At 37.1% G+C, this 72,089-nt stretch overlaps 2 protein-coding genes and 1 long non-coding RNA gene across 5 annotated transcripts; all 3 read left to right on the forward strand.

Annotated features, from left to right (window-relative positions):
- The first annotated feature begins 33,499 nt into the window (after positions 1 to 33,499).
- LOC140815025 (histidine kinase 2) lies at positions 33,500 to 44,442 on the forward strand. 2 transcript variants are annotated; one of them, XM_073174122.1, is made up of 15 exons: positions 33,500 to 33,962; positions 34,184 to 34,655; positions 37,211 to 37,438; positions 37,968 to 38,441; positions 38,573 to 38,848; positions 39,800 to 39,969; positions 40,095 to 40,307; positions 40,395 to 40,581; positions 40,737 to 40,788; positions 40,884 to 41,113; positions 41,268 to 41,366; positions 41,749 to 42,401; positions 42,846 to 43,346; positions 43,430 to 43,840; positions 44,044 to 44,442. In XM_073174122.1, the coding sequence occupies exons 2-14, from the start codon at positions 34,458 to 34,460 to the stop codon at positions 43,680 to 43,682; spliced, it is 3,534 nt and encodes a 1,177-aa protein (XP_073030223.1). In that variant the 5' UTR covers positions 33,500 to 33,962; positions 34,184 to 34,457; the 3' UTR covers positions 43,683 to 43,840; positions 44,044 to 44,442. The 2 variants fall into 2 exon arrangements, with proteins under 2 accessions (XP_073030223.1, XP_073030224.1); XM_073174123.1 differs by lacking the exon at positions 33,500 to 33,962 and having other exon boundaries at positions 34,512 to 34,650.
- Positions 44,443 to 56,850: 12,408 nt separating this feature from the next.
- Positions 56,851 to 58,933, forward strand: LOC140815575 (uncharacterized). The gene is made up of 3 exons (XM_073174654.1): positions 56,851 to 56,989; positions 57,157 to 57,747; positions 58,860 to 58,933. The coding sequence occupies exons 1-3, from the start codon at positions 56,851 to 56,853 to the stop codon at positions 58,931 to 58,933; spliced, it is 804 nt and encodes a 267-aa protein (XP_073030755.1).
- Positions 58,934 to 69,719: 10,786 nt separating this feature from the next.
- On the forward strand, positions 69,720 to 71,876 carry LOC140815384 (uncharacterized). Of its 2 annotated transcripts, XR_012114368.1 has the most exons (3): positions 69,720 to 70,250; positions 70,849 to 70,897; positions 71,621 to 71,876. It is a non-coding gene; the product is annotated as an uncharacterized lncRNA (long non-coding RNA). The 2 variants fall into 2 exon arrangements; XR_012114369.1 differs by lacking the exon at positions 70,849 to 70,897.
- Positions 71,877 to 72,089: the final 213 nt, after the last annotated feature.

A 72,089-nucleotide genomic window follows, 5' to 3' on the forward strand; every position in this document is an offset into this window, starting at 1 on the left:
GCTTCGATACTTTGAAGCAAGCTCTTATCTCAGCACCAGTTTTGGACAATCCGTCAGGGCCCAGAGATTTTGTTTTTCATACCGATGCTTCGAAGCTCGGTTTGGGCGCAGTATTGATGCAGCATGGGAAGGTGATCGCATATGCTTCTCGACAGTTGAAAATCCATGAGAAAAATTACCCTACCCATGATCTAGAGTTGGCAGCCTAGTATTTGCCTTGAAGATTTGAAGGCTTTATTTGTACCGGGAGAAGTGCCAGATCTTTACCAACCACAAACGCTTCAAGTACTTCTTTACGCAGAAAGAGCTCAATATGCGTTAGAGGCGTTGGTTAGAGCTAGTGAAGGACTATGACTGTGACATTAGCTACCACCCAGGTAAGGCTAATATAGTTGCGGATGCATTGAGCAGGAAAGTCGCAGTGATGGCTCACCTAGCGATTTCGAGACCTCTTCAGTCTGAGATGCAGAGGTTTGATCTAGAGACTTATCCTCGAGGTAGAGTTCCCCGTCTATCTACCTTGACTATTCAGTCCTCTCTTTTAGATCGTATTCGCGGTGGTCAGTCAGCAGATGAGCAGTTGGTAAAGTGGAAGCAGAGAGATGAGGCCAAGGGTAGTATCTTGTATACAGTCAGTGACGGCATTGTGAGATACCGAGATAGGATGTGGGTTCCTAGCAGTTATTCTATCTGAGCAGATATTCTATCCGAGGCCCATATGTCGTCGTACTATATTCATCCTGGGAGTACAAATATGTACAAAGACCTGCAGTTGCTGTACTGGTGGCCAGGAATGAAGAAGGATATCCGGCGTTTCGTATCCAAGTGTCTGACTTGCCAGCTAGTGAAAGCGGAGCATCAGAGACCAGCAGGCTTGCTCAAGCCTCTTCCTATTCCCGAGTGGAAGTGGGAGAATGTTACCATGGACTTCGTGACCAGGTTGCCGAAGTCAGTCAGAGGATAAAATGCTATCTGGGTGATTGTTGATCGTCTACCAAGTCAGCGCACTTCTTGGCCATCAAGACGACTTTCACCATGATTCAGTATGCAGAGTTGTATATGCGGGAGATAGTCTGACTTCATGGTATTCAAGTTTCTATAGTGTCTGACAAAGATCCTAGGTTCACTTCCGCATTTTGGAAGAGTCTGCATTCAGCAGTGGGTACGAAGTTGTTGTTTAGCACAGCTTTCCACCCTCAGACAGATGGGCAATCAGAGAGAGTTATCCAGATTTTGCAGGATCTTCTCCGTGCTTGTGTTATTGATTTCTCAGGGAGTTGGGAGTCGAACTTACCATTAGTAGAGTTCACATATAAAAACAGTTTTCAGGCGTCTATTGGTATAGCTCCGTCTGAAGCACTGTATGGCCGTAAGTGTAGATCTCCTGTTCATTGGGATGAAGTAGGGGAGAGATCAGAGTTGGTTCCGGAAATTATTCAACAGGCTGCCGATATAGTAGTCAAGATCCGTGATAGGATGAGGACTGCTCAGAGTCGACAGAAGAGTTATGCGGATCAGAGAAGGAAACAGCTAGAGTTTGCCGTTGGCGACCATGTTTTTGTGAAGGTAGCACCTATGAAGGATGTCATGTGGTTCGGAAATAAAGGGAAGCTCAGTCCAATATTCATTGGACCATTTGAGATCCTCGACAGAGTTGGGACGCTAGCTTATCGTGTTGCTCTTCCGCCGAATCTGGCCGAAGTACACAATGTGTTCCACGTCTCTATGCTGAGGAAGTATATGGAAAATCCTTCGCATTTCCTGAACTTTGAGCCGTTGCAGCTTACTCCGAACCTGGCGTATGAGGAGAGACCAGTGTAGATCTTAGACAGACAGAAGGAGAAGCTTCGGAACAAGCTGGTTAAGCGAAGCGAGTGAAAGTCAAATGGCTTAACCATTCAGAGGAGGAAGCTACGTGGGAGTCTGAGCCTGAGATGAGGAGTCGGTATCCCGAGTTATTCGATAAGTTTTAATTTCGAGAACGAAATTTCTTTTAAGGGAGGGAGAGTTGTAGAACCCATAAATCGGACTACGTATAAGCCATGCATAATTTCTAGTATTTAAATTAAAATGATTTTTTTTATTATTGTATGAGAAATTAAATTCTTTTCTTTAAATTTAATTCTTTTTTTATGCAGTAGTTTAACTATTATCTTTTTAGCTACATAAGTGAGGCCGGACTAGAGTTGGAGTATGGAGATAAAATTTAATATTAAGAAAACATTATTAGAATTTATTTAAGATAAATAATAAGTCAATTTAATGTAAAAGAATGTTTGAGGAATTATTTAACTAATTTGAGATAAGTAGTAAATAAAGTTCAATAATTAATTTCTCAATTCACTAAAATATTTAATGGGTAGATAAAACAATAAAGATTTAAAATACAATATTTAAGAAATATTTTCCCTCCTGTTATCTTAATTTTCGGCCATTGCATTTGTAGTGATTTGATTAATTTGTCAACCCTCAAACCTTGATATCTTTCCCTATCCATTCATAGTAGATAACTCCCTAAAATTTATTCACCACTAATTAATATTTAAGCAATATTTCTACCATATTTATCTAGCAACATTTTCCTTCTTTTTAAAACATAAAATCGGTCACCTCTTGAAAAGATTTGTTAATTGTTTAACAACCCACCATTTTATTTCTTTCCTTAATCTTTTCTTGAGAGATAATTTCATCCCAATTAATCAATGATTAATAATTAAGCATTATTGTTACCCCATTTTGAACCTAAAATTTCGGCCCCCTCTTTTTCTAGATTTAAAATATTTGACAACTCATTCCTTGATTCATTTTCATAATCTTTCTTGGTAGATAATTTCCCCCACTTTTAAATCACCAACAATTAAATAATTAAGCAATTTCCTCCCTTGTTCCTAGACTTAATTATCAACCAAGTGCACTCATAAATACCCTTCAAATCTTTTGATATCAAACCATCTAACAAATCCTAGGATAGCAAGATTTGATCTTGCCATTATCTCCCATTTAATTGATAGACTTTCCTTCATTTCTCCTAACCATTTCTCCCTCTCCATATCACCGAAATTCAGTCCCTTCCAGTAGAGAGAATCGTGAGTATTCATAAGAAAATAAGAGAGAAAATCGAGTAGAAGCAAGAAAGTGAAGAGCACTCCGCCTCCGCCGCGCCGCGTCGTTGTTTTCGTTTGTTTTTCGTTCAAAACAAACCAAGGCATGTTTATATTTTTATTTTCTCCTCAATCAAGTCATATTATTATTTTAAAACATCATATGTACATGAATCATGACGGAAAAAACCGAAATTTATTCAAGTCATTTTCGAAAAATTGTATGCAGAATTTTCGGGTTCCTTGTGCTCCTCACGGTTTCGGCTGTTTTGATGGTTTCAGGTGGGTGGCTCGACCCTAGGCTCCCAAGGCTGCACCTAGACACGTACTAGGGTGTGTCAAGACCATGTTGGTTCATTAGCTCAAGCTCCATCCATGCTAGAAATCGGAAATGACAGCAACTCTCCCCTAGTGTCACAATGAGTCTCGAATTTTTCAGTTTGCTGTCAAGGGTGATGTTTCTGATCTTGGCTGCCCTAGGGGCTATATCCATGGTTAGAACATCTCCTTGTTATGTCTACGACATGACCAAGTTGGTCTTTCAAGGCTTGGTCCATGGTTGTATCGGTTTTCAAACAAAACAAGACAAGCCCCTTCAACCCTCTTACTTTCATGCATGTGTATTTTCAGTTTTGTGGTTTGGTGTGTATCATGTTTGGCTTCTGGCCATTAGCCATGGTTCATACCATACCTTTTGATGTCTAGATCATGCCATGGTCATTCACGGCCACCGGAATGGTCCATGACAGCAAGCGAAGCCATTCTCCCCACAGGCGCAGATTTGGCTCTCGGGTGGAACGTGTGAGTCGTTTCTGTTGTTGTTTAGATTTTGTCTGGCCTAGGGCCCTTATCCATGGTTCAAACCATACCTTAGGATGTTTGGAAGATGCTATGGTCGGTGGTTCAAGCCCCAATGGCCATTATCCTCGCAAACGACGCAAGGAAACTCTAACACAGCTGTTGTATTTTTGACAGCAAGTTGTGCTGAGGTTCAGAGGTGTGTTTCGAGTTCTGATTTGGCTTTTAGCCTATGGCCTTGGACTGGACAGTACCGCATTGAGTTACGAAGATCATGTTTTTGTCCATTCGTGATTAGGTCAAGTTTAGAGGTCATACGAGAAATTACGGTACAATGTGCCAAAATGACTCTCGAAAGAGCGTTTCATGTTTTTGGCCTCCATTCCACAAATTTCGAAGTACTGAAATTTTAGAAGCATCATTTCAACATTTTAGGTGTATTTTAATCATGACTAAATGATGGTTCGGTGTTGGTTCGGGTTGGCACGGAGTCATGATTAAGCACTAAGTCATTGGGCGTAATTGTCACGTTTTTGGATTCAATTACAATGTTTTGGTCAAGTTAAATCATTTGCATATTTTTCTTGTTAGAATTAGGTCGCATCAAGCCTTGGAACGATCCAACCCATTTGGTAAAATAATACATGATATTTAATTATGTCATTTAATATTATTACGTGCAAAAAGATAAAAGTTCATTTTTTTGAGATATATGCAATATTGCTTGTGGCCACCTCACTTCATGGGAAAGCAGCTTACCATGGGATTATCACTTCATCCGGTGGTCACTGACCGGTTCAGTTCGAATTCATGTATTGGTAGATCTCTACCACCCAGTATACTATGGTTTAGTCTGATCAGGCGATTCAGTTCAGTTCAGGGGCCACTTGCGTAGAACATATTCTCAACATAAAATTATGACATGTTATTTCAGGACAGGGCTCTATCGAGCAACATTTAACTTATGATTTTCAGTTCAGTTATGCACGTATTATAATTACTCATGACATGATATTTTTACTTTACGCCAGACTCATGATATTTTTACCATGCATGCAATTGTATTATTATTACTTGTTATTTATGATATATGCATGCTGAGTGTTTAGACTCACTAGACTTGATTGTTGTAGGTACTGATGAGGTCGGGATCGAGGGCGGGGACCAGTAAGCCATCTTGGTTCGGCAGTAGTGGAACCCGAGGACCTCATTTTCAGCATTTACTTATTTCAAACTCAGTTTTTTTATCTGTTGTTGAATTATTTTAAATTTTATGCAAACAATAATTACTTCCGCTGTGCTATTTTGAACATTAAACTCCATTTATCAGTTTATTTTACGAATGAGGCATATTATTTATTTTAAAAGAAAATTTTTAATTTTTCCGCAAATTTTCAAGTACAAATTTTGGGCCTTTATATTGTATCACGAGATGGTGTCGACTCCAGTAAAGTTGAGGCAGTCCTAGATTGGCCGCCAGTGCCTAAGAGTGTGACAGAGGTCTGTAGCTTCTTGGGATTGTCTTGATATTACTTAAGGTTTATTCAGGGCTTCTCTTCTATTGTGGTACCTATGACCGCCTTGACGAAGAAGAATGCCAAGTTCATTTGGGGACCGGAGTGCCAGTGGAGTTTCGACAGATTGAAGAAGGCCTTGACCTCAGTGCCAGTACTTGTTATGCCATCAGGGCATGGTGAGTTTGTGATATATACAGATGCTTCGAAACTCGATTTGGGTGCGGGGTTGATGTAGCATGACATGGTTATAGCTTATGCTATGCGTCCCGACAGTTGAAGGTCCATGAGAAGAATTATCCGACTCATGACCTCGAGCTGGCAGCAGTGGTTTTTGCCCTAAAGATTTGGAGGCATTATCTGTATGGGGAGAAGTGCAGGATTTTCACTGACCACAAGAGCCTGAATTATTTCTTCACACAGAAAGAGCTGAACATGAGACAGTGGAGGTGGCTAGAGCTAGTGAAAGATTATAACTATTACATTAGCTATCATCCGGGTAAGGCTAATGTAGTTGCAGATGCCTTGAGCAGGAAGACTCCAGTGATCAGTGATCGCTCAGTTATCAACACATAGATCGTTGTAGGCTGAGATTCAGCAGTTTGAGCTTGCAATTTATGTCAGGGGCGGTGCCCCTAATTTTCTACCCTGACAATTCAGCCGACTTTGAGAGACCAAATTCGGGCAGAGCAGACTTCTGACGATCAGTTGCAGAAGTTGAGGCTGAGGGATAGATCTAAGGGCCAGAGACTGTATACAGTTGTAGACGACATAGTCAGATATAGAGACCGATTGTGGGTTCCTAGCAGTGATTCCTTGAGAAGAATTATCTGACTCATGACCTCGAGCTGGCAGCAGTGGTTTTTGCCCTAAAGATTTGGAGGCATTATCTGTATGGGGAGAAGAGCAGGATTTTCACTGACCACAAGAGCCTGAAGTATTTCTTCACACAGAAAGAGTTGAACATGAGACAGTGGAGGTGGCTAGAGCTAGTGAAAGATTATAACTATGACATTAGCTACCATCCGGGTAAGGCTAATGTAGTTGCAGATGCCTTGAGCAGGAAGACTGCAGTGATCGCTCAGTTATCAACACATAGACCAATGCAGGCTGAGATTCAGCGGTTTGAGCTTGCAATTTATGCCAGGGGCGGTGCCCCTAATTTTCTACCCTGACAATGCAGCCGACTTTGAGAGACCAAATTCGGGCAGAGCAGACTTCTGACGATCAGTTGCAGACGTTGAGACAGCGGAATAGATCTAAGGGCCAGAGACTGTATATAGTTGTAGACGACATAGTCAGATATAGAGACCGATTGTGGGTTCCTAGCAGTGACTCCTTGAGAAGAATTATCCGACTCATGACCTCGAGCTGGCAGCAGTGGTTTTTGCCCTAAAGATTTGGAGGCATTATCTATATGGGGAGAAGTGCAGGATTTTCACAGACCACAAGAGCCTGAAGTATTTCTTCACACAGAAAGAGCTGAACATGAGACAGTGAAGGTGGCTAGAGCTAGTCAAAGATTATAACTATGACATTAGCTACCATCCGGGTAAGGCTAATGTAGTTGCAGATGCCTTGAGCAGGAAGACTGCAGTGATCGCTCAGTTATCAACACATAGACCGTTGCAAGCTGAGATTCAGCGGTTTGAGCTTTCAATTTATGCCAGGGGCGGTGCCCCTAATTTTCTACCCTGAAAAATGCAGCCGAATTTGAGAGACAAAATTCGGGCAGAGCAGACTTCTGTCGATCAGTTGCAGAAGTTGAGACAGAGGGGTAGATCTAAGGGCCAGAGACTGTTTACAGTTGTAGACGACATAGTCAGATATAGAGACAGATTGTGGGTTCCTAGCAGTGATTCCTTGAGAAGAATTATCCGACTCATGACCTCGAGCTGGCAGCAGTGGTTTTTGCCCTGAAGATTTGGAGGCATTATCTGTATGGGGAGAAGTGCGGGATTTTCACAGACCACAAGAGCCTGAAGTATTTATTCACACAGAAAGAGCTGAACATGAGACAGTGAAGGTGGCTAGAGCTAGTCAAAGATTATAACTATGACATTAGCTACCATCCGGGTAAGGCTAATGTAGTTGCAGATGCCTTGAGCAGGAAGACTGCAGTGATCGCTCAGTTATCAACACATAGACCGTTGCAGGCTGAGATTCAGCGGTTTGAGCTTTCAATTTATGCCAGGGGCGGTGCCCCTAATTTTCTACCCTGAAAAATGCAGCCGAATTTGAGAGACAAAATTCGGGCAGAGCAGACTTCTGTCGATCAGTTGCAGAAGTTGAGACAGAGGGGTAGATCTAAGGGCCAGAGACTGTTTACAGTTGTAGACGACATAGTCAGATATAGAGACCGATTGTGAGTTCCTAGCAGTGATTCCTTGAGAGTAGATATCTTGAGTGATGCCCATAGCACCCCGTACTCCATCCATCTAGGGAGTAAGAAGAAGCATAAAGATCTTTAGTCTCTATATTGGTGGGGGCATGAAGCGGGATATTCTGCGATTCGTCTCCGATTGTTTGACATGTCAGCAGGTCAAGGCATAGCATCAGAGACCTGCAGGGAAGCTGAGACCACTACCTATTCCCAAGTGGAAATGGGCGAAGATCACCATGGACTTTGTGACGGGACTCCCGAGGACTCTTGGAGGATATAATGCCATCTGGGTGATAGCTGATCGGCTCACTAAGTCAGCTCGCTTTGTACCGATTAGGAAAACTTTCACCATGACTCAGTATGCAGAGCTGTATATCAAGGAGATAGTCAGACTACATGGGATTCCAATATCCATCTTGTCAGATAGGGATCCGAGGTTCACGTCTGCATTCTGGAAGAGTTTGCATCAGGCATTCGGAACTAAGCTGCTATTCAGTACTGCCTTCCATCCTCAGACCGACGGACAGTTAGAGAGGGCGATTCAGATTCTGGAGGACCTATTAAAGCTTGCATGATCGACTTCCAGGGCAGATGGTAGCCACAGTTACCTCTTGTGGAGTTCACGTACAATAATAGCTACCAGGCATCTATGGGTATGGCTCCCTATGAGGCATTGTACGGGAGGAAGTGTAGGTCTCCAACGTATTGGTATGAGTGGGAGAGAGAGCAGAGTTGTGGCCGGATATTGTTAGTCAGACTGCAAAGTTAGTGGTCAAGATCCGAGATAGGATGAATACCGCTCAAAGCCGACAGAAGAGTTACGCAGATCGACGGTAGAGAGATCTTGAGTTTTCCGTAGGGGATCGTGTGTTTGTGAAGGTCGCACCGATGAAGGGTGTGATGAGATATGGGAAGAAGGGCAAGCGCATTCCTAGATTCATCTGATCATTTGAGAGACAATTGGGACATTAGCGTACAAAGTTGCATTACCGCCAAATCTGGCAGGAGTTCATAATGTGTTTCATGTCTCTATGTTGCGGAAATAAATGTCGAATCATTCGCAGGTTCTAAACTATGAGCCACTTCAACAGACACCAAACCTATCATTCGAGGAGAGACCCACTCAGATATTGGATAGACAAGAAAGTAGGCTCCGGAACAAGGTGACCCACATGGTCAAAGTCACGTGGCTGAATCATTCCGAGGTGGAGGCTACTTGGGAGACTGAGGCCGAGATGAGGACTCGCTACCCGGAGTTATTCGGAATATTTTAAATTTCGAGGACGAAATATTGTTTTAAGGGAGGAGAGTTGTAAGGTCTAGGAAATTCGAGCTACGTAACCTGAATGCATTCAATCTAGAGTTTTATATAAAATATGTGTTTAAGAATTTTTATGCATTTAATGCATAGTTATTGCATGAGTAAGGTTTATTTAATGATTATTTTTAAGTTTCATGCATTAAGGTTTTAAGTTGCATTTTGCGCTCGAACGAGTAACGGAGACCAGGGATAATTAAGAAAAATATTTCAAAAGAATAATTAATTTTAATTATTTAATATGAGGTTTTTTAAGGGTATTTTCTAAAAATGGGACTTGGTGGGTATTTTAACTCGTCAGGTTGTATTTTTAACTGGTAAGCAATTTTTATCGAATCGGGGGACTTTTTGAGAGTTCGGACAATATTTTCACAAACGTACAAAAAACGAAATTTTTTCAAGAGTATTATTGGGCTTGACGTGTTTGTTTTAATGCTAAATGGGCTCAAAACCCTTTTAATTTTTATTTAGGGCCCATTAGTGGAATATTATTCTACTTAAACCTAACATAATCAAACACTAACCCTAAAACACCCCTTGGCCGCCCCCTCCCTTCATTTAGCAGCCTTGATTCCCTCGGTTTTCAGTAGCAAAACCCGTAGCAAGTTTGGCCCCCATAGATTTTCAAAAAAAGCTCCCCCATCGCCTCTCCGTTTCACGTCCCACACGCGTATCTTCGAGTTTTTGATCATATAAATGCAAAGGCGCGCCATGTATATTCTTTTCCATCATTCACGTCATATTTATATTATCTTATGTGTGTTGTGTATGTATATTTCTCGGTCCCTACAAGATATCACATTTATTGTAAGGCCCGAGATTTTATATAATTTAAGCTGAGATTAGTGATTTGGAATTGATATGATTATAGACGGATCACTCCGAGACCAGATTGGGTGAAACATACGAATTGCGTAAAATTTGGGCAGAACGTTTGGCGCCCGGGCGGTAGTTTTTGACCGCCCGAGCGCCAATGTTGAACAAGCTGAACACTTGGACAGAAGGTTCGGCGCCCGAGCGGTAGTTTTTGACCGCCCGAGCGCCAATGCATGATAAGTCTCATAATCGGGCAGAAAATTCGACGCTCGGGCGGAAATTCTCGACCGCCCGAGCGCCGACCGAAGTGTATGAAAAATAATGACATGTAGCCTTACATGAAAGTTGGATGTATATATATATATATATATATATGTATATATATATATATATACATATATATATATATATATATATATATATATATATTGTAATCCTTCAGAAATCAGAAGAAAGAAACGAGGAGAAAGCTTCTGAATCCTTACGCCTTTTCATTCGTATATTTGTGGTTTCTGTGAAATCCGTCCGTCTGATTTTCAATCCGATTGCGGTACCGTGTTTCTATCGAAGAGAGCTTCAACTAGACGTAAGTTACTTACGTTTTTTATATGATTTGAAATTATGACATTGCCAGAATCAGATATGATTGATATATAGCGTTCTTGCAATAGTAGATATCGTATAATCGGAACCAGAATGAAGAACATACTGTTTATGCAATTGTTATGATTTTTCAAAATAGATATGATCGAGATTGTGCAGATTTGATATTATGACTTGTTATTATTGAAGATTATGATTCGTATTGATATCGATTATGAGTTGTGGTATTATATCTGTGATGTTGAGATTGACGGGGTTATCAAGACTGTATTGTTATGCCGTCAAAACATCAGTAGATTGATTTTGATCAGATTCAGTATTGATTGATATTGTATCATGATATCATTGATATGGATCAGATTATGTTTGAATGAGATTGATATCTTTGGTCTATTGATTTATGTATTGAGTCATAGGCGGATGCGCCTAGTCGTAGACGATTGATCTCGTGACAGGTTTGCCTGATAGTGATGGAATCATCATTGGGCCCATTGCACATTGTCACAGAGGTTTGGCAGGATATGCCATGGCTGATATGCCTAGTTATTGGCTGATTCGCCAGGGCGGATGTGCCTAGTCTGTGGTTGATTCGCCAAGACGCCAAGCGTTTGGTCGTATCGATATGTCGGGGAGTATAGCAGCTCCTATCTCTGAGACTAGATACGGAAAGGGCCAAAGTCCGTGAATAAGAACGTACCACCACCCCGATCGGGAGTGTAGGTGGATGTATGTTCTTGTTCAGATCGGGATCCCTAGATTAGGATGAGTCGAGTCAAAGTCTGAGAATCACGAAGTGTGATTCAAAGTTTGTATTGATTCATGTTTCTGATTGTGATACATGTTACGAATATCTATTTCATGCTTTTGTATTTGTTTATATGAAATGCATGTATACATGATTTATACTGGGAATGTAATTCTCACCGGAGTTAGCCGGCTGTTGTCTTGTTTGTATGTGTGCTTGACAACAGGTGGGACAGGATCAGGATCAGGAAGAGGATGAGAGATTATAGTTAGCGTGGAGATCCGGGCCCAGAAGCAGAATAGGATTCAGCACTGTATGTATAATCGTTGAACCTAGTTGACATAGAGATATGTAGTACATGACTTGTACTTTGATATTGACATGTATATCAGATAGATTACATTACGTTTCCGCATTTATAATTTAAAAGGAAAAAAAATTAGTCCCACTTTTCTTAATTGTTATATTTGACATTAATAATGATTAAGACATGAATTAGCGTTCGGGTCCCCACAGCAGGTGGTATGAGAGCGATAGATCCTTTAGATTTAGATAGAAGCTATAGAGTGGGGTAGATTGAGTTTTCTTCCCTTGTTTGGATTGCTAGCATGATTTACTGCTTTGTAATACATGTTACTTGATTTATTTGATTTGATTTGGTAATATGTATTATTTAAAATGAATCTGAACCGATTCTTGATCAGCAGTAAGATGATCAGAGGAGGACTTAAACATGTTATGGTATGTGGTTACTAACCCCTTTGATGATCAGATCTATCTCCTCGATGAATCCCAGAACAGGGATAGTATCTTGATTGATCAGATGAATGTGTCAGAAACTCCGATGGAAATACATTTGAAGAGGTTTCAGTCATTGACACCGCCGATTCTTAGAGTTACTGAGACGACTGTTGATTGTGAGAACTGAATAGATGATATAGATATATTGTTTGATTCACTTGAGTACTCGGATGAACGTAGAGTTAAACTGATTGGGCACCAGTTACAGGAAGTCGCAAAGAGCTGGTGGATTCCAACCAAAGAATCCTTAGAACAGTGTGGTACAGTGATTACGTGGGAACTCTTCAAAGTGGAATTTTATCGAAGGTTTTTCCTAGTTTCGTACCGAGAAGATAAGACGGAAGAATTTGAAAATTTGAAACAGGGTCAGCTAAACATTGAAGAATATGTTGTTCAATTTTCTACCTTGCTACGTTTTGCTCCTCATGTTGCTGAGAATGATGAAGCTGTGACTGATCAGTTTGTTAAGGGATTGAATCCTGATATATTGACATTGGTAAACACAGGCCGACCCTATAATTTTGTTGATGCTCTGAGTAGAGCCAAGAGAGCCGAAGCCAGTCTGATGAGACAGAAACGAGCTTTGTTTGTGCCTACAGCATCGAGACCATAGCAACCACCTCTCGCATTTGAGACTGGTAGTAGTAGTAGTAGTGGAAAGAAAGACTATTTGAAAGCCAGAGGAAGACAGTTCAAGAAGTCTGGCAGCAGTTCTTTTAGCTCTGGTAGTTCGAGCCAGAGCTATACTGGAGTTTATTGCAGCACTTGCGGAGGGAGACATTCCACTGAGCAATGCCAAGGAGTATTTGGTAGTTTCCGTATCTGCAAATGACCAGGACATTTTGCGAGAGTATGTCCACAGCGAGGTTACCGAAGATTTCAGGGAGCAGAGGCATCTGGTTGCAGTGACCGAGGAACAGACCCGGGATGCACTTGATGCTATAGTAGCAGGTAACTGTTCCTTTATGATTATTTCGTGTATGTATTGAGAGATTCTCGTACATCCTATGTATGATTTCTGAATGAACTGCATTGATGTATGCTTTATCTGTTGAGTCAGTGTCTGCTATAGTATTTTATCTCTTTATCGTTTGGGGAGAGTTTTGATATCAGTGAATTTGCTGGAACATCGTATACTACAATGAGATAAGAATGAGACTGAATTAGCTTGTATTGCACTTGCGTCGTCTGAGTATGACTACATTATTGATATGGATATACTGATCAAGTACAGAGCTACCATAGACTATTTTCAGAAGATGGTAAGATTCGGACCTGAAATGGCCGAAGAATGAACATTGTACGGTAAGGATTCTAGATTGAGAATTCCTTGATATCTGTACTATCTATGACTCGATCATTATAGAAAGGAGCAGAGAGACTCCTTATGTATTCAGTCGACTTACAGAAGTTGAGTTCATCATTGGCTGATTTGACAGTGACATGAGAGTTATTGATATTTTCCCCAGATGAGATTCCAGGTTTGATTCCAGTCAGGAGATTGATTTCAGCCTTGATTTGACACCAGGTACTGTTTTATTTCTAAAACACCGTACCGAATGATATTGATTGAATTGAAATATTAGAAAAATCAGATAGAAGACTTACTAGCCGAGAGTTATATCTGATTAAGTGTTTCTCTTTGGGATGTATCCGCTATATTTGTGAGTTGATAAACTCTGTGTTCAGAATATGTTGATGATTCTCTGATTAGTTGATCTATGATATTCTGATATATTCGAAGAATATGACTGATTTTGTTAAATATCTGAGTATTGTATTGAATATTTTGAGAACCGGAAAATTGTATACAGAAACTGTTGAAATGTGCATCTTGACTGAGACAGATTGTATTCAGGGTTTGTTATATCTGAAGATGATATATCTGTTGATCTAGCACAGTGAAGCCGTGATTAGTTGGCTGAGATTGATATCAATGTCAGAAATTTGTAGTTGCATGAGTTTAGTAGGCTATTATATCGGACTGTTGTTTTAAATCTGATTGAGAATTGTTATTTTCTAATGCAGTATTTTACACAGATTGTATACAGTTGAGATTCGATACAATCTAAGCCAAACTAGAGCTGATTTTGAGAGTTAAAACAGTTCAGAAAGTTGATCAGAATAGGCAGAACTTGATTATCGATTGTCAGAGCAAGGTATCGATCAGAATATCCGGTATGTGATACTGCATCGTATGTGAATAACCGATAGGTTGTGCCAGATATTTCAGATTTGAAATGACAGATATTGTCAGAAGTGTACAATAATTGATTTAGCATTCATCCTAATAGAAACAGATGAGATTAGATGTGGCAGAGTTTGTACTGAAATGTCTGAATTGCCGACAGATGAAGACAGAAAGAATGGAACCGGGAAATTGGTTAAAAAAACAAAAACAAAAAGTAAAAGACATTGTAGTGGACTTGTAATTACCTTAGCTTCCTCGTGGATACGATATTCGAACTCATCGAATTATACTACTTGTGGACAACCTGCTCTTGGGAGTGCAACAATCAAAGTCGCAACAGATTGAACCTGATATGATCAAAGATACGACTGAAGAAGTGAAGCTGAATTCAGAAAAGAATGACGACTGCTATGAATAGACAAACCAAATATGCCAACGTCAGACGACGACTGTTGATATTTGTAACAATAATTTGAATATTAAATTGATTGGGATTAAACAGAGTTGATAACAGATGATGAGATGGATTTATTATGAACTTTTGGTTGATATATACGGATATTGTATATTCAATATTCTGAGATTGATGCTATCAGAGTTACTTCGAGTTGTATTGTAATATTATACTTCTTAAATGATTATTCCAGATTGGAATCAGAATCAGTAGAAGAAAGATAATTCAGAATGAATACTATTCTGCTGTTGAAAGTTCAATGGAGTTGTTAGAATATCGAAGAAGCTACTTGGAAGACAGAATCCGATATGAGACAGAGATTCCAGAATGGTTTCATTGAGGTGAGTTTTCTTTTAGCTTCTGTATATACCTCCTTTGGTATCTGATTTGATATCTGACTTGATTGCCTGTGACTTCGGAATTGATTGCCTGTAATTTCGGGGACGAAATCGTATATTAGGGGGGGAGAAATGTAAGGCTCGAGATTTTATATAATTTAAGCTGAGATTAGTGATTTGGAATTGATATGATTATAGACGGATCACTCCGAGACCAGATTGGGTGAAACATACGAATTGCGTAAAATTTGGGCAGAACGTTTGGCGCCCGAGCGGTAGTTTTTGACCACCCGAGCGCCAATGTTGAACAAGCTGAACACTTGGATAGAAGGTTCGGCGCTCGGGCGGTAGTTTTTGACCGCCCGAGCGCCAATGCATGATAAGTCTCGTAATCGGGCAGAATATTCCGCGCCCAGGCGGGAATTCTCGACCGCCCGAGCGCCGACCGAAGTGTATGAAAAATAATGACACGTAGCCTTACATGCAAGTTGGATGTATATATATATATATATATATATATATATATATATATATATATATATATATATATATATATATATATATATATATATATATATATATATATTGTAATCCTTCAGAAATTAGAAGAAAGAAACGAGGAGAAAGCTTCTGAATCCTTACGCCTTTTCATTCGTAGATTTGTGGTTTCTGCGAAATCCGTCTGTCTGATTGAGGGTACCGTGTTTCTAGTGACGAGAGATTCAACTGGACGTAAGTTTCTTACATTTTTTATATGATTTTAAATTATGACATTGCCAGAATCAGATATGATTGATATATAGTGTTCTTGCAATTGTAGATATCATATAATCGGAACCAGATTGAAGAACAGACTGTTTATGCAATTTTTATGATTTTTCAGAACAGATATGATCGAGAATGTGCAGATTTGATATTATGAATTGTTATTATTGAAGATTATGATTCGTATTTATATCGATTATGAGTTGTGGTATTATATTTGTGATGTTGAGATTGACGGGGTTATCAAGACTGTATTGTTATGCCGTCTAAACATCAGTAGATTGATTTTGATCAGATTCAGTATTGATTTAGATTGTATCATGATATCGTTGATATGGATAAGATTATGTTTGATTTTAGTATTGATCAGAACAGATCTTGAATTGAGTTATACATTGATATAGTGTATTCGATATTGTTATTGCCAGATTGATCTGACAGGTAGTGAGTTCGAGACTTTGACAGAGTCAGATCGACAGAACGAAACGAAAGGTATAAATTGATGTTGATGCGGGATTGCACAACTCGAGCTTTATTTGACTTGAGTTTCCCAAAATCACATACTTTACCTTATTGCATTGATATTTGCAATTGAATGAGATTGATATATTTGGTCTATTGATTTATGTATTGAGTCATAGGCGAATGCGCTTAGTCGTAGACGATTGATCTCGTGACAGGGGTGCCTGATAGTGATGGAATCGTCATTGGGCCCATTGCACATCTTCACAGAGGTTTGGCAGGATATGCCAGGGCTGATATGCCTAGTTATTGGCTGATTCTCCAGGGCGGATGTGCCTAGTCTGTGGCTGATTCGCCAAGACGCCGGACGTTTGGTCGTATCGATATGTTGGGGAGTGTATCAGCTCCTATCTCTGAGACTTGATACGGAAAGGGCCAAAGTCCGTGAATAAGAACGTACCACCACCCCGATCGAGAGTGTAGGTGGGTGTATGTTCTTGTTCAGATCGGGATCCCTAGATTAGGATGAGTCGAGTCCAAGTCTAAGAATCACGGAGTGTGATTCAGAGTTTGTATTGATTCATGTAATTCAGAGTTTGTATAGATTCATGTTTCTTATTGTGATACATGTTATGAATATCTATTTCATGCTTTTGTATTTGTTTATATGAAATGCATATATACATGATTTATACTGGGAATGTAATTCTCACAGAAGTTATCCGGCTGTTTTCTTGTTTGTATGTGTGCTTGACAACAGGTGAGACATCCGGGCCCAGAAGCAGAATAGGATTCAGCACTGGATGTATAGTCGTTGAACCTAGTTGAGAAAGAGATATGTAGTACATGACTTGTACTTTGATATTGACATTTATATCAGATAGATTACATTACGTTTTCGTATTTATAATTTAAAAAGAAAAAAAACTTAGTCCCACTTTTCTTAATTGTTATATTTGACATTAATAATGATTAAGACATGAATTTGCGTCCGGGTCCCCACATTTATGGTTTCGGTTGTCATGGATTTAGCATGCATCCATTTTACATCTCACGTTTTTGTTACCATGGTGCAACGGGCTGCCGATTAAGGGTCCTAAGGGGTTGGACATGTCGAGGAATATGGTGTCACTAGGCTGGAGTCTAGTCTGGGTTGTGCATGATGGAAGCCGAGAAGTTGTAGTGAGGCTGCTAGGGTTTCCTTGTTATCTCCAAGTATTTGTGCATGCAGGGTGTGACGGCTGGCTTAGGGTGAGTCCAGTGGGGGTCCTACGTGGTTGGTCTTGGTCCTAGGGTAGGCTGGTTTGAATCTAATCCGGCTTCGTGTGGACTAAGGTCGAAAGTTCGTGGGTTAAGACACTAGGGTTGTGTAGCGGCTAGGGCAGGAAATTCCAGCAATGCTTTGGGGCTGTTCTAGGGCCATAAATGATCTGTTCTATGTGATATAGAGGCTGGACATGAAGGTTTAAGTCGTGGTTTAAGTTGGGAAAAATTTGGTAAGTTTTGGGATGATTCGGGTTAAAACCAGGACATCGGTCTAAGTTTTAAATCGAATCGAATAAGTTTTGAAGTGAGCTTAATTTTACGTCTAAGAAATGCTCATAATTATGTGTTAGGGTGTTTTAAAGAGTTTGTTAAGATTTGGGTCAAAACTTTGAGGTCCAGGGATAAAACGGTCATTCGGGGTTTCGAGGGGCAAAATGATCATTTTGCACTCAGGTCGAGTGTTTAGTCCTAGCAGCGGCCCTAAACATGTTTTGACATGTTTAAATGATTGTGTTATCATGAATATTAATTTTTCTGTAAATCTGAAAAATACAATGCATGCTTGATTTTAAGAAAATTTACGTATATGCATGTTTGTATTAAGTGATGAATATGATGTCATGTTTTTGAAGGATGGGAGTTGGTTGTGACTAATATGATGACACGATGATATGTAAGGCCAGGGCTCATTGTACAGGTAATGCTATCGTTGATGTCCTCGCCGTCGGGTACCATGGTTACACGTAGATGGATCAATTGACTGACATGATAATACAAAAGTCACAACTAATGAACGGAATTCAAATTAAGAAAACGAACATGTATATGCTGATATGAAGGGATATGTTATGAAAATATTTATGCTTCGACGTGTTGTGATTATGGATATGAATTTTACGATCATGAAATGTAATTTCATTACAGTATTTTTCACTATTGATTGTTATGCATATGTACTTGTTATAACGTTACAGGTGTGTTGAGTCTTTAGACTCACTATGTATGAATGATGAAGGTGAGCATATCGTTGAGGAGACTGGAGGTGCTGAAGACTGAGTAGGCAAGGGTGGATGTGCGCACGCTAACCCGTGCACCTTATTTCTTCCGCACATCGTGTTTATGAGATAGGAGCGTTTTGGATTTTTTCATACTATGTCTTTTTATATGTTGATGGTCCAACAGGAGTTTTGGAAATATTTTTAACTGCAGTGACTTTTCAGTATTAACTTCCCTCTTATTTTAAAATTGTGTGAGTTTCAGCAATTACTGCATGCATGCTTGTAATTGTTCACTTCGAGAATTAGCTTTCAAAAAAAAATCTCCTGGTGGTATTTTAAACAGTAGACGTTTCAATTTACGCTTACAAATTTATGCTAGCTTATTTTAAATAAAATTATAATTTTAATGAATGAGCATGTATATGTATTATTTACTACGTATGAATAGTGCTGAGTCATTAGACTCACTAGGTTTGGATGACTGTAGGTGAGAATGATATTGAGGGAGGCGTTGAAACTTGAGTGGATTGATTCTGGCAGTATACTCCCAAGGGACATTTATTTTCCATATTTACTTAGTATTTAAAAGTTTTACGTAAAGATTTTGAGAATTTTTATTTATAGATTTTTATGCTTTATTTAGAAGTCTAGTTTAAGATTATTTTAAAAGTGGACATATAATTTTGGCGGTTCACGATTTGTTGATTTTTATGCATTTAAGACTTTTAAATGTCGAGTTATTTTAAGTTGAATGTTTCTAATTTTATATATAAAAAATTTATTAGGATTTTAAAGTTAAAAAATGAGGGACGTTTCAGTTGGTATCAGAGCAAAGGATCCCGAAAAGGTTTGTGTTACTACCACTCTGAGAAGCTCAAGAAGTCACGCCTCAAGTCTGTGAGTTTTACTCCTTTAAAATTTATATGCTGAGTTTTAAATGCTTATATGATATATGAATTAAGAAGCTATACGTGATTTTAAATTTAAAACGTGGTTTGGACGACATGTACAGAGATGCTTCCTAGACGAGTTCTTCGCAAAGTATTAAGGATAGGCAGGAGGAGGAGATTCTACCGCCTCCAACTAATCAGGATGCTAGTGCTCGTGTATTAGCCTGTATGGTTCGATTACTGGAGCAACATGTTGGGAATGCTGTGAGGGTCCACAAGCTTGTGGCTGAGGGATGGATTAGGTCTTTGGAGGTAATTTTTAGATATATGGACATGGCGGACGATGACCGGGTTTGTTGTACCATTTATTTGCTGAAGGGCAACACTCCTTATGGTGGGAAAGAGCGGAGCGAGGAGTGGATCTGGAAACATTGACTCTGGAGGACTTGAAGAGGGTATTATTTGACAAGTATTTCACCACCGATGTCCGTTCGAGTTTGAAAAGATAGTTTATGAGTCTCTGCAGAGGAGATTCGTCTGTTGCTGAGTTTGTCAAGAAGTTCGATAGGGGTTGTCACTTTGTGCCCCTAATCACAATGACGCTAGTCAGAAGCTGAGATACTTCCTGGATGGTCTTAGGCCTATTGTGCATCAGGATGTGCTGTTGGGAGACCCGAAAAGTTACAAGGATTCTGTTACGAGGGCCTTCAAGGCAGAGCAGTTGCTTAAAGATATTGAGTGTGAGGTGCAAAGAAAGACGCCCCCTCCACAACAGCAGTCACAACAGAGCAAGAAGCCGTTAACGGAATCATCGAAGCGGCCAGAGCAGCAACTGGGGGAAACTGTCCCGAAGACTGATGAGAAGCCATATTGCAAGGAGTGCAATCGTCATCACTTTGGCAAGTGCATGTGGGGCACCTACAAGTGCTTTAGGTGCGGAGGAAGCGGGTATAAGGCTGCTGATTGCCAAAAGCAGAAGCAATCTACCACTGGAAGGGCTTATGTGATGCATGCAGAGCAAGAGGAGCCAGACACTACGTTTATTACAGGTATTTCGGCTATTAAGCATTTTATATTATTACTTGGATTAATAAGCATGAATGTTAGAATTCAATAAAGTTACATGGAACTTGATGATTTAAATTGCTTGTTTCAAATTCTAAGGTTAAAAGAATTGGATTGTTAAAATTTTAGCTATGTGGATCGAATTGTAGAAAATTGAGAATTTAGGGACTAAGTTATGTCAATTTGGAATTTTAAGGTGCTAATTAGTAATTTTTGAAAATTATTGAGGAAAAATTGGCATTATTCGAAAATCTTCGGGGCTTAATTGCATAAATTTGAAATTCTAAAGGGTTAAATGGAAAAACGTGGCTGAATTTGAAGATTCTAGAACATTTGGACTAAATTGCAATTATTGAAAAATTTAAGGATCTATTTGGAAATTTTTGAAATTCAAGGGGTTAACTTTCTGATATGGGAACAAAATTTCTGAATTTTTATGGCCTTTTTGAGTTTAATGAAAATATTATATCAGACAGAATATTGTTAGCGGGTATATCTACCTGCACTTTGCTAGATTCTGGAGCTGCGCATTCTTTCATATCTGAATCCTTCGAGGAATGATTGGAAATCTTACCGGAGGACGTGGAGTCAGGATTCAGAGTTACAGTGCCTTTGGGCGAACATATGGTCTCTACAAGCATGGTTAAGAATGTGGAGCTAAAGTTGCAGAGAAATGTCGTTCGAGCAAACCTTATTGTATTGACATTGCCCGAGTTCGACATTATTTTGGGCATGGATTGGCTCCATTGAACGGAGCTACTATCGATTTCCAGCGGAGGTCAATATCCATTAGACCGCCCAATGGGAAAACATTCAGCTTTGAGGTTGCGTAGAACAATCAAATGTTGCACATTATTTCATGCATGCGTGCGAAGAAGCTTATTCGGAGAGGCTGCCAAGGATTTCTTGCTAGTATTATAATCATACCCGACACTGATAGTCGATCGATTGAAGATGTGGAAGTTGTAAAGGACTTTATGTGTTCCCTGATGATGTTTCTGGCATCCCGCCCGAGAGACAGGTGGAATTTGCTATTGAGTTGATCATAGTACTGAACCGATCCCTAAGGCATCATATCGCCTAGCACCTGCTGAAATGAAAGAATTGAAAGATCAAATTGAAGATCTGCTAGACAAGAGATTTTTCTGCCATAGTTTCTCTCCATTAAACTGACCGCATGCAAATCTAGGATTTTGTTAAAATGAGTGTTTAATTATGTTAATGCATTAAATTCATGATTTTGAAATTAATGTGTTTTATTGCATGGTTCATTAAGATTGCAAGATATAAGGTTTTTAGCAGTATTTTACGCTTGAACGAGGAATGGATAACATGGACAGTTAAGGAAAAATGTTTTTTTATTAAATAATTATCTTTAGTTATTTAATATAAGGTGTAAATAATTGTGATTTTCAAAAATGAGACTTGTTAAGGTATTTTTACTCAACAAGTCATATTATAAACCAGTATGTAATTTTTAGCAAAGTGGAGGACTTTCTGATTTTTCAGACAATATTTTCAAAATCTTATCTAAATGAAATATTTTACGAGGGTTTTTGGGCTTAATGGGCCTATGTTCATTCATATTGGGCCTAAAATCCTTCACAACCTCAATATTTTTAATTAAGGGTCCATTATACAATTAATATTGTATCTAACCCTACCCAAAACCCCAATCCCCTCCCTCACATGTTCGTCCGCCCCACCATCTCTACTCCATCAGCAGCCTTTCGAAAATCAGCAGCCTCCCTACTCAAATTTTGCAAGAATTTTTCAAATGAACTCTTTCCCGTCCCTGCAGTACCCATTCTATGCGATTGTGTCAAGGTTTTCGAGTGAAAATACGCAATGACAGGTCCTACACCTCATTTTTCTCATCATTCACATCATTATATGTTTAATTGTGAGTTTATGCTTGAAAAATATCAGCTTTATCATGTTGCATTGAATTTACACGATTTTTACATAAATATATGCAAATACTTTGCCATGAGGCTCACGTTTTCCCTTGCTTGTGTGTAAGGGGCTGCTAGATCTCGATTTGTAGGGGTTGTGTCACATCCAGATCGAAGGTGGCTAGGTGTGTAGATAGGTTTTGGAGATGATTTATGTAAGGTCCAATCCGATCATGATTTTTTAGAAAAAAATTTTGTTAGATCATTTTCGAAAATTTTATCTTTATGCATGCATGCAATAGTATCCGAAAATTTCACATTTTAAAATAAAAGTAATCAACTAACAGATGAAAATAATGCAGTTTAAAAATAGAAAATTCGTCAACCCTCAACACACGTGTTAAAATAAAACAAATATGAAACATGTGAAGTCCGTGATAACCATCAACATAATAAAAAGAATGAGTATGAAAATATCCATCCACTCCTAACTCAAATCATAATGTGCGGAAAATACGATCCTCGGGTTCGTGTGCGCACAACCAACTCTGCCTACTCAGTCTTCGACACCTCAAATCTCTTGATCAATATGCTCACCTACATCATTCGCACCTATTGAGTCTAAAGACTCAACACACCTGTAACATTATAACGAGTACATATACATAACATGCAACAGTGAAAAGTACTGTAATCAACATATATTTCATGATCTTAAAAACGTAAACGTAAAGATAATAAGATATAACGTGTCAAACATGTTTCAACATATCATCATATACGTGTTCATTTTCTTTAATTGAACGCAGTTCATTAGTTGTGACTTTCGTATCAGCTCTATTCGATGGATCCATCTACGTATAACTGTGGTACCCGGGGGCGGGGATATCAGCGACAGCTTTACACATCCACTGAGCTTTGGCCTTACATATCATCGTATACATATTCGTATTAGTCACAACAAATTCTCATTCTTCAAAACATGTCATCATATTCATAACTTACCAAAAAAATGCATATACATAATTTTCCTTAAAATCAAGCATGCAACATATTTTTAATAATTACATAAAAAGTCATATACGATAACATAAAAATTTAAAACATGTCAAATTGTGTTTAGGGCGTTGATAAGTTCAAATATTACAAAGATTTTAGGGATTTAATTTTATAATATTTGACCTTATCTAATATTTTTATCCCTAATTATATGGTTATTTGAATTAATAATTGTAGATTTGAATAAAATGAAAAGTGTTTAAATCGAGATATAAGATACATTTATTATATTTCAAAGGAAACAAAATATCAAAAGAAATGAAAAAAATATTCTTATATTTTATTCCTTGATGATATTGAAATTTTAGAAAAATCTTTGTAAATCTTGATAAATATCTTATCTACACTTTCTTTAAGTTGGAGATGGGCTTGAAAGGAAAGGAAGGAGGAGGCCCGTTTAGAAGAATAAAAATAGGCAGGAGTGGAATAGGGAGAAGGAGGCGCACAAAAGAGAAAAACCAGCGCAGAAGAAGTGAGAGGAGGAGAAAGGAAGAGAGGAGGAAAAGGACAGTCACGTAAAGGAAGGAATAGAGCACAACAAAGGAGAATAGAGAAGCGTGAGAAGAAAAATACAGAGGAGAAGTGTACATAGAAGAAAAGGAGGGAGAAGAGAGAAAACGGAAGAAGAGAAGACGGAAGTGCAGACAGAAGGCTACAGTGAAGCAGCAACAGTGAGAAATACTTCACCAGGGAGGAAGCCAGAAGGCAAAAGCTGTAGGAATTCCTCACACACGCCTAAAACACAGAGAATTTCTCTTATTTCTTTCTTTCTTTTGTTTTCTTCTATGAAATTGAATCTGAGTTTGCATCTTTGTTTTGAATTCATGAAATAATTTTCTTTAGGCTAAGATCACGATAGAGCCAAACAATATTTTATTTTTTTTTATTTTCAATATATTATTTTTCTTGACTTTGATTATTGATTGACGTTGGTTTAATATTTCCTGTTAATAGCCTGATCAACCATTTACATGTTTGTTGATTAATCACGAATCGAAAGATTATTGGTTAAATATAGCAACAAAGAAGTCATCAACACATGGTTAAACTGACTAGAAATAGTATTCGGTTTCAGTGCCACTTTTAGATCCAATTAAATTCAATTAGAAATAATTGGACTGTTAGATTTAAATAGTTTTATTAACTCGAGGAATCGTTTAATAAATAAATTTGGGGATTTCATCGTGATTTTCAAGAATTAAATAATTAATTTAATTCTAACACGCGTGAACATAGTAGAGTTTGGTATTGTTGTGTGTCTTAGTTATTTATTTGAACTTGAATCTCTCCTTGATATTTGAATCACTTGTTTTTAATTATAATTATTTTATTTAATAGTTTAGACTAATAATCCATGTATCATCTTTATATTTATGTTGTCTAGCTTAAGTTGAGTGATATAAATTCTAGTAATTAAATATTAGTCTATGTGAGATCGATACTTGGACTCGTCATTCATTTACTATAAATTGACCTAGTCCACTTGTTAGATTTATTCCCAACCAAAATCGTCGGTAAAGTTTTTGGTACCGTTGCAGGGGAATAATTTATTTAATATTATAATAAAATACTTATTTGAGACTAGACATTTTTTTTCGAAAAAAAAAATCATTCTTTTTGTTCTATTTTATTTGATTCATTTTTATTTTATTGCTAGGTACTTCAAGATGGATCATCGGCGAGTATTCACGAATTTTGCCCGACAATACTCGGAACCATTCTATGCTGCTTGGGGGAGATTCAATGATTTGGCAAAAAAATATCGGTATCATGATTTGTCAAACTACACTCTTATTTGAATTTTCTACATTGGTTTGGATGAGTCAACAAGAAGTTGGGTAAATTCTGGAGCTTTGGCAAGTTGTAGTCACTTATTTAATAGAGATTACAACAATGCGATGCACTTGTTAGATGATATGGCATATTTCGACTACCACTGGCATTATGGTCCTTCACTGTAGAGTTGAAGTCACCAATATCCTCCACAATTTTGCCCTAGTTTTGTAAACCAAGCTTTTGAGCAACAAGAAGAGCATAGTAAACATTTAGATGAAATAATGGCCCAGTGGGAGAAGATGGTCAATGATTCAGCAGAGATAAATAAGAAATATTTGGAAATTCACAACAATGCTTTGTGTTTCATAGATGAGCAAATTGATCTTCTAGTGCAACCAGTTTCTGAAATTCCACGAAGATTTAATGCATTTAGATCTAATTAAATTCAATTAGAAATAATTGGATTGTTAGATTTAAATAGGTATATTAACTCGAGGAATTGTTTAATAAATAAATTTGGGAATTTCACCGTGATTGTCAAGAATTAAATAATTAATTGAATTCTAACACGTGTCAACATAGTAGAGTTTGGTACTATTGTGCGTCTTAGTTATTTATTTGAATTTGTATCTCTCCTTGATATTTGAATCACTCTTTTTTAATTATAATTATTTTATTTAATAGTTTAGACTAATAATCCATATATCATCTTTATATTTATGTTGTCTAGCTTAAGTTAAGTGATATAAATTCTAGTAATTAAATATTAGTCTATGTGGGATCAATAATTGGACTCATCATTCATTTACTATAACTTGACCTAGTCCGCTTGCTAGATTTATTCCCAACCGAAATCTCCGGTCAGGTGCTGCCAGGACTAAAAACTTGATTAGGTTGGTGCAAAATGACCATTTTGCCCCTAAAAATCCTAATTGACCATTTTACCCATGCACTTCTAAATTACGACCCGAAGTCAACCGAACTCCTTAAAACACATAAAAACATAATTATAAACATTTCCTAAGGGTAACCTCGAGCCCGTTCCGTAACTTATACGATTCGTTTTAAAACTTGGATCGGGATCAGCCCTAAACACAACTAAATTTTCCCAAGCTTAAACCACCACACATACACACCCTACCTGCCCCTAACTAGCCCAAATCCAGCCGTTTAGCTCCCCCTAAGCACATATGAAACTTGCTGGAATTTTTTCATGTGCTCTCCTTCACACCCTACTCGGCTATTAGTGCTAACCCCTCGGCCCAAGCCCCAAACCACCAAGACCGGGCCCTAGCTAGTCACCCTAGGACCATGACCGACCAGATAAGACCGCAACTGAACTAAACCCTACGCACGCCGACACACCACGCACACACAAGGCTCGGACGTACCGAGGAAACCCTAGCCGCCTCACCAAAACAACTCGACCTCCATCCAACCCAACCAAGACTCGCTCCAGCCTCGTGCCCCCTTCATTCTCGTCCTAAGCAGTCCCCTAACAATCCATTTTTGCAGCCCCTTGCACAAGAACATGAAGAACATGAGTTGCATAAAATATAGATGCATGTTCATGTTAAACCTTTGTAAAAAAACGTAACATCATGCTTGAACAAATAATTTCTCATGCAAATACATATACATCAGCATATATATGGCGTGAATGATGAGAAAAAAGGATACATGGCGTGCCTTTGCGTTTAAACTCTTGAAAACTTGGATATCTACATGTGGACGAACACCGTAGAGATGGGGGAGGAGTTTTTTTAAAAAAATTGAGAGAAAACCGAGGTGGCTGAAGATGGAACTCTCGAAAATGCTACTGCAGCTGAGGGGAGGGGCGGCCGTGAGTGAGGAGTGTTAGGGTTTAGTTGATAGGTTTTTAATTTAAAAAGTTAGTGTATAATGAGCCCTAATTAAATTAAATAAGTTATAAAGGATTTTAGGCCCATTATGCAATGAAATACACCCATATAGCCCAAAAACACTCTCAAAAATTATTTCGTTTAAGTACGTTTTTGAAAATATTGTCTGCACCCTCAAAAGTCCTCTGAATCGATAAAATTTTCGTACCGGTTAAAAATATGATCCGGTGAGTAAAAATACCCAATCAAGGCCCATCATACTTAATTACACCATATATTAAATAATTACCGGGTATCGGGTATTTTTAATAAAATAAAAATACTTAATTACACCATATATAAAAATACCCAATCAAGGCTCATTTTTAATACACAAGGCTCCTGACAATCACCGGTCTCCGTTCTTCTTTCGAGCAAGAAATGTAACTTAAAATTCTAGTGTATGAAACTTTAAATAACCAAGAAATAAACACCTTACCATGCAATAATCATGCAATAAATGGATAAAAATCATTAAACACATTTTTTAAATAAAAACCCTAGATTTCATGCAGTCAAGTGACGTAGTTCCATTTCCTAGACATTACAGTTCAAGTGTGTTGAGTCTTTAGACTCACTAGGTGTGATTGGTGCAGGTGAGCAGTTTGTCGATGAGGAGACTGGAGGCACTGAATACTGAGTAGGCTGAGCTGTGGGTGCACCTGAATACCCGAGAACCTTGTAATTATTCCGCACATTACGATTTTTGAGACATGAGTTTAGATAGTATTTTTAAATTTTTATGAATTTTAATAAGCTGTTGATTTGACATAGTTTTGGAACATGTTTGAGTTTTTCTTTTGAAACAGTGGACTGTAGATCGATTATACTTTTAATATTTGTCAACTGAAGTTATTTTTATTCAGTGGTTGGATGACCTTTAAAATGCATGGTTGAATTATTTTATGTATATGAGTATGTGTGTATTTTCGGTCATAGCTTTTAAAAAAAATCTCAGTAGTATTTAAGAAGTAGACGTTTCATTTTCAGTTAGTCTATTTCTATGCATTAACAAACTGCTGACTTACTGATACCCAACTGATAAGAATTTCATTTCAATGTTGCTAGTCCAATCGAATATTTTCATAATTTGTTGAGATTATTTATTCACCCCTCTAAATCAATCTCTGATTAACAGTTTTTAATAAAAAAAATTTGTTATACATGTTTATGTACTTAAAAATCATATATTTGAAACATTTACTACTCGTTTTCTTAAAACGTGCTAGAATTTTTTTTCCCAAACCTCACTAAGCATTCGGCCGAACCATAAAATATTGTTGACATCATTTTAAAATAAATCAACCAATTATAATTTGAAAACCAAAGGAAATAGTTTAGCATAAAATTATCCAACATTTTAATAAACTTAAAAATAACATTTGAAAAGTATAGCCCATATTATAACCTCTCAAAAATCACTCATAAATAAATCGTCTTAAAAATATCCTTAACCTCACTTAAAATCATAAATCATAACTAATGCGGAAAACTAGCGTTAGTCCTCGGGTTATATGCACCTTTAATACGTATACAATCACTTATAACAATGAAAAATACTTGTACTTAAAATATATAGTTTTCATTAAGATGCATAAACTTTAAACATGAACATTTTCGTAAACATTTCATGATGCATAAAACTTAATTAAAACCATTATCATAATGATGCATCATCTTTAAAAATAAACATTTTCATAAACTTATCATAAACTTTTTCATATCATAATAAACATATCCTTATTCATCATATTTATATTCATATCATCATCAACATATACATATTCTTTTTTCCTTTCTTTGAATTCAGATCGTTAATTGTGACTTTCATGTTCATCTATGTCTACGTGTTGGGCGATAGATCCATCTACATGTAACCATAGTACTGGGTGGCAGGAAAATCGGCAACACTCTCACCGGTCAACTAGTCATTGGCCTTACGTATTAACATATCATCGTATACATATACATATTCATATTTGTATCCAAGGAAACACGATCATTGGGTTCTCACTGGGACCATAACCCTCACGATATCTCCAACATATCATCGTATTAGTCACAATTACTTCACTTCCTTCAACGTTTCATATTCTCATGACTTTATAAATTTAAACATATATATAACGTTTTTCTTTTAAACCAAGCATGCAACATGTCTTTTAAATGTCCATAATTAAACCATAAAATCCATAAACGTTTTAAAAATAACATTTTAACATATACATATCAATGAACATTTAAAATAACATTTTAACATATAATTCATAAACATTCCAGATAATCATATTAGCATATAAAACAGCATTCAGGATACTGCCATGACGTTTACTAATTTCTAGGTGCAAATTAACCGTTTTACCCCTAGACGTAAATTTTCACGTTGTTGACATCTTTTTAATTTCATTGATTCTAATATGTCCCAAATAATTCTTTAAGCTTACATGAATTTTCTCATATTCTTATTTATCTTAAATCGAGAACTTTTCAATTATTCTTTAAACAAGACGTATTACTGCGTTTTAATCCCGAATTAAACCAAACCTTAATATAAAATTCCCAAATTTAAAACTTAAACTTTTAATAATTATTTGAGCTTAAATACAAATTTTCATAATTTAATTAAGCTTAAATCTAGGAGTTTCCCGATTCATTTTTAAACTTAGACGTACTTCTCGGTTTTGACTCGTATGGACTCGAAACTTAACCAAACCTGAACCAAATCTTAATAACACCTAAATAACCCATATTCAACCCAAATCAAGCCAATTAGAACCCATGAACAGCTTAGGATACCTACTGAAATTTTGTTCATATTCCTTTGAAAACCCTAGCCTTGTAATTTTTTATCCTAGCCCTCAAGCGACTCGCCGAGCCTCTATGAGCCTTTCCTAGGACCATGAATGAACCCTAACACTGCTGCTGGACAGTACCTAAAAGACCTAGAACACTCAGCCCCTCAACCCATCAACTAAGCATGCACCCTGTTTCCCCCAAACCCGTCCAAGCGCATGCACATCTACCTTTCCCTTCGAACCACCCTCTTGCCCCCATCTTAGGAACATCATGCAGCCCACTTAAGTCTACTGGACCCTCCGTAACCACAGCTAGCAGCCGTGACCCTCCAAGACTCCTAGTCGAAGAGTCCTTTCCCTTAAGGAGTCTATTTTCAGTTTTTATTCCTTCTCTATTTTTTCCAGCCCTTAAACATACACCTAGAAACCCTTAAACATGTGGAAAACATCCCTTCCCTTTAAGTACCCCTACCACGACAGCCCCTTTGTGCATCATTATGAAGAGTTTTAAAAAATGAAAACCCCAGGGGCATAGGCCGTGTGGTAAGGGCTTGGAGTGAAGGACTGTTAATCCATGTTGGCAAGGGTTCGAGTCTCGGCTCCCCCTTTATGGTGAATTGCTCCAGCCACCTCTCCTCTGGGTACCTGCTGCCGGTGCATAACCCTGATTTATCTCCCTTCACGCGGGGGCTTGGGGCGGCTCTGTGTGGGGCCCTCGGGGGTGGGGTTCATTCACCCTTTGTGCATCATTATGAAGAGTTTTAAAAAATGAACACACTAGTTTTGTGCATGTATAGCCATGAAAACGAAAATATAAAATTTGTATCATGTTTTTCATGCAATCATGTATCAAACACATAATATGGTGTGAAAGATGAGAAAAAAGAAATTAAGGTGTGCCTTTGCGTTTAAAACGCATGATTTTACATTGACAAATTGAAGAACGACGACGAGGAGACGACGGCTTAAATTTCCTAGCAATTATCTATGCTTTTCCCTTCAACTTTTGATGTGTGTGCCGTGACTTGTGAAAAGGGGAGATTTTTGATTGTCTTGGGGATGTGGGCGTGGGGTTGTGCTAGGGTATGGGTAGGTTTAAGTTTTAAATATAGTTAATTAATCACTTATACAAGCTTAGGCTCATTAAGGAGGTTAATTAGGCCCATTAGTGATTAATTAAAATATAAAAAATTATTTTGTTTAATAAATTTTGTGAATTTATTAGCCGGGCTGCCAAAACGCTCGCATTTTTGTTGAAAAACCAACACCGATAAAAATTACGTCCCGGCGTATAAAATCACCTCAAAACTCTTTATTTTCAAAAATAAGAAAAAGCATCGCCATTAATTTAAATATTTAAAAACAATTAGCCAATAAAAAAAATTTCTATTTTTCAGTAATCGGTCTCCGTTCCTTGATCGCAACTCGAATATCTTTTAAAAATACATTTTAATGCAACCATGTAGAAAAATATATTTTAAACATGTAAATATGCACAACAATATTTAATTCATACAATTAAAACATTTAATTAAATAAAAAGGAATTTAATAACTCGTGCATGTAGTTCGCGTGGACTTTTAAATTTTCGGAGCCTTACAATATTAATATCAGATCTATAATATTTATTACTTAAATATCGTATGTTAATAACATATTTTCAAGATTTTGTACCGAATTTTCAATTAGCCTATTTCTGTGCATTAACAAACTGCTGACTTACTGATACCCAACTGATAAGAATTCTATTTCAATGTTGCTAGCCCAACCGAATATTTTCATAATTTGTTGAGAGTATTAATTAACCCCTCTAAATCAATCTCTGATTAAAAATTTTTAATACTAAAATTTGTTATATATGTTTGTGTACTTAAAAATCATATATTAGTATCAGATCTAGAATATTTAATAGTTAAATATCGTATGTTAATAACATATTTTCAAGATTTTGTACCGAATTTTCAATTAGCCTATTTCTGTGCATTAACAAACTGCTGACTTACTGATACCCAACTGAGAAGAATTCCATTTCAATGATGCTAGCTCAACCGAATATTTTCATAATGGGTTGAGATTATTAATTAACCCCTCTAAATCAATATATGATTAACAATTTTTAATACTAAAATTTGTTATACATGTTTGTGTACTTAAAAATCATATATTAATATCAGATCTAGAATATTTAATAGTTAAATATCGTATGTTAATAACATATTTCAAGGTTTTGTACCTAATTTTCACCCAAAAAGACATGTCATTAATATCAAATTTTGATATACATGTTTGAGTACCGAAAAATCTTATATTAATGTCAGATCTAAAATATTTAGTTTTGAAATTATTTTATATTTGTTCATATCTTTATTGTTTTCTAATGAATTTCATCCGGAGAAACACATGTTGGCCCATAAAATGCAAAAATATTTTTGAGTTAGTCAGAACTGCAGAAAAAAATCGATATGAAATAGAAATTGCACACACATTTAACTATTTTGATGAGAATTTATTCATCATTTGCTCTTATCATAATCCATATAATTAAATTTTAAACGAACAATTTAAATTAATTTTGGAATTGGTAAAGCTCGCAAGTCTCAAGACACATCCATACGTATCATGCATCCATTATCATCCCAATAAAGTATAGCTTTAGAATCTGAAGCTCTGGCGCATTTTAGCAAGCATCCCGGTTCCCCATTAATTCCGTAAACTTATACTCTTGTATTCTTTATTATTATTGTTATTCAAAAGTATTTCTAAAATAAATAACCACTCTAATTTATTACAAGAAATGTGTTTTATATTTACCCGTGCAGTCGGCTACTACGTTACATATTTTCACAATTTAATTAATTCGATTTTATTCCAAAAAGAGTAATATCATATTAGTGAATTTTGAATGATTATATTTAAATGAATTCATATTATTATGATAAAATATTGAAAGACTAAACTACAATTTCAAATAATCAAAATAAAAAAATAAAAAGATAGAGAAACTCAACTGTCATTTTGAAATAATAAATTTAAAAAAAAAACAAAATAAAAAAACCAAAGAGTAGGTCTCTTGTGAGACAGTCTCATGAATCTTTATCTGTGAGACGAGTAACCTCATCGATATTCATAATAAAAAGTAATACTCTTAGCATAAAAGTAATATTTTTTCTTGGATGACCCAAATAAGATATCCGTCTCACAAAATACGAACCGTGAGACCGTCTCACACATATTTTTGTCAAAACCAAAATAGTCCATGATACCAAAACCGTCAATATTATGCTTAAACTTAATAACAGTAATAGAATATTACCAACTCAAATTTTAATATGTTCAAAATATTAATTTAGATTGTAGTTGAATTTAATTCAACAAACGTATCTTTTAGATGTTTACTTCTGCAGCACAGTGGCAGACAAAAACAAATACCCTTCTTTAAGTGCTCAATGGTCGCGTCTCTTTCAACAATCCCCAAAAGTAGAGGAAATGGAAAGAATGGACAACAAAAATAAATGAAAATAATTTAAAGAAATTTTGTTTCTTACTATTTCTCTACATTTTTTACACAAACGAATGATAGTTTGATACCCATTTGGGCTTTGATATCGATCTTTTGTTTTGTTTGTTCGCAACTTTTTCAAGGCAGACGAAGGAGAAATGATATATTGTACCAAGTGAAGTAGAACTGATTGGAGAGAGAGAGTGACAGAGCTACAAGGGAAAAACGAGAATATTTTTTTAAACGAGAAATATTTTTTTAATGCCACATTATGTAATTGATTCCAGTTGTATTTGCAGTGAAACCCACTGGATTTCTTACTTCCACTGTTCTTGAATATTTGTTTTCTTTCATAAAATTCCCATCTTTGATGCTTCCTTTTTCATTTTATATTTTGACCATACCCATTACTGACTACACTACACCCAGTCGGGGGGTTCTTTTGTGAAACTTGATATGTGGTGAGAAAGGGCCTAAATTTACTTCTTCTTTTGCTGATTCCATGAGAGCTTGCCAAATCAGCTTCTGGGTAGTTGGTTTTTTTTTTTTGTTTTTTTGTTTTTGCATAATTGTACTTTCTGCAAGTGTTTCATCATTTCACACAAGGGATTTGATTGGTGTTTTGTGCCTTGTGAGAGTTTACCACTTCACATGTTGATACGATAAAATTATGAGCTGTATTCTACCGCAGAATCTTCTGTTTCTACTGCCAGCTTGCTGATTTTGATTCCCTTTCTTATTTGCTGGAAGGGTTTTACCTTCCTGAGCAGCCTCGAAATTCAGATTGCAGCAGCAATTTCTGTTGAAGCGTGCGCAAGAATCTTCATTCCAACATTCATCTTAGCACTCTGGCAATGCTCAATCTTGAATTTTGTGCCCAAGAACCTGGAATTCAGTTCACTTTTGCTACTCCAAAGCTGGGTGGTTTTTGAATTTCTTTGTTTTGGGACGAGCTTTTCTTTATTTGTGTGAAGTTACTTGGAAGGTCTTAAGGCCGATTCTCAAGAAATGTAACTGGTTTTTGATGAAGATGTCTTCAAATCATTGCAATTCGTATAGTCCAAAAGACTGGAAGAGAGTTCTCTTACTCTTGTGGCTTGGGTTCATTTGGTTCATGATTACTTTGAGTGATGGAAAATTGGGCAGAAATGTGGAGACTCATATTAGAAGTGAAGATGATACCAATATTTTATCCGAAAACTGCCATGTGAGCCAAGGCAAGGTTTGTGCTTTGGCTTCTTTGTTCATTAAATTTGATTTGGTCCATTTTATGATACCTCAATAATTAATATTTTCTCTAATTTCCAATTATTTCCCTCTATATTTCCTTTCAATGTAGTAAACTGCATACTGCTTCAGTGCTAACTTATTTTTATCAGCTCTTTCCCGTTGATAAATTCTTAAAGGATAATGGGTAGGCCTTGAAATATAAGGATTTTAGAGGAAATAAAGTTATGCGACACATAATCTATTGGTTGCCTGTTTTCAATAGATATGGGATTAATATTAATCATGGTTTTGGAGACATTGCAAAACCATGATGTTTATAAATGGGGCTTGGATTCTACTCACAGGTTTTAAATGATTATTTGATTTCCCGCTTCCAGCTTATTTCTGCCTCACATAATCTCTATCGTATGAACTGATAACTTGCTAAATTTACAGCTTTGATAATACTTGCATGTTGCTTTCCATAAGCAATAACATTGATGTTCAATGTTGGCATTATTTTTTCGTTTCAACATCGAAGTATTATTATATCCCCGCATTTGAGGTTAGTGCAGGGTTATGATTGGGAGCGTTTCAGAGGGTTGGAGGATTGTCCGGTGGTGTTAGATAAAAAACTTAAAGTATTATCTCTTGGTTTATTGAGGAAGCTGTATTTAAGAGCACCATGGTTATACACGCAGTTCATGGACAAGCACCTGTATTGTTTTTTTAATGCTGTCCCAAAAATCGACATATTAAATTTTTGTATGGCGTATGCACAGTATAATCAAGATAATAGCATGTTTGGATATTCCTTTATTAGCACTTGAATATGTTTCTCTACTTAAAGGCAACTAAAACCTTAGAATATATCACTAGCGTAGGAACAAATTATACTGGTACGATTGTGTAGGTCATTAGCAGAGAAGTCCATGTGGAGCCTAGCGTTACCTTTTCTTTTGAATTGTCAGAAATAAACTAGTTTAAGTATTTTCTGGTTTGTTGGGATGCAGTAATTGTCCCTCCTGGTTAGAGCAATCGAAACGCGACACTTGAGCTGCTGAACGGTTTAAAAACTTGAGTTGAACCGTTATTGCCAACTATAACTTTTGGTAAAGCAGTGAACGGTTTAAAATATTTGGGTTGAACTGTTACCGCCAATTGTAGCTTTTGGTAAAGCGGCAAATATTTGGTTCTAAGCCAAGGTCACGGGTTTAATTCTCATTGATTGCAAGACGTGCAATTATTGAGAAGGAGGCTATTGAGGTGCAATAATCTGTCCATGTTGAGATCAATCGAAACACGGTGCTTGTGCTGCTGTACGATGTAAAAGCTTTGAGTTGCACCATTAACACCAGCTATAATTTTTGATAAAGCGGCAAGTGTTCGGTCTTACGATAGGTATAAGAGTCAAGATCACAAGTTCGATTCCTTCAATATGTATCAGAGTCAAGATCACATGTTCAATTCTAGTTGATTGCAAGAAGTGCAATTATTGAGAGAGAGATTGTTGAAATGCCATTGTCCTTGCTGTGTGGAACAATCGAAATGCGGCGTTTGAGCTGCTGAACGGTTTAAAATATTTAAGTTGCACGGTTACTACAAGCTATAGTTTTTTATAAAGCGACAAACACTTGGTTCCACAATTTGTATCAGAGCCAAGACCTCAAGTTCGATGCAATAATTTTCTCTGCTAGGTAGAGCATCAAAACATGTCACTTGTGCTGCTGTACGATTTAAAAAATTTGAGTTGCACTATTATCAACAACTATAGCTTTGATAAAGCGGCAAGCGTTCGGTCCTACATTGTTTAAGCTAATCTAATCATCTAGCAAACTATTTACGAGTCATATTACTTAACGGTTGATTAAATCTAGGATATATCCAGTCTAATTAGTAGAACAATCAAAACGTGACACTTGTGCTGCTGTACGGTTTAAGAGATTTAATTTGCTCAATTATCAATATCTATAACTTTTGGTGAAACGACGAGCGTTTGGTCATGCATTATTAAAATTAATCATTAAAAATAATCTAGTCCTCTAGCGAATTATTTGCCAGTCATATTACGTAATAGTTGATAAAACATAAGATATTCCACTCTTCCTCATAAAGAAACCTTAAACTAGAAGGAAAGGAAATATAAGATTTATAATATTGTTTATGCAAGAAAAATTAATTCAAAAATTTTCAAGAAAGGAACGAAATAGGTAATAATTGTTTCCACTCAATCGTTTTCAAGAGAAGAATGAAGACCAAAGTCATTTCAGGGGACTGATAAAATATTATTGCCTGGGGGTTTACTTTTAATTTGCCTCACATGATCATGTCTCTTTCTTTATAGATCACACAGAGATTAGTTCCTTAGTCTTTTACATTCATCCACTGAATAAACATTGTGGGATTCATTAACTTTTTTAACTGGAGTCTTTTCTATCACAAAAGTCCGTCATTGCTTCTTTACCTGCTAAGGTTATGTTAATTTTTTAATGCCAAACTTTAGTTGTACCAACGGTTTGGTGTGCTAATTCTTTTTCTTTGGTTCTTATTCTTGTCTCTACCTCCCAGGTTGCATCTTTTACTTGCTGCGCTGGATCAGGATGTGGAATATCAACAAGTAATGCCAAAGAAGTCACGTCTAATATGCTAGGTTTAGATCATATGTTCAGCAAGCAGTGCAAATCAATGACTGATAATGAAAAGTCAAATGCACAATGCCTGTCTACAGAGGATAATAATGAAAACTTTCTGGGCTCATCGGCATCTGAAGACTTGTCCCATCCGTGTTGTCTAAAGGTAAGATCTTTTGACATGATTCTATACCATAAAGCCTGTGCTAAACCATGTCTTTTGAGCCACTCAAATTTCATCTGATCGAAGTTTATGACTGGATATACTTTCTCGAGGTCCTTTGTTACTTGAAGTACTAGTTTGTGTTCTTAAGTTAAATTATGGATCTACAACATCATTTACTAAATGCGTAAAACGGCTCCTCTTTGGATTTGTGTGCTGGATTAGACAGATTCGAGGAATGAATATATTCTTAAATAATCTATCCCTCTCAGAAATTTATTCATCTAGATTCTAGCATGATTATTTTGGTAAGCAACCGTTCTGACGAGGGCTTAGTCACATTGGTTTGAGTTGGAATATTGTTGGGTTAACATATTTGCAGTTTGTTACCTAGTAAATCTTAATCATGGATAATTATCGGTCTAAATATATTTTGTTAATTTTATTGTTACTTCTATTATCTTTTGAATATTCTGTTAAAGAGTAGAAAAATTACGTCAAAATTTTCTCATCTCATTTTCTCTTGAGGCAGAATGAACTGAAAATAGGAAGGCTTCGTACAGATGTCACATATTGTTGTCAGAACACATTTCTCTGGTTTGCTAAAATATTCGTATGGATCCTTGTTGGAATGTCAGTAAGCTACAATATTCCATGGTTGCATGATAAACTTTGGAGTCAAAAGCATGAGATGATCCAGCAACAACCACTGACACAGCAACCGCAGTTGCCAAAGCAGGCTCAATTTTCCTCCCGCACAACTGGGAAGTGGAGGAAAAAGCTTTTAGTTGTCTTTGTATTTGGTGGCATTATTACTTCCATTTGGTTATTTTGGTTCTTGAATGAAGATATAATGTTCAGAAGAAAAGAAACTCTCGCAAGTATGTGTGATGAGCGTGCTAGGATGCTCCAAGACCAATTTAATGTCAGCATGAACCATGTTCATGCATTATCTATTCTTATATCTACATTTCATCATGGAAAGCAACCTTCAGCTATAGACCAGGTACTAATCTCTGTGCTTCCTATATCATTTTAGCATTTGTTTACATACATTTCTTTTTCCCCATACTGATTTAACCGGTGTGGTTATGTTTCTGCCCATGTACTTTTCCTGGCGAATTTTGGATCATATAGAAAACCTTCGAAGATTATACGGAGATTACAGCTTTTGAAAGGCCTCTTACAAGTGGGGTTGCATATGCTCTGCGAGTTCAGCACTTTGAAAGAGAGCACATTGAACAGCAGTATGGATGGACAATTAAGAAAATGGAAGTTGAAGATCAAACTTTGGCTCAATACTACAACCCCGAAGCCTTTAGTACTTCATCTGTTCAAGATGAATATGCACCGGTTATATTCTCACAGAAAACTGTATCTCATATTGTCTCGATTGATATGATGTCTGGCAAGGTATGCATTAGAGGCTTTTTCAACTCTGTAATTGATTATGAATGTCCTAGTAACTTCTTGTCATCCTTTCGTCTAACAATGGTTATTGCTTCTGTTAATGATCATAACTAAAGCGAGAGGTGCAAAAAAGAAAGGACAAAAATTCCCATTTAGCCTGAGGTTTCAAGGATGTGAATCTTTTCTATGAAGCTTGAACAGTTATACATGGCAATGTTAGAGCTTTAAGTTCCTTGAAAATTTGTCAAATTCATTTTAACATAGAGTTTGCACCTGTCGAGTTAAAATACCTAAAGTTTGGACTTCTTAAAACAAATATTTTAAAGAAGAGATCAAAATCTTGTTCTTTCCCTACAATTATTCAGACCCCAACTTTGATGTAGTAGGTGCAAGGTTTTTACTAATGGACTACATTGTTGATTGTCTCATAAATGTTTAATCTAGTTTGGAAACTATGTATTATGGAACAAACAAAGTACTCTGTGAGTTGACATATTGTGTACCGCAGCAGATCTAAATTTCTTCGAGGGGTAATAATATTTGAGCTATGGACAGTTCACCTATAATGTAACTACATGTCCTGTAAGGGCTTGAGTAATTATACTGTATGATTTTTTTTCCCAACTGTTTTTGACACCATATCTGAAATTGTCTGGCCCAACTATCTATTATTCATATGGCACATCTAGGCCTGAGGTTGGTCAAAGTGTGTTTCTCCCATCTGAGTTGATACATGTTAATATTGTTTATCAATCTTGGACACCTCATAGATGTTAGCCATACCCCTGTCCATAAAATGTATTTAAAACAACATTTCTCAAATATATATAAATATATATATATATATATATATATATATAATGGTGATCAAAATTAACATCCAAAAAGACGCATATATTCTTCTTAGGTTATTTTGTTCATATCTTGATGCAAATTACCTTTACCTCCATTTAGGAAGACCGTGAGAACATCTTACGGGCTAGAGCTTCTGGAAAGGGAGTCTTGACGTCGCCTTTCAAACTATTAAAATCTAATCATCTAGGTGTTGTCCTTACTTTTGCTGTCTACCACTCTCGTCTTCCTCCTGACGCTACACCCGAGCTACGCATCAATGCAACAGTAGGGTAAATAAATAACTTTAATCTCGTTGTTCTGAAATTTATAACATATCTACTTGGTATTTCTTCTTGTCACTCATGGTTTTCTTAATTCTCGGTGGTTTGGTTTGGTGTTTGTTACTCAATAAAAGGTACCTAGGTGCTTCTTATGATGTTCCCTCGTTAGTTGAGAAGCTTCTGCACCAGCTTGCAAGCGAGCAGACTATTATTGTAAATGTTTATGATACGACTAGTAAAGATAAACCAATCAAGATGTATGGCGCTTATGTGGCTGACACGGGGTTGTTGCATATAAGCAACCTAGATTTTGGAGATCCAACCCGGAAGCATGAGATGCATTGCAGGTTATATATTTTTCATTGTTTTTTATAAGTAAATATGATATGCAACATATTCTTGTACTTATTCTTGTGTTCCTTTATAATATCTAGGTTTAAACAGAAAACACCTCTGCCGTGGCAAGCCATAACAGCATCTATTGGGGTACTTGTCATCACTTTTCTTCTCGGTCATATCTTTAATGCTGCCATAAATCGAATTGCTAAAGTGGAACATGATTATCGGGAGATGATGGAGCTCAAACATCGTGCTGAAGCTGCTGATGTGGCAAAGTCGCAGGTGAATTTCAAAGAGTTTGGTTTATGCATTTGCACTTCTTCGATACCCAAGTCTTGGAACCGCTGTTTTTTTCCTTTCAAGAATTCATGTTTATCGGTTTTTTTCTCTTTTGGGGGTTTTTCCACATTGGCAGTTAACATCTTTCTATTTTGTAGTTTCTTGCAACGGTTTCTCATGAAATCAGGACTCCAATGAATGGAGTTTTGGGTAATTTTTAATTGAGTTTAACATTCCTTTAATTGGAAAATAATTCCATTCTAGTTTATTTCTGTGAATGCTAACTAAATTAGCATCTAGTTCAGGTATGTTACAGATGCTTATGGATACAAATTTGGATACATGCCAACTCGATTATGCTCAGACCGCTCATGCTAGCGGAAACGAGTTGATATCATTAATCAACAAGGTTCTGGACCAGGCTAAGATTGAATCAGGCAGGCTTGAGTTGGAGGCTGTGCCTTTTGATATTCGCGCTGTTCTTGACAGCGTCCTATCTATTTTTTCTGGAAAGTCTTGTGAAAAAGGAATAGAGGTACAATGCCAATTTCTTTTTTTCCTCTGTCTACACTCACGTATCCAGGAGCTCGGTTCGAAACTGATTGATCTGAGATATTTAATTGCATTGTTCATTCTGCTACCCTGTGTAATATTTTATTTGTGTTTCTTTTTTTCCTTGGGAGAGAAAGTTGGCTGTTTATGTATCCGAGCAGGTTCCAGAAGTGGTTATTGGAGACCAGGAACGGTTTGGGCAGATTATTAAGAACCTTGTTGGGAATTCAGTTAAGGTCAGATCAGAGTATTTACTGTATCTCTATATTATTTCATTTTCAAATATGTTGGGCATAAAATTCACCTTCCCAAAAAAGTATAAAATTCACATTCCAATGAAGTCTTTGGTTTTTTTTTACAATTTTTATATTTTCCTCGATATTTGAATTCTCATTCTGATTAAGCAGTAAAAAGACTACTAACAATTGCCTTGGATTATTTTATGTTGTTTATTCTATTTTTAATGTAAGAAATACTTTCTTTAATCAGAAGATACACTAAGTTTCATAAAACTCTCATCCACTTGACGATTATAATTGTTCTTATTGATTAGATACCTGTTGAGAAATGACATCATGTAATTTTTTTTAGAATGATTACCTTCTGTTTATATTGCAGTTCACACATGACAAAGGCCATATCTTTGTCTCCTTGCATTTAGTCAATGAAGTGAAACTTCCCCTTGATGTGAAGGATGAAGTTCTGAAGCAAAGCTTTAAAGGTGTTCAAGATAATTTAAATGTTTCTCATAATACATTGAGTGGATTTCGAGTTGTTGATAGATGGAAAAGTTGGGAAACTTTTAAACATCTTGGCAGTATAACAGAGGAACCTGGAAAAATTAGATTGTTGGTGAGTGTTGAAGATACAGGTGCTGGAATACCCCGTGAAGCACAAGGTCGGATTTTTACTCCTTTCATGCAGGCTGACAGCTCTACATCTCGAAAATATGGTGGAACAGGAATAGGGTTGAGTATCAGCAAGCGTTTAGTAAACCTTATGGGTGGGGAAATTGGGTTTGTGAGTGAGCTTGACATAGGGAGTACCTTTTCCTTTACTGTAACCTTCAGAAAAGAGGAAGCTATTTCTTCGGATACTATGTGGCAACCACGTAATCCATATGTTTCAGATTTTCGCGGGCTAAGAGCATTGGTAGTTGATGAGAAAAGAATTCGAGCTGAGGTTACACGATATCATCTTCAGAGACTTGAAATATCTGTGGACTTGTCTATGAGCATGGAGTCTTCATGCTCTCATCTTTCATGTGCTAGGTATTTTTATGTTTCTTTTCATGAAGGTTGTCATGCTTAATTCCTCCCATAGTATAAACCAGGGATACCTCTCCATTCATGGAGCTCGGACATCTTTCTAACTTTAGGTTGTTACATTTTAAAGTTGTTAAAATACAATGAAGAGAAAATGTGAAACGATGCATGAGTAACATGGTTCAGTCCTGAAAACCTACTTTCACGTCATCAAAATTGAAATACTGTGACATGATAATGTGAAACAACGCATGAATAACGCTGTTCAGACATGAAATTCTACATCCACGACACAATGCCTGGATGGTCAAAATTCTTATTTTTTACTCTCTCGTTGCATCTTTACATAGGTAAAAGGATATTGGAATAATTTATGGTAGAAATATTTTCCTAAAATTAAAATAAAAGGATGCTACATCATACTCTAAATAGTAGTGATTCTGATTCCAGATTGAAGTCCGAGCACTATGCTATGGTTCTTTTTGACCAAGAATTTTGGGATAAGGAGATTTACCTTCCATTCCTTAACGCGATAAAGATGATTAGACATGGTGCTTCCATGAGTAAATCAGGCGTCCCTCTGAAGATATGCTTGCTATCAAACTGTACAAGCTCTGCTGAATGCAATAATCTGAAGTTGAGTGGTTTAGTGGATTACTTGATAACAAAGCCTCTAAGGTTGAGCGTATTAACATCTATCTTCAGACACACGACTGGAAAGAGGACCGATACCAGGACTAAACCACCTACTCTGAGAAGCCTACTTAAAGGCAGACAAATTTTGGTGGTGGACGATAATCTTGTTAACCGAAGAGTTGCAGAAGGTGCGTTGAAGAAGTATGGAGCTGTTGTTACCTGTGTTGAAGGCGGAAAATCTGCTGTAGAGTTACTTAATCCTCCTCACAAGTTTGATGCTTGCTTTATGGATCTCTTAATGCCCGAAATGGATGGGTAAATCTTGCTGCATTTCCTATTTTGATGTGTTAATTTAAGGAACGGTTTTCTAATTCTCGGTCTTGTTATTTTTCTTGTAGGTTTGATGCCACCAGAAGAATTCGTAGTCTTGAGAGCAAATTTAACAAAACATTTACTTCTAAAGAATTGTCTGTTGATACAGCTGGAGATCTCCCTATTTGGCACACTCCAATATTAGCTATGACAGCTGATGTGAGTGTAGCAACAAACGAAGAGTGTACAAAGTGCGGGATGGATGATTATGTTTCTAAACCATTCGGAGAAGAAGAACTTTATTCGGCTGTGGCACGATTTTTTGAGACGGAGGGGTGACTGAAGCTTTTGCTGAAATGGGATGGTGCAGTTATAATAATCTCCATTGATGAGGAATTAGTTGGTTCAGATATTTCACTACGGACGAGTGATCTTCTATCACTGATGCGACTAAGCCATACATTTGGTCGGATATCAAACTAGCTTGGCCTATCAAGGTAACTTTCTATCTTCTTTGACGTGAAGTATTCTTATGTCTATCTATATTTGCTTGAATTTTATGTAATCATCATTTGAAGCGAATTCATGAGAAATGGTCCAACTGCAGTTTTATATTTTAACAATCATATGTCTAATTTCAATGTAGAAGTTACCGACAAGTTTCAACTTGATGAGTAATTTCCACTTTTCTTTCTTCCAGGACTGAAAGCTGCAAAAACAGAAGCCCGCTGGCTGCCATTGGAACCAAAGGAGAGACGAGCCACCATTCATTCATGTCGAGCCCGCGAGGTAGTATGTGTTGACGCTCTAGCTCTAAATTTGTGTACAGAATCATTGCGCGTGTAGGAAATTTCTGGGCTCGGTAATCTATTGGTTAGATACTTGTATGAATGTAGAATTTGAGATAGTAACTGGTTGGTTCTCTTAGTTGGAATGTGTGATCACTCTTCATCTTGTAGGACTCGAATATGATTTTCTGGCATCTTGTATTACTGCCAATTTCAATATCGATTGTACAAAAAGCTATAATATTAAGGGGAAGAAAATGTGTCATTTATAGTGGCAAAGCAGCAAGGCCAGTTTTTTCCCCCTCTTTTTAGTGATTGATTTTTTCCATGGAGGTCCTGACTTGGGAGTGCAATATATGGCCTATTCCGAAAATAAGCTTCACATATTTGAAATGGCTATATCATATATGTATGGACTATTCGATTTCAGGGTAAATTGACTTGAAATCCTCGGTCATATTTCACTTTATAAATCAATTCAAGTATCAGATTGGTGTTTTTTCTATCAAAATATTTTACTTGTAGCTCACAGATATGTGATAAAATTTCATTAGCATTTACTAATTAATGACATTAATAAAAAAAGGAGATTAGTATTATTCTCTTAAAACTGAATCTGTTGTCGGGCAAACAAAAGAGAAGAACACGAAAAAGCCTTAGGTCGACAACCTGTGAACGGCAAGCTCTGTTTCCCGCCTGCATTTCTCTTCTCCGACGGTAATTTAAACTCTATTTTGTGCATATATGAGGTCGTTTGAGCTTAGTTGTTGCATGTTAGAGATCTGCTTTGGCAGATTTGTTACAATGTAAAAACGAGAATTTTTTTCATTTTGCTAGATCTGTTTGAGATATTTTTCGAATTTTTTCAGATTTTAGATTAAATATTTATGTGTGCACAAGGGTTGGTTTGTCTTTCGATTAGTACAATTTTTATACTATCCAAGGTCTCTAATTTTCTTCCCTCCGACCTCACGTCTTGGTTAAGTATATGAGGTGAGAAAACAACTAATTTTTAAGTGAAATGTCATGTTTTAGTTCGATCATATAATTTTGCTTTAAAAATTATATGGATTTGTAGGGATTGTAGAAGAACACCATACATGGATTCAGGAGCCAGTTCGTAGAGTGAAGTGACCCTTGGTAGATGCCATTATTATGGGGAGTTGTACATGATTTTGGTAACGATTCAGCGAGTATAATTGAGCTATTTTTGGGCCTGTCAAAAAAGTGTGTGAAGATTAATATAGTAACAATGTTTTGGCAATATGTAGCTTCTCATGAGAAGATATATGTGACTTTGAACGATTACAGTGATATCTCGAACATGATTCAATTGTACATGCATTTCAAATTGACAATAACTGAGAAGTGTTGGACCGAGCGCTTGCCGTTTTATCAAAAGCTATAGCTAGTGGTTATGGTGCAACTCAAATCTTTTAAACCGCATAGCAGCTCAAGCATCACGGTTTGATCGCTCTACCAAGTAGAGACAATTATTGCACCCAACAATCTCCCTCCCAATAATGACACTCCTTGCAATCAATTGGAATCGAACCCGTGACTTTGGCTCTGATACCAATTGTCGGATCGAGCGCTTGTCGCTTGACCAAAACCTATAGCTAGTAGTAATGGTGCAACTCAAATCTTTTAAACCGCACAACAGCTCAAGCACCACGGTTCGATCTTTGTACCAAAGATTGATAATTATTACACCCAACAAGAAGTAATGGATTTGTTGAAAGTTAATTCACTTGGATTTTCCTTTAAACTAAATTAGAATAGTTTTTGAATTTCTTTAATATTGCAATGACTTTTTTAATATTGATTTCGTGGAAATATTTTGCTGCGTCAATTGCCTAGGAAGATGAAATCTATCGTGCAAATTAGAGGCTTGGTGTAATTGTGTTTTAAGGATGCAAATGAATTTAGGATATATTTGAAAAATTATGTTGTTGCTGCAAGAATACGTTTCTTTTTTAAAAAAATGATGGCCGTAAGGTTATAACTATTTGTAGTGAGAACAATCGTGAGTGGAGAGTTTATGCTTCGAGACATAAAGCAAACAAGCTCTTTGCCATTAGGACTTTTAATCTAAAGCACACTTATGGCAAAGACAATCTTCATAGTAGAAGGCATGCTAGAGGTGATGGCACATGAGTGACTAATCTTGTGAAGGATAAATTGGGAAGAAAACCATTGTATCAGCCTTTCACAATGATAAAAATTATCCCTAGAGATTATGGAATGGAAATCTAGTATTACATAACATGGATGGGTAAGGAGATAGCAATGCATGATATACAGGCACGGATAGTGGCTCGCATGATAAGTTTGATGGTATTGTAGAGCGGTAACAACAAACTAATCTAGATAACGTAGTTGTAAAGTCTAGAAATTCGAACGAAGTAACTAGACTGCATGCAAATCTAGGGTGTTATTAAAATGTTTATGTAATTATTTTTAAATGTATTTAATGCATGGTTATGACATGATTTTATGATTTTATGGCATGATTTACTTGATTGCGTAACATAGAGTTTTTAGCAGTATTTCATGATCGAACGAGAAATGGAGACGGGGAAATTTAGGGAAAATGTTTTATTAAATAATTATTTGTTTATTGTTTAATATATGATGTATTTATTAGGTAATTTTCGAAAAAATGGATATTTTTAAGATATTTGTACACATTGAACCGTATTTTAAATCGGTAGTCAATTTTTTAGCAAAATGGAGTATTTGTTGTGGGCTCGGTTAATATTTTTGAAAATAAATTTAAATGAAACATTTTACGAGCGTGTTATTTGTTTTGATGGGCCTATTTTGACATAATTTGGGCCCAAACTTCTACACATTTTTATTTTTTAAAACCTAATCCCAAAAACACTAATTTTTACTACTAAAAAAGAATGCCCACCCTCAACCTTAGCAGCACCCACCTCCTCCAGCAACTTCTCCACGTCCAACAGCAAAATTGTGGTCGGGTTTTGCAAGAATTTTCATAGAGAAAGTCGCCCCGTTTGTTGAGTTTTTCGAGCGTATACCTTTTTTTCTCATCTTTCACACCATGATATGTATTATTGAATGTTTATGCACGATCCATGGCAGATTTCATGTCTCTTTCACGTTTTTCCTGGTATAGTATGAGAAAACTTGGTTTTTATGATATATTACTCACATTTTTTTATGGTTGAAGGGGGTTTGCCGGTTCTTGAAGGTTGGAGAACGTTTTTCAAGAGGTTGGGAGTAGGTTTAAGTGAAGATTTTGGACTTGGAATTTGTCTTGTTCTGAGGCCGATCGATACCCGTGGTTTTGGCTCGGTTTTAGAGAGAGCATGGGGCTGAGGGCTAAGGCTAGGGCATTTCAGGAAAGGTCAGATGTGGTCTAAGATAGGTTGGCTCGAGCTTGGTCTGGCCGGGTGAGTGCATCTGGTTTGGTTTTGAAAGTCGATTTTGGGATTTTTGCCCGCAGAGTTGGCGCTGTGACGCTGGTACATGGCGCCTAGGCACTTACCCAGCACCGTAGCACTACACTACCAGTGCCTAGGCGCTCGTATAGTACATGTATTTTCGAGATTTTTGTGGATATTGCTCACTTTAGGGGTTCCAGTAATTTATACCTACATGTATTTGGTTAAGAATGGTTTAATTGAGTCATACGTGGTTTGGTTAGGAGTCTTTGAACTATGGTTAAAATTTGATCAAGTCTCGGGTTAATTCGGGTTAAATGGGACTCCGGTCTAAGCCCTGAAACAAAATATAGAGGTTAATGCAGGGGTTCGAGATACGTCTAAGGAATGATTAGAAGTATGTTTAAGGACTTTGATAAGTTTGGGTGGACTAAGTTTGAAGTTCTGGCAGTGCCCTGACAACTGATATTGCATATTTAAAATGTATATGTTGATATTGAACATGGATTTTATGTTGATATTGGAAAAATACGTTGCATGCTTGGTTTTAAGAAAATGTATGTATATGTATGAATTTTACAAGTGATGAATACTATGACATGTTTTCAAGGAGGTGAGTTGGTTGTGACTAATACGGGTACGAACATGTAAGGCTAAGGATAAGTGGATGTGTAAAACTGTCGCTGATGTCCCCAGTCGCAGGTACTGCGGTTATACGTAGATGGATCCATCGACTTAGAGCTGAAACGAAAGTCACAATTAATAATCTGAATTCAATAAATGAAAATGAAAACGTATATGATGATATGTTGGGACATGCTTTGAATATTTTTATGTTATGTATAAGTTCATGTTCTTAATTATCATGAAAATTATTTTGATTACAGTACTTTTCACTGTTGCATGATATGTTTAAGTACTTGTTATTATGGTTCAGGTGTGTTGAGTATTTAGACTCACTAGGTGTGATTGATGCAGGTGTTCATGAGGATGTGGAGAATGGAGGCGCTGAAGACTGAGTAGGCAAAGCTGGAGGTGCACTTGATAACCCGAGGACCTTGCATTTCTTCCGCATAAGACGATTATGAGTCATGGATATAAACATTATGTTGAAATGATTTTGAATCTTGTTTTACGTTGTTGAATTGTCAGACATTTGGGTTTACGCTCGAGTTTCTCTTTTAAAATAGAAGACTAGGAGATTGATTATATTTTAAAGTTTAATTAAGTGGTTGGATGTCTTTTAAAATGTAAAGCCCAAAATCAGTATATGTAAAATTCATGCATTTATTTAAATTATTAAATTATTTATTTAAGTTTAAAATGATTTTAGAGATGCATGATTTATGAATTTGTATTAATTTAAATTATTTATGTTTATGTGATGCACGTTAAAATGTTTTCTTGAGTTTCATGTTTCAGGAGATTATTCTATGCGGGATAGAGAAAAAAAGACCACCGACGATTTTGACGATTTTAAAATATGGTATTTTATTTTAAGTTAGGATTTGGGTATTTTAAATAAACTATTTAGTTTTTAGCATGTTAAAAACCTAATTTAATTATTAGTTGATTATGATTTTAAAACTTTTAAGGTTTACAATTGTGTATTTTATTTTAAATTAGGGGATTTAACACTTTTTATTAGCATTTTAATTGTGTAATTAAGCAAATTTTATTTCCTAATTAATTAAAAACTCACGCACACACACACTTTCTCACACACTCACTCACGATTCACACACACACATTTCCCTTGTCTTTCATTTCATTTCTTTGAGAGAAAACCCTAGGGTTCTTAGTGCATTCAGCAGCAGCCACCTTGCCCCTCGATTTTCAGTGATTCACATTGGGTTTTCTTCAAATAATCGCGCGCAATTCGTCTAGGATCTACCCTCGCATCCTTCCCGCTTCGGTATCGCCGTTTCTGTAGCTTTAAAGATCAAGACATGTATATTATTTCGTTTTTGCATCGATATCGTCATAATATATGTTTTGATGTTTATTACGTGTAAAAATCCATGTATGTTGTGCATAAGTTTGAGTAAAAACATTTAAAATGATTTTTAAATCTCAAAACATGTCTGCTCTCATTTCAATTTCTGTGAAAATTCGGTTGATTTTCTGTAGAAGTTTTCAACATATAAAACATATTACTTTTTGGTACCTTCGATTTGACAGTAAATTCGTAATTTTTGGATACCTTCGATGGATACCTTCGATTTGACAGTAAATCCGTAATTTTTGGACAAGAAACAAGTGTGTTGTGGTCATTTTTGTGAGACTGATCAAACTGTGAATTTATGAAAACATGTTCTTGATGTGTTGTTTGTTGCAGACTTCGTTGGGAATCGTCGGGTGTTCCTTGCTGCGTAGATGGTGTCATGTGGTGTGATAAGTCATTTTTCGATGTTTCGATTTGAGTCGGTATGGGTTTGGTGACATTAGAAGGCATAGGGAAGGGAATTGGTAGAAGATGGCTTTTTGGGGTTGAAATCGCGCAGGACTAGAGCCGCAGCGCTTCATCAGGAGCACCGCAGCACGGCAGTGTAGCACCTAGGCGTTAGTCTGGCGCTGTACTGTAGTGCCTAGGTGCTGGTCTTTGTATTTTTCGGGCTTCAAATTTAAGTGCTCTTGTTTCCTTTGGGTACTATTACGTCGTTATGTCCTAGCATACTAAAAGTTAGTTTAGATGTTATGAAGTTTGATTGGGAATGTTTAACTATGTTTTAAACAAGGTCTGTGTCTTCCATTGTTTGGGGAATTTCATACTTCATGTCAAGATTGTTTCGGGGTTGAGTCAGGGGTTAGCATGATGTTTACTTCGGTCAAGTCTCGAGTGTTCTAGAAACTCATAAGTTATTTAATCAATGGGTAATGAGTATGACAGTCATGATGAAGTTATGGAATTTAAGGTGCATGAAAACGTGGTAGTATGTGCAGCACTAACCCGAGTGAGATCCAACGAATCCCTCAACACTATGTAAGTATGTTCAACGTGCAAAAGAAAATATTTTATGTTTTTGAGGTATGCTAAATGTTTTGTAACCAACTATGAACGGGTTTGGAAGTTGGTGAACGTAGTCGGGGATCTCTCCATCCCAGTAAAGCATGACCTGGTTTAGATCATGACTGGAAAGCGGTAAAGCATGACCAGAGACCAATCCACCCGATAAAGCATGACCGGGGATCTCATGTATGTGGTAGTGGATTTTCCCTGCCAGCCCAGTACTGTGGTTTAGTCTGATCAGACACATTTATGTATGCGTCCCTTGCTTTGAAACATATCTCTACGAAAAATGATGATGTTATGTATGTCCCAGTATGTATGATGCAAGCATGTTTATGAAAAGTTTTACGATATGATGACACGTCTATGTTTACGTAAGTACGTTCAAATTTCAGTATGTACGCTCTACATTAAAATGCATGTGGTTTTATTATGTATTACTTGTTATCCTCAGTTTATACATGTTGAGTCTTTAGACTCACTAGACTTGATCGATGCAGGTAATGATGAGTATGAGGAGACGAGGGGTGGGGACCAATGAGCCGGCTCGGACTATGCTGGAGGCTAAACCCAAGGACCGCCTACGTTTTTAAGAATTTATGCATGTTGATTCAAATAATCTGATTTTTTTCCGAGATTGTTTTACGTTGTTTGAACCAGTCGTTTTGCAAACTATATTTTAATCCTTTTATTGCAAATATTTTGGACGAGCATATTATTTTTATTGCAATTTGAAAGTTTATTATTTATTTAAGAAAATATTTATTTTCCGCAAATTTCAATTAGTTTAAAAATATGGTACGTTGCAGTTGGTATCATAGCAGTGTTCTTGTAAAGAGTTATGCCTACTGTCACTTGCGAGAAGTTCACAAAGTCACACATCAATTCTGTAAGTTTTAAATTCTTTCATGTATTAAGCATCAAGACATTATTTCAGCATGTACATGTTTAAGTTCTGATGCAAACACGGATGGTCAAGCTCCAACGAAAGCATGGGACCCTTTAGAGTTGCCGGAGGGATCAATCACGAGGGGACGATCGAAGAGATTCAGGGAAGCATTGCAGGGGCTTATGAGCAAGGAGGAAGGACTTACAAGCGAGGTGCAAAGTGCTGGAGGGTTTTCGATGCATGGGAGTGAGTTTGGAAGTCACAAGAACATTATTCAAGTGATAAATGAAGAAGAGGCCAGAAGCATCGGCGCCCGAGCGGCCAAAGATTACCGCCCGAGCGCCACATGTACTGTCCGCGGAGAAAACTTACAGAAAGCCTCGCGCCCGAGCGGTAATAATCTACCGCCCGAGCGCGAATAGTCCAGAGCCCTCGGCGCTCGAGCGGTAATTTCCTACCGCCCGAGCGCGCGTCTTTTTCGAGAATATTTTAATTTCCTACTTTAGAGTTTTATTTTGTGAGGTAACTAGATTCTAGTAATCTTTTTGATATGTAAACCATATTGGACGAAATTTTACACACAATTCAGATTTCATTATTTTGATTTTTATCAAATTTTAGAGTTTTTCTCTCAAACGTTCAAAGCTTCGCTTTGTTATTCAGAAATCAAACTTATCAAAGTTTTTAACTTTGTGGCGTTTGTCGATCGTGCTTGTGCGGATTGTCGTCGACTAGTTCTTCGAAGGTTCGTTATAATTTCGATTGTTTATCTCGTGATTATTTGTTGCTAGACTTTTTCATAGTTTAAAGATGGATATCACAACACACACACTTGATTCAAAAGATCGGGACAACAACGATTCTTTGTTTGATATTAAATTGAGGGCGCGATTCGATTTTAATCGTGTTTGATATTCATTCGTACAAAGATTCACATCATTTGGTATCAGAGCATAGGTTTATTGAAATCAAGTAAGTTATCTTGTTAAATTTCAGATCTGTGTTATTTCTTCAATCGTTTTCAGATCTATTTCGTTCTATCGTTATTCAATTTTCGTGAAACAGTGTTTCTCGAAAATTAGGTCAATTTTCTTCATTTTTTTTTGGGATTTTCGAGTTGTACTCAGCCTAAAAAAAAAGAGTACAAAATTTCGAAAATTTGCCTACACAATTGTTTTGGTATATTGTTCTATTCCCTTTAGAGAGTCATATTCAATTGTCTCTCACAGTCAAAAAAAAAAAGAGAAAAATATTCCCTATATTCGAATTTCTTGTCTACACAGTCCAAGTGAGTCGGTCGCATTTGTTCACAAGTTTGAACCTTGATTGTTTGATATACCCAGAATACAAAGCTTGAGCACTTCCAAGAGAGCTTTCAAAATTTGAGTGATACACTTGAGTGCGAGTGACTTTTCTTTGGAGTAAACTGTGAGTATTTGTTGTGAGCAAACAAAATTGTGAGAAAAGACGAGTGAATTTCTTTGGAGTGACCGTGAGCATTTGGATGAGGATTATTTTATTTCTACTAACCTTTTCTTGCAGGTACAAATTTGACATTAAATGGAGAGGGAGGTAGGAGGTAATTCGAATTCGGGGTTGTCTAAGGCCCAAATAGATGCGTTGTTTGGGGATTTTAGTAGGATGATGACGACCCAAATGGAGTCGTTGCATGAGAGGTTGGATAAACTTGAGGTTAGTGTTAGTGGGGGTAAACCTAAGCCTAGGGATTTGGGTAGAGATGATGAGGAGTATGATCTGGGAGGAGGCGATGAGAGTCAAAATGAGAATTGGGGTAGGAATGGAGGAGGTAGAGGATTTGGTAGAGGAAAAAAGGAAGCCATGCGGGGTAGATATGAGGAGACTAGGGAAGATGGTCACATGGGTAGCATTAAGATGAAAATTCCATCGTTCCATGGGAAATCTGACCCGGAGGCATACCTAGAGTGGGAAAAGAGGGTAGAGTTCGTATTTGAATGTCACCACTACTCCGAACAAAAGAAGGTGAGGTTGGCGGTGGTTGAATTCTTAGACTATGCTCTCATTTGGTGGGATCAATTAGTGACCACTAAAAGGAAGTATAATGAGAGACCCATTGAGTCTTGGGATGAGATGAAGAGGGTCATGAGGAAGAGGTTTGTGCCTAACCACTATTATAGGGAGATGTTTAAGAGATTACAAACTTTGAGGCAAGGGTTGAAGAGTGTGGAGGACTACTATAAGGAGATGGAGGTAGTCATGATTAGGGAAAATACCGAGGAGGATAGTGAGGCGACCATGGCACGTTTTCTTTGTGGTTTGAACAGGGAGATTCAAGATCAAGTGGAGCTTAGGCACTACTTGGATCTAGACGAGATGGTGCAAATGGCCATAAAGGTGGAGCAACAACTCAAAAGGCGTGGAGTTGGCCGCGCCAATCAAGGTGGGAGTTCGTCAACTTCTTGGCGACCAAACGTGGCAAAACGTGATGAAAGCAAGTTGTGGACAAAGCCCAAGGTTGAGACTAAGCAAGAGGCGCCTAAACAAGGAGTGCAAGGTAAATCTGAAACTCCTCTTAATCGAGCTAGAGATACTAGATGTTTTAGGTGTCAAGGGTTGGGTCATATTGCTAGTGAGTGTCCTAATAAGAGGGTGATGATTTTAAATGACTATGGTGAGTATGAGTCGCATAGTGAGGGTGATGATGATGATGAGATGCCTGCGTTAGAGGATCCTGATGAGGAATATGAGGCGGTTGTAGGTGAAGCATTAGTGACTAGGCGTATCATGAGTGCCCAAGCCAAGGAGGAGGAGACTAACCAAAGGGAAAACTTGTTCCATACTAGGTGTTTTGTGAATGACAAGGTTTGCAACCTTATCATAGATGGAGGAAGTTGTACTAATGTGGCTAGTAGTGAGATGGTAGAAAAATTGGGTTTACCTACATTAAAGCATAGTCAACCATATAGGCTTTAATGGTGGAATGATTGTGCGGAGGTGAAGGTGAACAAACAAGTTTTGGTGTCCTTTTCTATTGGGAAGTATGTTGATGAGGTCTTGTGTGACGTTGTACCCATGCATGCATGTCATATTTTGTTGGGTAGACCTTGGCAATATGATAGGCGTGTGTCACATGATGGGTTTAAGAATAAGTACTCATTTGTCTTGAAGAAGGAAACCATTGTATTACTTCCTTTGTCTCCAAAGCAAGTGTTGGAGTACCATTTGAAAAAAAAAGAAGAGAGATGAGGCCGAAAGAAAGAGTGAAATAAAAAGTGAGGTGGCCTTGGAGAATAAAAAAGAAATGGCTGAAAAAAAGAGTGCTCAAAAGAGTGAGATAGCCATACAAAAAAAGAATGAGAGGAAAGGTTCCCCGAGAAGAGACGTTCAAAGCTATTACCTAGGGGTGATGGACCATTCCAAGTCCTTGAAAGGATCAATGACAACGCCTACAAACTCGATCTACCGGGTGAGTATAACGTGAGTTCTACTTTTAATGTTAGTGACTTGTCGTTGTTTGATGTAGGTGACGAACTGGATTTGAGGACAAATCCTTTTCAAGAAGGGGAGGATGATGCAAACACGGATGGTCAAGCTCCAAGGAAAGCATGGGACCCTTTAGAGTTGCCGGAGGGACCAATCACGAGGGGACGATCGAAGAGATTCAAGGAAGCATTGCAGGGGCTTATGAGCAAGGAGGAAGGACTTACAAGCGAGGTGCAAAGTGCTGGAGGGTTTTCGATGCATGGGAGTGAGTTTGGAAGTCCCAAGAACATTATTCAAGTGATAAATGAAGAAGAGGCCAGAAGCATCGGCGCCCGAGCGGCCAAAGATTACCGCCCGAGCGCCACATGTACTGCCCGCGGAGAAAACTTACAGAAAACCTCGCGCCCGAGCGGTAATAATCTACCGCCCGAGCGCGAATAGTCCAGAGCCCTCGGCGCTCGAGCGGTAATTTCCTACCGCCCGAGCGCGCGTCTTTTTCGAGAATATTTTAATTTCCTACTTTAGAGTTTTATTTTGTGAGGTAACTAGATTCTAGTAATCCTTTTGATATGTAAACCATATTGGACGAAATTTTACACACAATTCAGAATTCATTATTTTGATTTTTATCAAAGTTTAGAGTTTTTCTCTCAAACGTTCAAAGCTTCGCTTTGTTATTCAGAAATCAAATTTATCAAAGTTTTTAACTTTGTGGCGTTTGTCGATCGTGCTTGTGTGGATTGTCGTCGACTAGTTCTTCGAAGGTTCGTTATAATTTTGATTGTTTATCTCGTGATAATTTGTTGCTAGACTTTTTCATAGTTTAGAGGTGAATATCACAACACACACTTGATTCGAAAGATCGGGACAACAACGATTCTTTGTTTGATATTGAATTGAGGACGCGATTCGATTTTAATCGTGTTTGCTATTCATTCGTACAAAGATTCACATCAAGTTCAAATTATGTTCATTTTATGATATTAATATTATGTTCATGCATGTTGGGTTTATGTGTTGGGTATTTATTGGAACAATATGCCTCCCAGACGTAGGATTGTGCTTGGAGTAGGCGATGAGGATAGCGAGCCTCGGGACGGGGAGAGGGCCACTCCTCCTCGTTCACTGCTAGACATGCAGGCTCAGATGCTTGCAGGTATGACTCAGTTCTTCAGACAGTTTGCGGGTAACAATGCTGCAGTGGGTAGTCGAAGTTTACGAGAGGTTTATGAGGATGGATCCGAAGGAGTTCTCGGGGACTACTGACCCCATGATAGCGGATGGATGGATTAAGTCCATCGAGGTAATTTTTGGGTTCATGGAGCTGCCAGATGTAGACAGGGTCAGGTGTTCCTCGTTCCTTCTGACAGGAGACGACAGAATGTGGTAGGAAAGCGCATCAGTGTCAGTGAACTTGCAAACACTGATGTGGGATAGTTTCACGGAGGTTTTCTACTCCAAGTACTTCACTGCGGAAGTACGCTCCCGCCTAACCAAGGAGTTAATGACGTTGTGACAGAGAGATAGAAGTGTTGCAGGATTTTTCAGGAATTTTGAGAGGAGGTGTCACTTTGTGCCCCTGATTAAAAATGATGCCCGGGAGAAGCTGAGGCATTTTATTGATGGGTTGCACCCGATTTGTGCCGTGATGTGAGAGTTGATGGTCCTACTACCTATTTCATTGTTGTATCTAGAGCCTTGGCGGCAGAATAGGACCAAAGGGACATCGAGAGTGATAGACAGGGCAAGAGGCCCTATCAGGCACCTCAGCAACAGCAACAACAACAACAACATCAGTTTAAGAGGCCTTTCCGAGGACAGCAAGGGAAGAGGCCATTTCAGGGACCGCCAAAAGGCAAAGGTCATATCCCTCAGCAGAAGGTTCCACAGAGGCCGGGAGAGCACCCGGTGTGCCCGGAGGGCAACCGCCAGCATCGGGACAGTGTTTATGGGGATCACTGAAATGCTCAAATGCGGAGCCAGCGACCATGTGTTGAAGGACTGCCCACAGTGGAGACAGCCGACTCAGAGGAGAGTGTTCACCATGCAGACAGAGGAGGCGAACTCAGACATGACCCTGTTGACTGGTAATTTATTTAATTCAGCACCGTATTATTTTTGCTATGCATGTTCGAAGCTTGTTTGGGATTATTAGTGTGCTGGTTAGTATTTTTAGTGACTATGTAGAGATTTTCTACTATTCTTGAGGCTAAGTTTCATATTTGGAGATATAAGCTTTGTGTGTTGTGCTAAGGTCTCTCAGGAAATATTTTCATAAAGAGAGTAGCCACGAAGGCCTTGATAGTTTCCGGGGCCACATACTCTTTTATTTCGGAAACGTTCGCTAATCAACTGGACTTCAAGTCTATTGGACTCGACGTGAGCTATTCAGTAACAGTCCCATCAAGAGAAGAGCTATCAACTACTAGCGTGGTCAGAGACATCGATCTTCAACTGCAGGGTCACCTAGTGTATGCCGATCTGATTGTGTTGCCGATGCCAGAATTTGTTATCATCTTAGGAATAGACTGGCTGACGAATGACAAAGTTCTTATTGACTTTCAGAAAAGGTCAGTGTTGGTAAGACCGTTGGGAATGGAGCAGTTTCCCTTTGAGCCAGATAGATGGAGGAGTTTCCCTCGTATGATCTCTTGCATGCAGGCACAGAGACTTATCCACAAGGGGTGTCAGGCTTTATTGGCCAGCATGATTTCCAAACCTGATGTACCCACTCCGTCGATATCTTATGTACCAATAGTTAGGGATTTTCCTGACGTTTTTCCAGATGACGTCATAGGCCTTTCACCAGAGAGAGAGGTGGAGTTCGCCATTGACTTTGTGCAAGGCACTGTGCCAATCTCTAAAGCACCGTACCGATTAGCTCCAGCTGAGATGTTAGAGCTCAAACAGTAGATTCAGGAACTCCTAGACAAAAAATTCATCCACCCTAGTTTCTCACCATGGGGCGCACATGTGTCTATGTAAAGAAGAAAGATGGGAGCATGAGGCTGTGTATCGATTACCAAGAGTTGAACAAGGCGACGATCAAGAAAATAAATACCCACTACTGAGGATCGAGGCCTTGTTCGATCAGTTGCAGGGAGCTACAGTGTTATTTAAGATAGATCTATGATCATGCACAAGTGACAAATACTTAAAAATTTAAAATTCTAAATCACCTAATAATTAAATTATGCTCTAAAAAAATGCTAAAACTAAATAAATCATTTAAAATGATACTTTCTTGACTAGAAAAAAATACCACATTTTAAAAATCACCAAAATTTTCGCTGGTCTCTTTTCCTCGATCCGCATCGAATAATAGCCTGAAACATAGAACTCAAGAAAACATTTTAACGTGCATCACATAAACATAAATAATTTAAAACAATGCAATTAAATAAATCATGCATAGCTAAAAATCGTTTTAAAATTAATTAAATAATTTAACAAATAATAAAAAAATACATGTGTTTTACGTGTACTGATTTTGGGCTCTACGTGTACTGATTTTGGGCTCTACACATAGGCTATAACTTGGTCATTTTGCATCAGAACTGCACCCAAACCAAGTTTAGAAGTGTCGGTATAGAGAATATACTCTCCTTGCCCCGATGACATAGATAACATTGGCGCTGAAATCAAGGCTTGCTTCAACTTATCAAAACTATCTTGACACTCGGGTCCCCATACAAACTTTGCATTCTTCTTTGTCAAGGCAGTCATATGTACCGCTATAGATGAAAATCATTGAATAAACTTGCGATAGTAGCCAGCTAGTACCAAGAAATTGCAAATCTCGGTAACACTCTTCGGTACTGGGCACTCTTTCACTGCCTCAACTTTAATTTGATCAAATTCAATGCCATCACTAGAAATGATGTGGCCTAAGAAAGCCACTCTATCAAGCCAAAACTCGCACTTGCTGAATTTTGCATATAACTTCCTATCTTGCAGTACTTGTAGTGCTGTCCTCAAATGACGACTATGCTCCTCTCTATTCTTCGAATATATCAATATATCATCAATGAGACTATAATAAACTGATCTAGATATGGCTGAAACTCGTGATTCATGAGATCCATGAAGATCGGTGGTGCATTGGCCAACCCGAATGGCATGACCATAAACTCCTAGTGTCCATATCTAGTACGAAACGTTGTCTTGTGAACATCCGCTCTTTCACTTTCAACTGATGGTATCCAGAACGAAGATCAATCTTCGAGAATATCGATGCTCCTTGCAACTGATCAAATAAATCTTCGATTCTGGGTAGAGGATACTTATTCTTGATAGTGACTCTATTCAGATCTTGATAATCAATACAGAGTTGCATAATACCATCTTTCTTCTTCACAAATAATACCAGTGCGCCCCATGGAGAATAACTAGGGTGAATAAAACCCTTGTCTAGCAATTATTGGATTTGATCTTTTAATTCTTTCATTTCAACGGGTGCTAGACGATAAGATGCTTTAGATATAGGAACAGTGCCAGGCATCAACTCAATAGAAAATTCCACCTCGCGATCGGGTGGAATGCCAGACACGTCTTCGGGAAAACCACTAGGAAAGTCTTCTGACTGATAGGAGCATGTGCAGTAGCGACACATGCTAGAAAAGCTTGCATCCACGTCTAATAAGCTTTCTCGCACACAGACAAGAGATAATGTGCGACATTTGCTTGTTTCTCGCCGTCTCAAAGACAAAAAAATTACCACTAGGCAGTCGAATAGACACTGATCGCTGACGAAAAATCAATCGAAGCTACATTCGCTGATAACCAATGCATAACAAGTATGATATCAAATTAAAGCATAAGAAGCACAATAAGATCTGCCCGAACCACATCTTTGAATAAACGAAGCTCCAAATTCTTGACAATTTTAGACGTGAGCATTAGATCACCGGAAGGAACAGAAACTTTGAAACCCAATCTCATATCTTCAGGAATAATATTTAGTCGTTTGATGAAGGTTTCAGATATGAAAGAATTGTGTAGCTCCCAAATTCAGCAGTGCATATGTTGCTACACCTTGAATGACAATCCTCCCTGTGGCGAAAATGTCTTTTAAATCATTTCGTGTTGAAACTTAAGGAATTTATATCATTAGTTTCCCAAGGTTATGTGAAAATTGCGTGTTGAACTTAAGCATTTCTTGAAAATTGCATTTTAGCCCTTCAATTTTTTTGAAATTTGCATTTTAGTCCCCATTTTTTTGAATATTTTCATTTTGACCCTTATATTTTCAAAAATTCACATTTTTGGTCCCTTAAATTTCAAAAATTGCATATTTGGTCCTTAAGAATTCGTAAATTACATTTTGGTCCCTCAACTTCCGGATAATTGCATTTAGGTCCTTTAACTTTTCGGTATTTATCATTTAGTCCTTAAACTTACGAAAATTACACTTTTGACCACTCCAGAATTTTTGAAACGCCTAATCAACCCTTAGTTATGCTTTTTCTTTAAATTTTGGCCATAAAATTTTTTATTTGGAATTATTACATTCTTTGCATAAAATAAGGCTAAAAAATAATACCAATTTCTATGGTTTCTAAAATCATATCTTAATTTCAACTAAGATAGAACATGCAACCTAATTTCTTATATGTTAATCTTGTTCCCAATTCAATTCTAATAACCACTTTAACATTTCATGCGATAAAAGCAATATAAAATTGTTAAATGACTAGGTTACCCGTAATAAGCGTAGTGTCTGGCTCCTCCTATGCTTCCTCTGCATGCATAACATAAGCTCGTCCCACAGTGGTACTTTTCTCTTCAGACAATCAATAGCCTTGTGTCTTTCCTCTTTGCAAAAGAAACATTTTAATGTCACCCATTCACATTTGCCAAGATGTGGGCGATTGCACTCCTTGCATAGGGGCCTTTCAGCAGGTTTTGGTGCTCCAGGACGTTGTGGCTTTTGCTGTCCTTACTTCTTGACTCGACCTTGGGGATTTTGCGGCCCTTGAGGTCTAGGAGGACCCATATATGGCTTCTTGTTTGGCTGATTATTATTTTTGTGTTGCTGTCTCATCTCAAACTCGATGTCCTTCAAAGATTTCCCACACTGGAATCCATAAATAGTAGCAGTAGCATAATCTAAAGGACGCATCATCATAACATTATTTCGTATGGTGGGTCGTAGACAATCCATGAAGTGTCTAAACTTCTCCGCAACATCCCTTGCATTAAGGGGTACAAAGTGACAACTCCTATCAAATTTCCTCACAAACTCAGCAACAGTCGAGTCTCCTTGACGGAGGCTCATAAACTCCCTCTTTAGTCGCCTTATAACATCAGCCGTAAAATAATTCTCATAGAATATCTACTTTAATCGAGCCCAAGTAAGAGTAGCGATGTCAATACCATGCTCGGCTCCTTCCCACCATAAAGAAGTATAATCCCTAAACAATTAAGCGGCACACCTCACACGGTCAGCATCCCCCATATTCAGATAACGAAAGCGTACCTCGAGTGCACTAATCCAAGCCTCAGCAGCAAAGGTATCAGTGGTGCCAGAAAATTCCTTTGGTGCTAGCCTTCGAAACTGGTCATAAACATCGGGTTGTGGCCTAGGATCATGCTGAAACAGCTCAAAGAAATGGGTCATGCCCTCAAGAGCACGAACAACAGCATCCCCATTAGGAGGCGGGGGTGGATTTTCTTGGCGGTTCTCATTATTCTCAGCCTGGTTCTCAATAACAGGGGCACGTCTGGGAGGAATTTTATTTGAACGTTTTCCAAATTCTAATGTAACCAACATGCATTTAAATCTAAGTTTTCTAATCATGCATCATATCTTAATTCATTTTTAACAATTTAAGCACATAAAGCATATATTCTCAAAAAGCTAGTATACATGTGACGTAAACATATATATCATGTAATCATGCAGGTAGCATCATATAAATCATATAAAGCGTGTAAACTTACAAATTTTAGGCTTGAAGACTGAGCTTCCCGGCATTGATGGTGGCACAACTCTTTACAGAACCATTGCTCTTATACAAACTGAAACGCCCACTACTCGTTTTCTTAAGAAGTACTAGAATTTTTTTTAAACCTTACAAGATTTCGGCCGAATACATGCATTAAATCATTAAAGTATTTTTGACATCATTTTAAAATAAAGCCACCAACTAGTATTTGAAATTAAAGGAAATATTCAAAATCGTAAATTCGTCAATCGTTTGAAATTTCTAAAATAGCAAAAATTGCTTCCAAATAACAATCTCTCAAAAACCACTCAAACAACATAACTAAATAGTCGTAAAATCTTTAACATAAATCATAATCAAAACAATAAGTGCAGAAAAACAGAAGTGCTGGTCCTCGGGTCATGTGCACCGACAGTCCAGCAAAGCCAACCATCAAGACCTCCATCAAACTCACCTGCATCAATCACACCTAGTGAGTCTAAAGACTCAACACATCATAATCTTTATAACAAGTATTACATATACAACTCACATGCAACAGTGAAAATATTTTTACGTAAAATAACATTTCATGAACATGCATAAATTAAACCTCAACATTTTTCCTTTTTATCATTACATATCATATATCCTTTCATCAATAGCATAAACAGTATTCCTTTTATTGAATTCTTGTTGGAACATTTCATGTTCGCAATCTTGATTTTGATGTTAACAAAACTTGTTATTGTGTTTCTAACATATTTACTGAAGTGTTAAGTCATTAAAACAAGAAGCAAGCTGAAACTGAATTCTGCACAAACTGAATTTCTGGCAAGCTTCGGTGTTTTGATGATATCTCTTAACTGGATGATTCAAATGACATTCTGCCAATTGGACTGATCAGAAAACTCAATTTGGAACAAGTCGAATTGCACATCAGTTGGGAAAAATCATATGTTATCATGGTCTAACTGATCGCTCAATTACCGAGCTGATCACACGAAAACAACAATCAGTTTGGTTTGAGCAGCTGCGGTATTTTGGTCATATCTCTCAGCTCGGTTATCGAAATGAAGCGATTCAGTATGTGTTGGAAAGATAATACGAAGATCTACAAATCATATTCAAAATTCAAAGTTTGAATTGAAGCTTAAGATGCTGATAAATGACGATGAAGCTACTGGTTCTGCACAAACTAAAATCAGTTAGGCTGATTTCAGCACACCAGCTGAAACTGAAATGAACCGAACCAGTTGAACTGAACCGGACCAGCTGAAGACCAGTTGAACCAGACCAGTTAAACTGAACCAGTTGAATTGAACCAGACCAACTGAACCAGCTGAACTGAACCGAACCAGCAGCTGACCAACTGAACTGAACTGAACTGAACAAGCTGCTGACCAGTTGAACTGAACGACCAGTTGAGTTGACCAGAGTTGACCAGTTGGGAAAATGCCCAACAAGACGAATTTGACCGTTGCAATTTCATAAACAGTACAGAAACTTTCCAAACGGTCATATTCTTGTGTCTAACGTATATATCATTGTTGAGGCTTATAAATACAACATATTGAAGATCAAACAAAAACTTTTGAAGAGGATTCAAAGCATGGGCAGTTAGCATGAAGAAATCAGCTAGTTGAGAGCACAAGCCATTGTGTGAGGATACATTTGATATGTACACTGTAGAACCCGTAAATCAGTCTACGTATAAGCCATGCATAATTCTAATATTTTAAATTAAATTGACTTCATTGCATGAATATTTAAATGCTTTTCTTTGAAGTTAATTATGTTAGCCAGCAATTTAATTTTATTCTTTCAGTTATTTCGGTGAGGCCGGATTGGAGTGGAGTTTAGAAATAAAATTTAAGATCCAGAAAATATTTCCAGAATTTATTTTAGCTAGCAAGTAAGTTCGTTTAAGTTAGTAAGGAGGTTTGGGATTTAATTTAATTACTTGAGGTTAGTAGGAAATAAGTTCATTTATGTTCCAATAATTAAGGGATTAATGCACTAAATTAATTAAAGGATTAGTGAGGCTTTTAAGGGTTATTAATTTACTAGATAATCAACATTTCTTCTTTATTTATTTGTGAATTTCGGCCACCCCTTAGATTATTAAGCAATTCATTTGCCAACTCACCTTTGACCCATTCCATGTAAATTTTAGCATGCAAATCTTTTCAATTATTAGTCCACCTTAATTAATTAATTAATGGACATATCCTAGTCTAGAAAACAAGAGGAAATCGACCACCCCATCCATTATCACCCCAACAAATTATTTGATAGCAAACAATATTTCAAAATTTAAAAGAGGAGGTAGACTTGGTCACCCTTTGTATCCCTTTATTAGTGGATCTCCCCTCACCATCTTAACAACCATTTCCTCCCTCCCTCACCACCGAAATACAGCACCATTCAGAACCTTATTTGTGGTGTGCTGTCGTTGTGCCACCAAACTTAAATTCCTACTCTTTAATAAAACTAGTGTAATGGTGAGCAGAGTCGAATCCATAGGGAACGGGGGATAATTCCTTTCGAGTAAAATGCAAATAAAGGGGGGATTTTGGATATGAATTAAATAAAATACTAGAACTAATTTAACATGCAAGAAGAAATAACAAATCAAGATGAAAAACTAATTAAATGAAAATTAATATTACCAAGCTCGATTCAAGGGATTTCTACTATTCAATTGTATCACTGTTCATCGGCTAACATATATTTATTCATGCAATTACAAGCAATTAACTTTAGAATTATAGGGATAGCCGCTAAAATTCTTGTGTTTTCCTAAAATAATTGACCAAACCCAGCATCCAGTCAAAACTTATTAATAATTAACTGGGCACGATAGCGTTCCATATTAATTAAAAATAGCATTTTCGTTTTGTGAAAACAGTTAATCCTAAATCTAACAACCGAGATAGCTGCAATTGATAGATCGAGTTTCGTTGATTTATTTAGATTAAATATGCTATGATAGCACAACACACCTAATCTATCGCTACTCATGTACCAATCGTTCATGACAATTACGGATCACTGAATTCATGGATAGCAGTAGAAAATCATACATCAAATTAAATTGTCAGATTAATTGACATATAACATTCATATAATTAAATAATAAATCAACAAATACCTGGGCAAACAAAAATAATAAATTAAAGTGCAAAAAGCCTCATAGTGATAAATCGAAATAGTAAAATTATCCCTTGAATAGAAATGAAACTTAGCCTTGCGCCCCTTTTTTCTTCACTTCACGAGAGCTGTTGGAGATTGGTTGGAGAATTGAATTAGAGAAATCTGCAGCCTCTTGTTTTTTTTACGTGAATTAGGTTGGAAAGAAAAAGGAAATAATGGGTTCAAAAGAATAAAAGCCCATTAAACTAAAAATAAAAACCTAATACCTAAAGATTAAAAGATACTAGAAAATATCCTCCAATAATATAGAGCTTTTTTATGGAAAAAAACTCTATCTTCTATTTCTTCCTTGATATAAAAATTTCTTATCTCACTAGGCAGCCAAGGAACCGTCACAAGGCGTGATCACGCCTTATGCAAAAACATCTTCTGAATTTTTCTGCTCCACGTCTTCCACTAAGATCATATCGGCAACTTTAATTATGATATAAAATCACCCTTTTTAGCCCAAATTTATCGCAAGAACAGAAAACTTCACCCTACAATAAAATCACACAAAAATGTGTCAATTAAGCACGTTGAAAGTGGTAACAATGAGAGATATGACAATAAAAATACAAACTATTATGAGCTAATCAAATCTCCCACACCTAAACCATGCTTGTCCTCAAGCATAATAGAGTTCAATTCATTATCTCAACTCATTATCCTCTTTCTGCTTCATTTACTTGTCCGTAAAATATATTTTTTTTTTCATGCACCAAAGAAATGTAATTGTTGGGCATCCGACTACCAACATCATGAGCAATTGCTTCCATCCAAATGTGTAGAAATAAAAACGCATAGAGTCCAAACACTTCTCACAAGATTCGCTCATTTCACTCGTAAGTGTCTAGGTATGTATCAAGAAGCTCTCATGTCAAAACACTGAAAATTTTTTACCATAAGCTTGCAAATATATCATATCCTCTACCAAGTGAATGAATTAAAATGCATAAACAAGGGCTGTAAATGGGTTGTACCGTAGCTAGAGGTCAGGTAGGAAATAAGTACAACGGTTTATGGAACTGAAGAACACATACACACTTTCAACAAAGACAATTGCATCTAACTATCAATAACATCTTCAATCTCATTATAACATCCAAGAAATTTTTTTTTCTTCGTTGCTCTTATTTTCCTTCTCACTCTCTTTTTTTTTTCTTTTCATTATAAATATATATTTTTTCTCTTTTTTTTTATTATTTTTTTCATAAGAAGTTTTTTTTTCAGTAGATGTTTTCTAACAAGGCGTTTGAGACAACGATTTCGAGCATTAATCATTCGATCTCAACAATTTATGCTTTATTGGCTCAAAGCGATGCGAAATGCGAAAAGTGTGTATGCTTCTCCAATTCAAGGTTCAAATAGAGGGATAACCAACAAAAAGGATTTATCATGGCTTGTAACGTGGTTATTTTCCAACAAATAGGCTCAGGCTCGAACTTGGCTCACTAAGGGTTAATGAATCAGGGTAGGCTCAAAGAACGGCTAAGATGACGCGAAAGAAAATGGTTTGGACCTAATGCCCTTTACTTTGTTTATGCACCTAATCCATCACAAGGTATCAACAAAGACATGTATAACAAAGCAAGTTCTAGAAAAATCAACAATGTATGACTAACACACAATCAAGAAAAAATTGGAGCATGATATGATGATTGCTCATGGCTCAAAGCTCACAAAAAAAAACGGTATGTGTGCTAGACCCCATACACTTGTCATTTCAACACATCATCAAAAGCAACTACCCATAAATATAGCAGTAAGAATGCAAAATCAGTAGCACACAAGGAAAACAATAGTTTTTTTTCTTCATAGACTCGCTTCAGAGGCATTTAAGATTCAAATGAGAGAGATAACGAATAAACACTAAATGTTGTATGGATCAAACAACTTCACTTTGCCGGACTCTCTCATCTCTTTCTTCTTTATTTTTTTCCGAATAAACATGCAAAAAATTTGAAACAAAATAGAAATTGAAACGAGAAATAAGGCTATATACCCCCTCCCACACCTATATGTGACAATGTCCTCAATGACACAAAATTTAGATGCGCATCATAGACAGTAAAAGCAAGCAAGAGAAGTTAGAGAACTCCCCTGAAAATTGTTGGACATCATAGAGCAAAGCTTTCTATTGTCGTGGCGGTATTGAAGAAGCCTGCGAGAGAAGATGTGAAAGGGGTGAGAACAAATAGAATAAATAAAAGAAACGTAAATTCTTTTTTTTTAAATAATAATAATACTTTTATTTGCCCTTGAGACAACATCAGAAGATGTTTTCTTATAAGGCGTGATCACGCGCTGTTAAGAGACATCTTTTGCATATAGGGCCAAAATTTTTCAAAATCAGAAGATGTTTTCTCACAAGGCGTGATCACGCCTTGCTAGAAAACATCTACTGTGTGTAAGACAAATTTTTTTTTCAGAAGATGTTTTCGGACAAGGCGTGATCACGCCTTGTCAAAAGACATCTACTGTATTTAGGGCAAAATTTTTTTTTTTTTTTTTGGTGCAGAAGTGATATTCTTGTAAGGCGTGATCACGCCTTGTTAGAAGACATCTTCTGCACAAAGGTAACAAAAATTGTACTATTTGAAAAAAATAAAAATAAAAGAAATTAAAAATAATAAGAACAAAAAAATTTGGGTTGCCTCCCAAAAGCGCTTGATTTTTAGTCGTCGGCTTGACCCTCAAAAACTCTCATTCAAAGAGCGGCTGACGCCCAAAGTGTATTGGTGTCTCCAACTCTGCAGCGAAGGATCCCAATACTGATGGTAGTCAAAGTCGGCCATATCATTTAGCAAATATATCATATTGTCTTCACCTCGACTAAGTAGTGGACTTCCAGTTGTTATTGCTCCATTAAATACCCATCTTCGTGTAACTGCATCCAAACCTTTAAGGAAAATTCGAATAAGAACATAGTTAGAAAAATCATGATTCCTGAATGTTGTTGCTAAATTATTGAATCTCTCCCATGCTGCATAGAATGGCTCTTCGGTTTGTTGGGAAAAACTTGTGAATACTTGTCGATGAAACATCTCGAAGTATTTCACAACAAAAAAATTCTCAAATTCTTCTTTTCTTGATAAAATCACCTGCACAAGAAGAATGAGACAAAAAATAACGAAACTCGAAAAAAATTAACCTTGCACCGTTCCCCGGCAACGGCGCCAAAATTTGGTGTGCTGTCGTTGTGCCACCAAACTTAAATTCCTACTCTTTAATAAAACTAGTGTAATGGTGAGCAGAGTCGAATCTACAGGGAACGGGGGATAATTCCTTTCGAGTAAAATGCAAATAAAGGGGGGATTTTGGATATGAATTAAATAAAATACTAGAACTAATTTAACATGCAAGAAGAAATAACAAATCAAGATGAAAAACTAATTAAATGAAAATTAATATTACCAAGCTCGATTCAAGGGATTTCTACTATTCAATTGTATCACTGTTCATCGGCTAACATATATTTATTCATGCAATTACAAGCAATTAACTTTAGAATTATAGGGATAGCCGCTAAAATTCTTGTGTTTTCCTAAAATAATTGACCAAACCCAGCATCCAGTCAAAACTTATTAATAATTAACTGGGCACGATAGCGTTCCATATTAATTAAAAATAGCATTTTCGTTTTGTGAAAACAGTTAATCCTAAATCTAACAACCGAGATAGCTGCCATTGATAGATCTAGTTTCGTTGATTTATTTAGATTAAATATGCTATGATAGCACAACACACCTAATCTATCGCTACTCATGTACCAATCGTTCATGACAATTACGGATCACTGAATTCATGGATAGCAGTAGAAAATTATACATCAAATTAAATTGTCAGATTAATTGACATATAACATTCATATAATTAAATAATAAATCAACAAATACCTGGGCAAACAAAAATAATAAATTAAAGTGCAAAAAGCCTCATAGTGATAAATCGAAATAGTAAAATTATCCCTTGAATAAAAATAAAACTTAGCCTTGCGCCCCTTTTTTCTTCACTTCACGAGAGCTGTTGGAGATTGGTTGGAGAATTGAATTAGAAAAATCTGCAGCCTCTTGTTTTTTTTTTACGTGAATTAGGTTGGAAAGAAAAAGGAAATAATGGGTTCAAAAGAATAAAAGCCCATTAAACTAAAAATAAAAACCTAATACCTAAAGATTAAAAGATACTAGAAAATATCCTCCAATAATATAGAGTTTTTTTATGGAAAAAAACTCTATCTTCTATTTATTCCTTGATATAAAAATTTCTTATCTCACTAGGCAGCCAAGGAACCGTCACAAGGCCTGATCACGCCTTATGCAAAAACATCTTCTGAATTTTTCTGCTCCACGTCTTCCACTAAGATCATATCGGCAACTTTAATTATGATATAAAATCACCCTTTTTAGCCCAAATTTATCGCAAGAACAGAAAACTTCACCCTACAATAAAATCACACAAAAATGTGTCAATTAAGCACGTTGAAAGTGGTAACAATGAGAGATATGACAATAAAAATACAAACTATTATGAGCTAATCAATTTGTGAGAAAAAAATCGTGAGTTCTTAGCTAGAGAGAAAGGGAAAGAAATCGAGTAGAAGGAAAGGAAAGAAAGCGTTCCACTCCTCCGCGCCGCGTCGTCGTCGTTTCGTTCGTTTTCTTTCAAAACGAAACCAGTCATGTCTAGATGTAAGGCCCTGTAATTTATTATCCGGTAATTTTGGCATAATTAGAATAATTATTGAGTTATAAATTAAAATAATTATTTATGCCAAATAAATTCAAGAAGTGTGTTAAAAATATGTATTTTAGAATATCGGAGAATTTAACGATATAAAATACATATAGAGTTTAAATAACACACGAGAGCAAAATAAATACAGACCGGGATAAATGGGCTTGAGTTACTATTTTAGTAACCAAATACACAATATATAAAAAATACACATACATATACACAACTTACCAATAATAGAAGAAGGGAGAGAAGCTATTTCCCAAACCCATTTCCCTCAACCCAAATTTTCGCAACCCTTGGAGCAGCTGCGGGAAAATCGCGATAACTCCTCCGTCCGGCGTCCAAATCTCGATCGGTCTGAAGGGGTGTCTTCCTAACATCCTAAGCTTCGATTCAAGTCAGAAATCGCGAAGTTTGAGCAAGGATTCAGGTAGATCAAAGCTGCTGTTCGGGTGCCCTGTTTCTGCGAGAATCCTTTCGATTTTGGGTGAGAATTTTTGGGTTGCTGCGACTTTGTAGTTTGAATTTGTAGAAATGACTTATAAAGAAGTTGTAGCTCTGTTTGTTAGCTTTCTATAGCCACTAGAATCATCGAATTTGGATAAGAAACGGATTTGATATGATTTTTCTACCAAAATGTGTCAAATCGAATTCGGAAATGGTGCTGTGCAGGACACCTACTGTAATTCGAGTTTTTGTCAATTATGCGCTCGGATTCTGGACTTGTGATTCAAAAGAAAATTTTAGAGCTATGTGTTATCTTCGTAATGATATAAAATTCGTTAAATTCCATTAAGAATTGAGCAAGTTATGCCCGTTTTTCTGGAACTGCTCAGTGTGTGAGATTCTGTCCGCGAATTCGTAAGTAACAGAGTGTTCTTGGAAATTCTGAGAATAATTTACTGAGATTCTGAAGATGGTTTTAACTGGAGAAACTTAGATATTTGAGTTATCTTTCATTTCCAATTGGCGGATATTGATTTGAGTTAATATTGAGCGAGATACGAATTTTATGCTCTTTTGTGCCAAAATTGGACATTGGTATGGAATGTAGTTCATGATCGGTTTATTCTTGCTTTGTTTAGGCCAAGGGTATTGAAGTGAAGTTGTTATTGGATTGTCGAGTTGGTATAGGTATGTTACAGCTCGGTAACATACGACGGTAAAACATAAATTATGTTTAATTGTCCTTCTGTGTTACATGGATCGTGTTTATGACTTGTTGACTGTTGTAAATTGTTAAATGCCTTCATTGTGATCTATGTTTATTTATTATGACATATTATTGGCATTTAGCATTGGGCATACAGTTATGACATACATGTTGAGCCCTATCGTTCTTGTTAGCCCATTGTTGATATCCGTTGTTATCTGGCACTGTTGTTTATCTCGGGATCATTGTGTGGCTGATAGGCCTATACACATGAGACCGTAGATGTGATTGAACAATCCCGTGGTTAGTGCAGCCTTTTGAGGTGAGCGCTGGGATTGTGTCATCTAGTTCGTTCTGTTGTGACATCATGTTATAGCGTATCAGCTGTATGGAGGCCGAGTTAGGGGTGTTTTTCAGCACAGCTTGGCATACCTCGCATACTTGGCAGGGCGGTTTAGCTGTATGACGATGTAGCTCCCCTGTGTTGTTGCTCGAGCATTATTCCAGTTGTTATCGTACCGTTTGTTGGCTCCTGTTATCCCGATTATTCGTTGAGCCTTTCATGCATTGCATATTACATTTCATTATATGATTATGCATGATTTATGTTGTTGTTGTTATTGGTGAACTGTTTCATACCAGAATCCTAACCTCAGTTGTTTACTGGGGGGGCTGCTGTGGTTGCTTTTTGGGCACCATGGTAGATCTCCCGAGTCGTTTTGCAGCATCAGGCCGAGGTTCCGCCAGTGGAGCTCGGGATTGAGGTTGGATTGCTTGGTTCTGTTCAGTTGAGTCTCCCAGTTAGTCTATATGTATGTCTTGAGTTTGTTTCAGACTTGTATTGTACTTTATTTACCGGGGAGATGCCCCGTGTATCTGTAGTATTATTTGGTTGTTTTTGTGATGTTCTGAGTCGACTCTGTGATGTTTATGATCTGGTGAGCTTTTGGTAAGTTTTAATTTTTGCTTAGTCCTGGCCAGTGCGGCTATAGGTTGTTTAACTTCGGTTTTTGTTTTATTGACTCTAGTTGGAGTATATTTTGGTATAAACTGTTGCTTGAGTTTTCGGGATGTCCTACTTACGGGGAGGTCATGCCGAAATTTTTCTAGGCCCTGAGGTCCGTTTTAAAGTATTTTAAACCTTTTTCCACTGCAGTTTTAAGTCAAACCATT

This window comes from Primulina eburnea, chromosome 15 (genome assembly GCF_022965805.1).
Source record: "Primulina eburnea isolate SZY01 chromosome 15, ASM2296580v1, whole genome shotgun sequence".
In the NCBI taxonomy this organism is placed as follows: Eukaryota; Viridiplantae; Streptophyta; class Magnoliopsida; order Lamiales; family Gesneriaceae; genus Primulina; species Primulina eburnea.

What these genes read in the sequence shown, in the direction of transcription:
- LOC140815575 (XM_073174654.1), top strand. Translation starts at nt 56,851, where the DNA reads ATGGGGATCACTGAAATGCTCAAATGCGGAGCCAGCGACCATGTGTTG. An exon ending in AGACATGACCCTGTTGACTG is followed by an intron (nt 56,990 to 57,156) that starts GTAATTTATTTA and finishes TGTTGTGCTAAG; the next exon opens with GTCTCTCAGGAAATATTTTC. An exon ending in CGCCATTGACTTTGTGCAAG is followed by an intron (nt 57,748 to 58,859) that starts GCACTGTGCCAA and finishes CCTATCTTGCAG; the next exon opens with TACTTGTAGTGCTGTCCTCA.
- LOC140815025 (XM_073174122.1), top strand. Translation starts at nt 34,458, where the DNA reads ATGAAGATGTCTTCAAATCATTGCAATTCGTATAGTCCAAAAGACTGG. An exon ending in CCCATCCGTGTTGTCTAAAG is followed by an intron (nt 37,439 to 37,967) that starts GTAAGATCTTTT and finishes CTCTTGAGGCAG; the next exon opens with AATGAACTGAAAATAGGAAG. An exon ending in AAGCATGAGATGCATTGCAG is followed by an intron (nt 40,308 to 40,394) that starts GTTATATATTTT and finishes TATAATATCTAG; the next exon opens with GTTTAAACAGAAAACACCTC.